The sequence below is a fragment of the Euleptes europaea genome, chromosome 5 (genome assembly GCF_029931775.1).
Source record: "Euleptes europaea isolate rEulEur1 chromosome 5, rEulEur1.hap1, whole genome shotgun sequence".
Lineage (NCBI taxonomy): Eukaryota > Metazoa > Chordata > Lepidosauria > Squamata > Sphaerodactylidae > Euleptes > Euleptes europaea.
The window spans coordinates 114931246-114991572 of NC_079316.1; the positions used below are offsets into that span (position 1 = coordinate 114931246).

Here is a 60327-nt window from a genome sequence, read left to right on the forward strand (position 1 = left end):
AGGCGCTGATTGGCGCCGGGGGCCGAGGGGGCGGGGCTGGCTGGCTCCCCCCCCCCACCTACCTGCCCGCCCGCCCGTCCGCCCGCTCGCCCGGCTGGCTGGCTGGCGCGGGGCGCGGGGCGCGGGAGGGGCGGCGGGGCGGCTGCCCGGAGCGCGGCCATCCAGGCGGGCGGAGCGGCGAGGTGAGTGAGGCCCCCCGCCCCCCCCCCGGCCAGCTGTCAAGACAAAGGCGCGCCCCACGGCGGCGGAGGGGGTGGGTGGGCTGGCCGCCCCTCCCTCTCTCCCTCCCTCCCTCCCTGCGGCGGGGGGTCTTGGGCAGCCGTGTCTCCGCAGCCGCGACCCACCCCCCCCAGCCCGGGAAGAGGCTCTGCGGCGCGGCGAGCGGGCCGGCAGCTCCGGGGGGGGGGCGGTGGAGGGGTCCGCCGCTGCTGCCGCCGCCGCCGCCGCCCTCCTTCCCTGCCTGCCTGCCTGCCTGCCTGCCTGGCGCGCCTGGTCTCCCTCGGGGCGGGGGGGCATCTTGGTGGGCGCCCTGCTTGGGGCGGGCCGGCCAGCCCAGCGCCTCCCGGGGCCGGCGGGCGGGGGGCCCCCCTGGCGGGGCGAGGGGCTCTGGCCCAGGAGAGCGGGGCGAGAGGCCCCGGCTGGGCGGCAGGGGGGCCCCGCCCGGAGAGGGCGGCCGGGGCAGCCGAGGGGCAGCAGCAGCAGCCGGGCTCCGGCCAGGAAAGGGGGGCCGGTCGGGTTGCGCCCGGGGTGGAGGGGCTGTGGACGGAGCCCGTGGTCTCCCTCTCCCGAAAGACCAGAACTGGGGGGCAGCAGGAGAGGGCGAGGGGTGGGGGCGGAGGGCCGCCAAGTCGCTGCCCCTCCGAGGCAGCCCAGCCTCCTCCCCGAGGGCCCCAAGTCTTGGCCAGCCTGGCGCTGATGTGGCCAAGTGAGGGCGGTGGGGGCTGCGTGGATGGAGTCCCTCCCTCCATCTCTTGGGTCTTCCTGCTGCCCTCCGCTTTTCCTAGCATGGGGGTCTTTTCCCGTGAGTCTGGTCTTCTGGCGATGTGGCCAAAGTACGATAGCCTCAGTTTAGTCGTTTGAGCTTCCAGGGTCAGTTCAGGCTCGACTTGATCTAGAACCCACTGATTTGTTTTTTGGGGCAGTCAGTCCACGGTGTCCGTAGCCCTCTCCTCCAGCACCACATTCCAGAGGAATCTACTTTCTTCCTATCAGATTCAGATGGGCAAAGAATGATTTAGACTCAAAGAGTGATTTAAAATGCCAGGTGATTGCTTTTGATCTCAAGGCCCCTGTTGGACTTTCTGGACAAGGGTCTGCTTTTGGTAACTCTGATGACCCGTGGTCATCGTGGCCGCTTGAATCTCACACCTGGTTTTGAGTTCAGAATGGCCCTCCTCTCTCATCCGCAGGAGGCCACTGGTCCATCCCGGGGATACGCTCTTCAGCAGTGGGGCACACAGCTGTCCTTCTCAGGGCTCTTGGGACTGTTTCATTAGGGGGCTGCCGACCGTGCACCTGACAAAATGGGAACTGCCCCACAGGAATCATTATACAGGTTGAGCATCCCTTATCCAGACATCCAAAATGTGGACAGATCCAAAATATGGGCATTTTGAGCCAACATGCAGGCATTACTCACAGGCCCTCAGCGGCGCGCCACGCCTCTCCCGCTTTTGCTTTCTGATGGTTCAATGTACACAAAATTATTAAAAATATTGTTTAAAATTACATTCGGGCTATGTGTATAAAGTGTGTATAAAACATATATAAAACATAAATAAATTGCGTGTTTAGACGTGGGCCCCATCCTCAAGATATCTCATTATGTATATGCAGATAATCCAAAATACGGAGTGATCCAAAATACAGAACACTTGTTCCCAAGCATTCCAGATAAGGGATACTCAACCTGTATTGCTTTTTAATATGCCGCAATATTCTCTTGATTTGGTCTTGATCCAAAGCCTGAAGTGTGAGACTGAGAGGCACACTGTTGTTTTTTTGTATCACTCAATTCAGAATGATATTTGAGCATGAATGCTGTTCAACAATTGATATTATTTGGGGGTGTGAATGCTCATTAAAGCTTGACAAACACTTGGCAAATGGCAAGATGGCCTCTACACTGGAGTGGAAGAGAAGGGAGAGGAAACAGCATTATCTCACGGTACATCCAAAAGAGATTCTAGTTGCATACAAGTGGACACAACTAAATTCTGAGTAGAGGTATAAAATTTCCAGAAAATATAATGCTATACATTTTAATTAAACCCTTATCTTTCCAGAAAAGCCAGCATGGTGTAGTGGTTAACAGCGGTGGTTTAGAGCGGAGGACTCTGATCTGGAGAACCGGGTTTGATTCCCCACTTCTCCACATGAGTGGCGGAGGCTAATCTGGTGAACTGGATTTGTTTCCGCACTCCTCTGCATGAAGCCAGCTGTCTGTTGTGGGGAGGGGAGGGGAAGGTGAGTATAAGCCGGTATAAAAACCAACTCTTCTTCTTCTTCTTCTTCTTCTTCTTCTTCCATTTCACTGATCCCAGAAGGGGGGGGGGAGTAGGCATTTTTTCAGTGCTCCCCCAAATTTTCAAGTTTTTCTATTGGAAAAACTGAAAAAGACCTCAGACTTTTCCATGCTATACCTTTTTGGGCCTGAATCGGCCTAGGAGCCAACATGACCCCATGCTGGCGTCAGTGCCCATTCATTCCGTGATAATGGGCACTTACACTGGCACAGGGGGGCATTTCTGTCAGCACCTGGGGTACCACAGAGCTGCACCGGCCTCCCCTGCCAGAGCAGCCTCCTGCCTGCATCCACCCAGCGCAAAAGCCCCCATGCTGGCGTTCCTGGGGGCGGAGCTGCCTTTAGGCAGCCTCCTTGCCCCTTTTGCCCCGGAAATGCCCCCTCCCATGGCAGCATGGCTATGCCACCTTTCCCCCTATGGGGACTTTTCAGCATTATTTAGTTTTTTACCCCTCCTACAATATTTCTTTTCCCTCCACGGCGAGAAGCCTCCTAGAAATACCCCCCCCCCTAGGAATGCACTGTTTGAGTGAGAATTTTTTTTCTAGAAAAGCATCATACTCATTCTAGAATGGAAAAGTGGTTTTTTTCAGGGTTCTCCCAAATTTCCCAATTTTTCTGTTGGAAAAGTCCACAGACTTCTCCACGTTATTCATTTGAAATGAGTGAAATGCCTTTTAAGATGAGGTTCTTCTTACTGAAAATGAAAATATTTAATAGTTCTTTTTTTAGTGGTCACTAAAATTTCTCAGGATTTTTGTTGGAAAAAACTGGGTAGGGTGGAGTATTTGGGAAATAAATAGAAGTGATGGGGGAGGTTTTCCCCCCTGAACGTTTCACGTCGTCCCCCCCTCAAGCATTCCCATTTCTAGCAGTGAGCCCAGGTGTAGAAGGAGCACTAGCAGCATTTAGTTAGAACCAACCATGTTCTTTCTGGAATGTTCTCATTGTGAGCCGGTCTTGTGTGTCTGGAGAAGCCAATAGTGGTGCACAGCTGTGACTGGCTGTCGATATAAAAAAAACACAGATTCCTCCCAGCCCCTGGCTTAGTCTATCCAACTATTTAAAAATAGACTTACAAAAAATAAGGTGTCGTACATACAGAGTTTAATAAATTTACATCCAGGGCATGATTTAGATTTTTTTTAAATTACACCCCTGCATTATCTGGTTCTCAGTGCGGCTCACAGTGATCAACAGTTGGCACTAAAATGTCACAATTTTAACATTAAGAAATACTTAATACCTCTACATTAATGAAGCATGCTAAAGGAGCCACTAACCAGAATAAACGCAGTCAGCTACGGCAAATTGCTTGCAGAAGAAGCCCATTCTGTTGGCTATTCTGATGGCTACTAAGGAAAGACGGGGCCTTCCTTCGGCGGTTCTGGAGGGCAGATATAACAAAGTGCATTACTCAAATAGAACATGTAGATGCTCACATGACAAAGTTGAAACTATCGAGCATATGTTCATGGAGTGTCCAGTATTTAATGAGCTGAGGACCAGTTTAATTCTCCTTTCTTTAAAAATTTGGAAATGTCCAATGAGATGTCTGGGGGTACGAGGGGGGCGCAGGTGAAGGTGGCTGTCAGCGGATATGAAGGATTCTGTTACTCTGTCTGTGGCAAAATAGGGGCAATAATTAAATAGAAGAAGAGCACTAAGAAAGGCTTTTTTTTTGTTTCTTTGTTTTCTGCTCAACGCCATAGCTGTATAAGCAGAGAGAGAGAGAGAGAGAGAGAGATGAAAAACAAGAAAGGACCAGTTCTCCAGTCACGGCACCCAAACAAACGTTTGGGGCAGCATAATAAGGCGGACACTGGTGCAGAGTGCTCCAGCCATCAGCAGGCCAGGGGCAGGCCTTAGGGTTGCCAGGTCCCTCTCCGCCACCAGCGGGAGGTTTTTGGGGCAGAGCCTGAGGAGGGCGGGGTTTGGGGAGGGGAGGGACTTCAATGCCACAGAGTCCAATTGCCAAAGCAGCCATTTTCTTCAGGAGAACTGATCTCTATCGGCTGGAGAGCAGTTGCAATAGCAAGAGATCTCCAGCTAGTACCTGGAGGTTGGCAACCCTAGCATGTCTGACGTCCCCTCCTTGGCACTGCCTGCTGGCTGGTTGGGGCCAAAAGGCCTAGGCTTAGAAGCAGCCAGCAGCAGTGCATTGCTGAGAGGGGACGGCGGGGAGGTCCCTTGTTTGAGGCAAGAACTTGCTTTGATGGAGCTCTGCTGCCGCTCTATTGCCAGCGTGGAAGAGGTCTCTGTCCACCCCAGGCCTGGCGTATTGGCTGGTGCCAGGTTGGCTCCAGACTGTAAGACTAATCAGTTCGACCAGGATCGGGTCGACAAGGCCCTTCCCTTCTTGAATTAAACGGAATAAGTGTCAGCTGCCAGGCTACTAAGCAAATCTCACTATGAATTAACCAGATGAGGCCTTTATTAATATTGGTCTTGGCTGACTTTCCCCACAGACGATACCTGTTGATTGAGTCAAAGACAGAAGAGAAATCAATATATGTTGCAAACAACGTCTTGGAGGGTCAGGCCTTGTTGGTGAGATGGTGCACAATACAAAGCATATTGATATATAGAATGTATTAGTTTGCCTTTAATGGATGTATATTTTGATCCTGACGTATTGATTAGATGCCTTGACCTTGCACACAGGTGCACGCACATTTTGGGGGGCAGGCCTTTTCAGAAATGAAGACTAAGTCATGGGTGCATGGGGGATGTTTCACTCACTGAACCTCCTGCCCTCAGTCACTGAGTCATTTTCTCTAAGGGTTGTAGAGTGGCTCAGAACTTGTTTACTATCTCTGAGCATTGGATTTCTCCAGGAAGGCGTTTCCTTCTGATCCAGATGGATGTCACATCTACTCAGTGTTGATCCTTGCTGAGCCGAGAGGACCTGAGCAGATCTAGGCTGAGGATCAGCTGGACATGCCTTAGCAGGTCGGGGGTGGGGTGGGATTGGGAGACCTGAAAATACCATGCTGGGTGGACAGCCGTAATCTCTTTGCCTTGGTAGGAATGCAGTTGCCGCACTGCCTCCTCTCTGTTTGAGGAAAAGCATCTGATGAAGGTGCAGAAAAGAGCAACCAAAACAATCAGAGGGCTAGAGCAATGGCCCTATGAGGAGTGGTTGAAACGCTTAGGGCTGTTTAGCTTGGGGAAAAGGCAGGTGAGGGGAGACATGGTAGACATCTATAAAATTATGCATGGTATGGAGAGAGTGGACAGGGAGAAGCTTTTCTCCCTCTCTTGTAATAACAGAATGCGGGGTCATCTGCTGAAGCTGGAAGGTGAGAGATTCAAAACAGACAAAAGGAAGTATTTCTTCACACAACGTATAGTTAAATGGTGGAACTCCCTGCCCCAGGGTGTGATGATGGCTGCCAATTTGGAAGGTTTAAGGGGAGTGGACATGTTCATGGAGGAGAGGGATATATATGGCTACTGGTCTAAAATGGATACTAGTCATGATGCATACCTACTCTTTCCAATACCAGAGAAGCATGCCTAATATATTAGGTGCTATAGAACAAGGGCAGGAGAATGCTGCTGCAGCCATCTTGCTTGTAGGCTTCCTAGAGACACCTGGTTGGCCACTGTGTGAACAGACTACTGGGCTCAATGGGCCTTGGTCTGATCCAGCAGAGCTTTTCTCCTTGCCACAGGATGAGTTGATGGCTGCCAACTTGGAAGGCTTTAAGAGGGGAGTGGACATGTTCATGCAGGAGAGGGCTATCCATGGCTGCTAGTCAAAATGAATACTAGTCATGATGCATCCCTGTTCTCTACAGGATCAGAGGAGCAGGCCTATTACATTGGGTGCTGTGGAACACAGGCAGGATAATGCTGCTGCAGCCGTCTTGCTTGTGGGCTTCTTGGACTGCTGGACTTGCTGGGCCTTAGTCTGACCCAGCAGGGTTTTTTCTTATGTTTGTGTGTCCCGTGCCACATCCTCAGAGGTCTGCTAAATCCACCTTTACTTGTCTCCAGAGCATGTTTGAGGTCACATGATGTGGGTGATTGCCCATGAAATCCTGGTTTAAAGACTTGCCAACAAGTCCCCCTTCCCCCATGTACATTTTCAGTAGGCGTTCTGAATATTGATATGCTAACTCCTGGATGGGGTTTTCTGATGGAGACAATGGTTGGTGGTAACTCTTTCTGCAGTTAATTGACTGAGAATAAGAGGGCACGCGCCGTGTGCTTTGTGTGCTCATAGTGTTGCTGTTGGATGTGTCTTCAGTAGGATTGAGGGGGTTATTTCAACTACAACAAAAAGGTGGTTTTCCAGCTGGGGGCCGCCTGTGTTTGTGAACCAGTTTGATGTCCTGTGCGAAGGGGAAGAGGGGGAAAGGAGAGTTCTGCTTGGAATTGTGAAGTTGTTGGGGTTGTGTTGGGTCAGACACCAGCTCCCATTTCTCTCTCCCCCCCCCCCCTCCAGTCCCATTTCACTAATGTTTAATCTTTAGCTGTTCACACGAAGGCAGGGTGACAACACCGAGCCTAATACATGCTGGGGTTTTTGCAAACGCTGTCTTTTCTGCCTGAATGCCACCCAGAAGCCAGGACCTTCTGGAATCAAAGGCACTTCAGGCCAGAAAGGATGACATTTCACATTCTTAGCCCTGCATCAAGTTCCTGGGAGCTCAGGACTCTCCGTTGCCCTTGTGTGGAAAGATCTACACTGCTGGTCTGTTACTGGGCACAATTCGTAATGCCCCCTAATTTGGATGGCCCAGGCTAGCTTGATCCCATCAGATCTCAGAAGCTAAGCTGGGTCGGCCCTGGTTAGTACTTGGACGCCTGGGGTCTATACAGAGGCAGGCAATGGCAAACCACTTCTGTTTGTTCAAAAGACCCCGGTCGCCCCCTGTGCAAGCGCCAGGTCAGTACTGACCCATGGGGTGACGTCATGTCACAACATCTGCTTGTTGCTTGCCTTTAAAATCCCATGAGGGGCTGCCATAAGTCAACTTGCTTTTATGGAGACTGGGGTGGTGGTTGTTTTTATGCTGAGGTAGTGATTTTATTGTTTGTTTGTTTTTTTACTTTGTGAGCCGCCTCTACTTGCTGACCCTTATTCTTTTAAATGGTCGCATTTGATATCACAAAACATTCACTCTTTAGGTATTGATTTGGAGGCCAACTCTGGCTAACTCTGGAGAAGCCTACATTTTTCAAGTGGTCCAAAGGAGGATCTGGGATGTGGAACAACAAGTAATAATTGCTGGACCTCAGCGCCATAGAGTCCACCTTCCACATTTTCTCCAGGGGAACAGATCTCTATCGGCTGGAGATCAGTTGTAATAGCAGGAGATCTCCAGCCACCACTGGAGGTTGGCAACCCTAGGCAGGCAGAAGGAGGAGAGGGGTATTCATGGCTACTAGTAAACATGGATACTAGTCATGATGCATACCTATTCTCTACAGTATCAGAGGAGCATGCCTATTATCTTAGGTGCTGTGGAGCACAGGCAGGATAAATGCCTCACTTGATCATGTGTGGCGTCCTTAATGCCCTGGACATAAATTTCTGCCCCTGGGCCCACAGTCCTGGCCAGAATGCTCCAGGGCTCTGAGGGTGAAGCGCCTTCCTGGCCTCCAGCTCCCAAAGAGCCTGCTGCTGTCAGTCTGACCCTCCTGCTCCTTTCTGCCATCCCGGTGCTCCTTGTGGACATGGTCCCATCTGATGATGAAATGTCAGATTTTGAGAGGCAGTTTGAACACTGAACTTCCTCCACACAGAACACTGAACTTCCTCCATGCAGAAACTGTGGTTGGGGTGCACCGCCGTCCCCCATCCCTTCTCTCAGATCAGGCTCCAAAGAATCTCCTGTGGCGAAGGTGGAAGTGGTTCTGAGCAGGCCCAGTCAGGATTGTTTAGCGCATAGAAACAGAATGGGGAAGGGACTTATCTGGAGTTAAGGGGAGGTTAAGGGAAGACAAGACAGAGGTCTATAAAATTATGCATGGTATGAAGAGAGTGGACAGGGAGAAGCTTTTCTCCCTCTCTCATAATACTAGAATGCAGGTTCATCTGCTGAAGCTGGAGGGTGACAGATTCAAATCAGACAAAAGGAAGTATTTCCTCACACAGGTAAAAGGGTAAAGGTCCCCTGTGCAAGCACCAGGTCATTCCTGACCCATGGGGTGACATCACATCCCAACGTTTACTAGGCAAACTTTGTTTACGGGGTGGTTTGCCAGTGCCTTCCCCAGTCGTCTTCCCTTTACCCCCAGCAAGCTGGGTCCTCATTTTACCGACCTCGGAAGGATTGAAGGCTGAGTCAACCTTGAGCTGGCTACCCGAAACCAACTTCCATCAGGATCGAACTCAGGTCGTGAGCAGAGCTTGGACTGCAGTACTGCAGCTTACCCCTCTGTTCACACAACGCATAGTTAAATTGTGGAACTCCCTGCCCCAGGATATGGTGATGGCTGCCAACTTGGAGGACTTTAAGAGGGGAGTGGACATTTAAGAGGGGAGTGGACATGAAGGGGGTATTCATGGCTATTACTTAGAATGGATACTAGTCATGCTGCATACCTATTCTTTCCAGTATCAGAGGAGCATGCTGTGGAACACAGCTGTGCTGTGGAACACAGGCAGGATAAGTGCTGTTGCAGTCGTCTGGTTTGTGGGCTTCCTAGAGGCCCCTGGTTGGCCGCTGTGTGAACAGACTGCTGGACTTGATGGGCCTCCTTAGTCTGATCCAGCAGGGCTTTTCCGGTATTCTTATAAGTCTCTGGAGTGTGGCTTGGTGCATTCTTGTGGCCCCAGAGATCTTTAGCTCCTTGAAAGTACTCTGCTTTCTAGACTTATTGACATGCTGTGTGTGTGTTAAGTGCCGTCAAGTCGCTTCCGACTCATGGCAACCCTATGAATGAAAGTCCTCCAAAATGTCCTGTCTTTGACAGCCTTGCTCAGATCTTGCAAACTGAACGCTGTGGCTTCCTTTATTGAGTCAATCCATCTCTTGTTGGGTCTTCCTCTTTTCCTGCTGCCCTCAACCTTTCCTAGCATGACTGTCTTTTCCAGGGACTCTTGTCTTCTCATAATGTGACCAAAGTACGACAGCCTCAGTTTAGTCATTTTAGTTTCAAGGGTCAGTTCAGGCTTGATTTGATCCCACTGATTAGTTTTTTTGGCGGTCCATGGTATCCATAACTCTCTCCTCCAACACCGCATTTCAAAGGAATCTACTGTCTTCCTATCAGCTTTCTTCATTGTCCAGCTTTCACAACCATACATAGTAATAGGGAATACGATGGCATGAATTAACCTGATCTTGGTGGCCGGTGACACATCCTTACACTTCAGAACCTTTCCTAGCTCCTTCATGGCTGCCCTTCCCAGTCTCAATCTCCTTCTGATTTCTTGGCTGCAGTCTCCCTTTTGGTTGATGGTGGAGCCAAGGAATAGAAAGTCTTGAACAATTTCCATTTCCTCATTGTCAACCTTGAAGTTGTGTAATTCTCCTGTAGTCATTACTTTTGTTTTCTTGATGTTCAGCTGTAGTCCTGCTTTGGCACTTTCTCTTTTAACTTTCAGCAGTAGTCGTTTCAAATCTTCACTATTTTCTGCCAATAATGTAGTGTCATCGGCATATCTCAAATTATTAATGTTCCTCCCTCCAATTTTCACTCCACCTTCATCTAAATCTAATCCAGCTTTCCTAATTATTTTTTCTGCATATAGATTGAAGAGATAGGGAGATAAAATACATCCTTGTCTGACACCTTTGCCAATTGGAAACCATTCTGTTTCTCCATATTCTGTTCTAACTGTGGCCTCTTGTCCAGAGTACAGGTTGCACATCACAACGATCAGATGTAGTGGCACACCCATTTCCTTTAAAACCAGCCATAGCTTTTTGTGATCCACACAGTCAAAAGCTTTGCTGTAATCTATGAAACACAAGCTGATTTTCTTCTGAAATTCTCTCGTATGCTCCAGTAACCAGAGTATATTTGCAATATAATCTCTAGTGCCGCTTCCTTTTCTGAAACCAGCTTGAACATCAGGCATTTCTCGTTCCATATATGGTAACAGCCTTTGCTGTAAGATTTTGAGCATCCCTTTACTTGCATGAGAAATTAATGCGATGGTCCAATAGTTGCTGCAATCTTTGATGACTCCTTTCTTGGGAATTGGAATGTAAATGGATCGTTTCCAGTCTGTTCGCCATTGTTTTGTTTTCCATATCTGTTGGCATATTCTTGTCAAGATTTTGATGGACTCCGTTTCTGTGGCTTGGGATAGCTCTATTGATATCCCATCTGTTCCTGGTGATTTGTTTCTCCCGATTGCTCTCAATGCAGCTTTCACTTCACTTTCTAAAACTGTAGGTTCTTCTTCAAAAGATTCTTCTTGGGAAGAATCTTTTATCCTTTCATCTCTTCTGTATAGTTCTTCAGTGTATTGTTCCCACCTTTTCTTTATTTTGTCCTGTTCAGTTAATGTATTTCCATGCTGATCTTTCATCAAGCCTAACCGTGCTTTAAATTTCCCTTTGATTTCTTGGATCTTGTGGAACAGATCTCTTGTTCTTCCTTTTTTGTTGTTCTCTTCTATTTCTTTGCACTTGTTATTATAATAGGTCTCTTTGTCTCTACGTGCGAGTCGCTGGAACATTGCACTTAGACTTTTGATTCTATTTCTGTCACCTTCTACTTTTGCTTTTTGTCTATCTCTGGCAATTTTAAGAGTTTCCTCAGACATCCATTGAGGTTTTTCTTTTCTTTTGGCTACAGGAATAGTCTTTGCACATTATTCCTTGATAATATCTCTAGTTTCCACCCATCGTTCTTCAGGTTTACATTCACTTGAACTCAGTAATGCAGATCTGTTCCTTACATGGTCTTTAAACTCTTCCGGAATATTGCTTAGATTGTATTTTGGTGCTATGAATGTTTTGGTATTTTTCTTAAGCTTTATCTTGATTTTCGATATTAACAATTCATGATCTGAACTGCAGTCGGCTCCTGGTCTTGTTCTGGCCGAGAGAATAGAGCTTCTCCATCTTCTGCTTCCAATTATATAATCTATTTGATTTCTATACTGGCCGTCTGGTGATGTCCATGTATACAATCGTCTCTTTGGTTGCCTGAAACATGTGTTTGCAATGAACAGATTGTTGTCTTCACAGAATTCTACGAGGCGTTCTCCTGCTTCATTCATTCATTGGCATGCTAGTTAAACGAATTTGAGTTACAAATTCCAGGTTGGGGAAATTCCTGAAGAATTGGGGTTAGAGCATGGGGAAGGGAGGAAGCTCAACAGGGACATGATCATACCAGACAGCCCTCACTCCAAAACTGCCATTTTCTCCAGGGCAACTGATCTCTGTAGTCTGGAGATCAATTGTAATTCCAAGGGATCTCCAGGCCACACCTGGAGGTTGGCAACCCTAATCAGGGTCAAAGCCTCATCTGTTGCCACTGTAAGCTTGCCGGGGGGGGGGGGTTGCACAGGGGCCTGTGATGCTGGCCAGAGCACAATTTGTGATTCTGGTTATAAGGGCTGACACACCTAGAGTTGCCAACTCCCATGTGGGGCCTCTCAGCCTCCTGGAATTACATCTGATCTCCGGCCCTGCCCTACACACAGGGTTGCCAGGTTGGGCAGTTCCTGGAGATTTTGGGGGTGGAGCCTAGGAAGGTTGAGGTTTGGGGAGGGAGGGGACCTCAGCAGGGTATAATGTCAGAGAGTCCACTCTCCAAAGCTGGCATTTTCTCCAGGGGAACTGATCTCTCTAGTCTGAAGATCAGCTGTAATGCCAGGAGATCTCCAGGCCCCACCTGGAGGATGGCAACCCTGGAATGAAGGGCTTATTAGAGACCTGCCTTTAGAAAGCATGCTACTAGAGCCGCAGTCATCAGGAGGAGACACTTTTGCTCTTGCCTGCCCTTCTGTTCCCTACTAGAGAGTGTGCCGCCCTTGGCTTCTCTGCCCGTCCTGTTGATGAACTTTCTGCCCCACGAGCAATCACAGACTTTGACTTAATCCCCACTGTGACTCGTCTTGTGTCAGGGGCTGCCTCTTAGCGACCGACATGCTCCCAAGCGCCCTCTTTGCCAGATGCTGCCAAAGCCCATTACCTCTATCCCATAATCTCCTACTCTTTTTGCGCTGAGCGATGAGTGTAATTGGTCCTTGTCCTCACTTTTAACAAAGCCTCTTTATATGCCGGCGGTTTCTTATGGTTTCTTCTGCCCTGGTAGCCTGCCGGGGGTCTTGGATTTTGGGTTGCAGCATGACTGGGGGACGGATCTTGGGCCCCATCCACTGAACGTTTCTCCAACCCAGGCCTGCTGAAATGGGAGCTGCTCAAGACGTCTGCTCTGGACCCACTAATGATGGATTGGGCCCTTGTTAATTATTGAGAGGGGGAGGTGCCATTTAATTTACCATCCAAAGCTCCAAATTGTGTACGGCCATCTTTCCTTGAGGATATTCTCTAAATGGCCACTTCCTGCCTCATCTTTTCCTAGGTGCAGAAGATGACCTCTCTAACAGCTTCCCATACCATATATTTGAGGTTAAGTCAATATGCTGCTGTACTTTGCACATGGTGGGGTGCCACTTCCCCCACCCGGCCCACTTGGGAATTCTCTGAGTATTTCACTTGCTGTTTTTTTCTTTATAGAGATTCTCATATCAAATAGTTTTGTTGCAGTGACTTTTCAAACATAAGGCAGTTTCCCCCTTTCGTTGTATTCTCTGCGCATTAACTTCTGAGCTGATGTTCTCATTCCACCATCACCACCCAACTCAAGACACAGCCTGCAGAGTTTCGTTTTGGCGATTTAGCCATGTGTCTCATGCCAGAAATGGGATGATTTGGGAGTTGCTTGATGCAATTCTTAGGGCTGCTGCCCACAATAGCCTATTCTGTGTAGGAAAAAGTGTGGGACCAGTGCAGGGATTGGATATGAGTGTCACATAAACCATGAACTCCGCCCATGTGTGAGATCCCCCTTCATGTTTCTACTGTCTCTGGCTGAGTGGGATGAGGATTTGCCTTTTCATGTAAATCTCCTCACGTTTGAAATCCGGTAGCTCCCTCTTGACCTGAGTCACATTTGGTACCTATGTTTAGGACACCATTCTCTGTTGAAAGTGACCTCTGACTGCATCTGTTTCCAAGGCAGCGAGGGAAGGTCCAAGCACGCTTGCATATGTTGTCTCCCTTAAATATTGAGTTATTTGAAGTGCATGTCCATGGGAGACGGTTCCCGGGATGCTGCTTGGCCAGCCAGAGTCTTAGAGGATGTTCAGGGGTGATGCGGCTCCTTCTTCCCAAGGAGCGGCAACTTCTGTTTCTCTTGGGCTTGCAAGGAGACTACACCCCCCACCATAAAATATCATGGAAAACGTGCACTTTTCATCAGATTTCGCTGCCCATTTTGTCCAAAAACCCCAACAATTTTCCTAGTAGTAGTACCAGTAGGAGGAAAAATAAATACGGCATGAGGACCACCAGAGTATTCTTTCTCAGCTGGGTCTAATAAATGCTCAGGAGGTAAAAGCAATTTCTGCAGGGTGGGAAATGGTGCCCCCCACCCCCACCCTGGTCCTGTGCCCTGGCCCCAGTCCAAACCAGGGGGGCCTGGTGGGTGCTTTTTACCCTTAAAAACACATCTCAGGAGACTCGACTGTGGACTTTGTGCAGCTGTCCAGATGTGCCCTTGGAGGCCCAACTCACAGGTAGTTCTTTGGCCCACTCAGCGTGATGCTGACCTTCAGGAAGAAATGACGGCGTGGCCATAATTGTGTGTACCCCACTGCACACAACATCAACACCCCTGCCGCCGTGTCTCCAGCCAAGGACCCCCAGCCAGCTCCCCTGCTTCAGCTGTTGCTGTCCAAGGGGGCGACAGCCAGCGAGGGGTGGGTGGGCACCGCTGCTCAGATCTCGCTTCTAGGCTGCCAGGAGGGAAGGATGCAGCCCCTGTTGCTTTTGCCTCCCTGGGCAGCAAAGAGCCAGGCACTCTCCGGCCCTTCCCTCCCTTCCCCGTAACCCCAGCACGGGAGAGGATTCCCTGGCTGTGCCTGCGGCCCTCTGCACGTGCCAGGAGGCTTGGTGACAGGGGGGTGGGGTGGAGGTGGCAAGAACAAAGCAGCACTGGGGGTGGTTTCCGGTCGGGTTTGGTTTTTCTTTTTTGTCATTCACGTCATGGAGTGTTTGTGCCGCCCATCTTTCTCCAGCCCTTTCAGAGTAGCACTTGTCACTTCTGTCTTCCTCGTGTCCTTCCAACAACCCTGAGAGAGAGTAGCTAGCTGAAGGTCGCACGGTGAGCGCGTTGTGGTCGAGAGAAAGGTCCTAATGGCACTTAAGATCCCCTCCGGGAGGGGCGAAAAGTGAGGGCTGGAGTCCCTGGAGAAAGTGATCTCTCTACAGCAGAAGTTCAGCCTGGATGGGGAAAGGGGATGCAGAACGTGAGCTATAGCCTAGGACCCAATGGAAGCCCGCAGGGTCGTATGTACGGAGGCCATTTCTAGACAGCTGCAGCGTCAGGCCAGTCCGTGCTCTGCCCTCTTCCTCTGTCTCAGGGTGACTGACCTCGGACCTTCCGCTCTCTGTTTCAGGGCCGCGTAAGGGAGCTGCCGCCGCTGCCACATCCGTTGGGCTCTTCGTCTGAGCAGTGTCTGGGAAGCGCCTTCTCCTTGCTCTTCCCCTCCCGGCTTCAGTGCTGAGCCCTTCCCTTCCTCCAGGATGTCTCAGGCAGGGGCCGTGGTGTGCTTCCGCCCGGAGGGAGACCGTTCCATGTCCCCTCAGCACTTCCCTCGAGCGCTGGAGAGGAGGCCGTGGCTGTCGCCGTCCAAGAACGTGGACCTGGCTGCCGGCAGCCCTCAGCACTGCCTCACGCCCAACCTCAACGCCGGCCGGCTCCACCTCCTCCGCAAGGGCCTGACCCCGCAAGGCAGGTGGTCCCAGCTAGGCATGTACAACAGCACCGGCTCCCTCGCCCACAGAGTGACCGAGACAGGGTGCCTGGGCAACGGCGGCTGCCCCGGCTCGGGGAGAGTGACGGCCCCCTGCACCCCGCTGAGGGGCAGGCCTCCGCCTTCGCTGTGCTCCCCGGGCAGCCGCACCCCCTTGGTGGCCCCGGTCCCTGGCGGGCAAAGTTCCGTGGTGACCTTCCGCTTCATCGAGAAGGCCAGCGTGAAAACCCTCAACGGCCTCCCCTTGGCAGAGGCCAAGAGCGGGGGCCTGGGGTTGGGGGAAGCCCTCGCCAGCGGCCCCAGCAAGCAGGGGAACTGTTGCCCCACCGTCCCGAAGCAGCCACGTTCTCCACAGCACAATGTCACCACGTCCCCGAAGCCTGCCTCTCGAGATGCGATCAAGGACCCTGGGTCAAGGACAGGCGGCTGCAGCTTGGCCGGTCCCAACCCCACGGGCAAGCCGGCCCCACTGACCCTCGGCAGCCAAGGCCAGGACCACTTGAGCCACAAGCTGAATCTGGAGACCTCTGCTTCCGACCCTCTCCTGACCGGAAGCAAGTTCCTGCCGAGCGCACCCTCCTCCCTGAGCCTGGGCCACGGAAGCCCTCACCCTCTCAAGGCCCAGTGCCTCTCCAGCTCCCTCGCCAATGGCATGAGCAGCCCTTCCAAGGATATCTTGGTGCTCCGGAGGAGCCCGCAGCTTGGGGAATGCCAGGTACTGCGCGGAAAGAGCTGCCCCCCCTTCCTTGCCCGGGATGTGGCCTCCTGTGCCCATTCCAGACACCCCTGACCAAGCATCTTCCTCTCTCTCTCTCTCTTTCTACAGGGAAGCCCGTGGGCATATTCCCTTGAGAGCTCTGCTCACGCGCAGCGCATAGCCAAGGCCAAGTGGGAATTCTTCTATGGCTCACTGGACCCTCTTGAGGCAGGTAATGAACTTGTTGCTAGAACTGGGGGCGGGGGCGGGGAGCATCTCCACCTTGGACAAGCAGCGTCTTGTTAGGATTCACCAGCCCAAAGCTGTGTTTTGAGGTGCCGTGCCATTGGAGGCCGGGTAAAGGAAGGGGCTTTCCCCATTCAGGCCGTGCCAGAACTGGAGGCTCTGCAGTGTTCAGGTAGCAGGCTAAACATTCAGACCAGTGTCCGTTCGTGGACAGCCGGGTTGAGCATGATATCCTGAAAATCAGGAAGGAAGGATGGAGACAAAGAAAAAAAAATCAAATGCGCAACTGTGGAAAGAGATGCATTTTGCTTCTGGGGATGATTTTTTAAAAATTTAACCCCACTTTTCTACCTAAACGGGACCCAAAGTGGTTGGTTTCAGTGTTCTCTCTCCCACCACATCATCCTCACAACAATGCGAGACGCTGTGGCAGGGCCCCGGGTGTGTGTGTGTGGGGGGAGAGCTAAGGTAAGAGAGGGGGGTTGAGGGTTTTTTGCTGCCATGGCTGCTGTGGGGCTGGGCATTCTGGCCTTTGCCTTTCTGCGTGGGGGTGCTCCAACCACGTTCCCAAGGTCCCCACTTGATCCTTTTTTGGGGGAGGGGGGAATCCTACCCAGTTCTCCTGGATACAGAAATTACAGGGATGAGCATGGTATAACTATCCAGCTGAAGCAATTCCCAACTGTGTTAGTTTCCGTAGAAGGGTGGCGCGCATTTGAATCTGTCCTGCTGAACTCCACTGAAATTAACCCAGTTGGGAATTGCTTCCATTGGGGCTTAAATGATTCCCTTTGGGCGGATCACGGCCAGGTGTGCTTCACATTAAGCTCAAGAGCCTGGGGGGGGTGCGCGGAGAAGGTTGGAAGGGTTTTCCCTCAGCGTTTCTGAGCACCAGCCATTTCTCCTGGGCCATGTTCCAGGAACAGCCAGTACAATCTTCACTTCCTTTTCGGGCTCCAAGACATGGTGTCTGACCTGAGGTGTTTACTTGTGAGCAAGTGAGTAGCCTGCAGGCTGGGATCCCTGCTGGCAGTTAGATGTGCTGGGGTGGATCCAACCATCCCCCAAGGAGTCTTCCCCCAGCAGAAGGAGCCTCCCCCTGCCCAACTTAAGCAGCTCTTCCTTCCAGTGGAGTTTGGTTGCAGGAAGGCTTCCAGCGTTACTCAGTGGAGTGGGAGGGGGGCTCCCGTAGGACCCACCCTGCTGACCAGGAAGGAAAAAGCAGGAGAGTCAGTTGGAAGCCGTTCTTCTCCAGTATCTCCTTGTGAGGAACAGGGTGGTGGGTGGTGGTGGTGAGATCCTTCTATAGCATTCTTGCATTGCTGCTTCTTCCTCAGCTTGGTTGCTAGACTTCACCCTTCCCAAGATTAGTACAGGAACATAATAACAGGGCTCAGAGGGATAAACTCCAGAGCATTTGCTTGTGTATGTGTGTGGGGGGGGGGTCAAAGAAAGAAGTGGGCTAGCCTGAACAGAACTGGGTCACGGGGAAACTGAGAGGCGTTGCAAGTTGAATAGACTGCTCAATATTCTCCACGTCTCATAAGCAGAGAGGAGTTCCAGCCCCGGCCCGGCCGTGTTTTGCTCCCTTCCTTCTGGCAGTGGAAGGTCCTGGGGGGGGGGGGGGCTTTAAGTTCCCTTTGCAACATTTCCTTTCTTTCCCATTGTGCCAGCAAGGGCAATCTACAAGGGGATGTGTGGTAAAACAAGTCCTGCAAGCTTCCCTGTTTGACCCAGGTGAGGAAAGGATTGGATCGGTCAGGTCCCAAGTTGCCAGACCCCAGTGAGGGTCTTTCCTCTTCTAGCCTAATTCTGCCACCGGCACAAGAAAATGAAAAAAAAAAAAACCAAACCCAACCTTTTCACCTGCTGTCCCCACTGCTGGCACTGTCAGTACATAAGAGGGCTGTAGATTTATCCCTTCTTGAAATTAAGCTCTCTGAGATATTTAAGAGTTATCCTGTTGTTGTCTTAGAAAGCTGTTTCTGGCTGCCCTTGAGGTTTTAAGATCATCCAATTTTAAAACTGATGCTGTTTTGAATTATTATTATTATTTTCATTTTAGTTTGGTGTTTGCTGATGTTCTTACCTTGTCGCTTTTTGGCGTTATAAGCCTCCACAGAAACAAAGCTGGAAATGTGGGGTGCAAACATTTCCGACGGAGTGCCACGCATGTAAGGCAAAGCCTCAGCCTCCTTTAGGGCTTCCCAGGGGACAGGGGGGCTTTGTGTGTAACCGGGGTGTGTGTGTGTGTGTGTGTGTGTGTGTTTGTTCCAGGGATGCTCTCTCAGAAGGCGCCTCTTCCCCAGTCTCCAGTCCTCGAGAAATGCAGCCACCCAACACAGCCAAAGCAAGCACGGATGGGGCCCGAGCACAGCTTGTGCCACGTGGAGGTGGAAATCGAGATGGCGCCTTCAGGAAGTCCAAAGCCGGGAAACTGTGAAACGGGAATAATCCGCAGGACAGTCAAGTATTCTGAGACCGACCTGGACTCAGTTCCCTTGAGGTGCTACCACGAGACCAACATTGACGACATCTTGGCGGAGAAGGACGAAGTGGATTCAGCCATCGAGAGTCAGAAGGACAGCGAGAGCAATCATAGTTTCACGGGGACCGCGGGGAAAGGGAACGTTGTCCCGGGGGACCCTTTTATTCAGCACAATCGGGAGGACGACGATGACAAGTGTTTGAGAAATGGGATACGGGTCAATGAAGAGGATGAGGTGTTTGAAGCCACCCAGCAGCCAGCAGAGAGGTGAGGGGAGCCTCTAGCGTGCTCCATGCCTTGCACCACATTTGCAGTGAGCAGCGCGGCCTGTTTTGCAGTGTGGCCCAGAGAGCTGGCAAAAGCCGCGAGGCTTTCCTGGGATAATGGTTCGTTCCTGGTAAGTCCAGCCAGGCCCAGCCAGTGGTCATCTGGGAAATGTCAGCCGTCTGGCGTGTGTGGCAATAGTGTACGTTTTGTGTGGTGGGCGACGTACAGCGATGGTCTTGATAATTCTGTGGCACTACCCAGCATGGCAGAGTGGTTAGGAGCGGCGGACTCTAATCTGGAGAACCAAGTTCGATTCCCCCCACTCCTCCACAGGAATGGCAGACTCTAATCTGGAGAACCGGGTTTGACTCCCCACTCCTTCACATGAAGCCTGCTGGGTGACCTTGGGCTAGTCACAGTTCTCTCCAAACTCATTAAGCCCCACCTACCTCACAAGGTGCCTGTTGTGGGGAGGGGAAGGGAAGCCGATTGTAAGCCGGTTTGAGACTCCTTAAAAGGTAGAGAAAAGAGGGCTGGAAAAATCTACTCTTCTTAATATTATTTTTATTTTATTAGATTTGTATCCCACCATTTGCCCATGACAGTCGGTTATTGGGCTGTCAGAGCTCTGTGGGACTAAATACTCTGCACGCGCACTCTAGCTGCTCCCAGTTCTCCAGCAGGAATATTTCTGAAGTCTTTCCTGTCACCTCCGTTTCAGGTCTCTGTTATATAACCTCTTAGTGTCCATCAGTAAGACAAGCAACAACAAAAAAGCCAGTCCTTGCTCCAGTTTAAATCGAAATTTAATGGGTGATGACAACCAAGCGAGGGGACGAAAGGAAGAGTTCTATTTGCTTCATCTATACCCCATCTTTCTCCCCAGGGGGCACCTAGGGCAGATTCTCCTCTGCCCCATTTTATCCTCACAACAACCCAGTAAAGTCAGTTCGGTTGAGAGTGCGTGACTGGCCCAAAGGTCGCCCAGAGATCTTCCATGACGCAGTCGGGATTCAAACCTGGGTCTCCCAGATCCTGGTCCGACACTCTGACCACCACTCCACGCTGGCTGGAAATGCAGATCGCAGAAACTCGGCTCTAAAGTGCTGAAGTTTTAGGCAAACATTGCGTGGAGCCAGTTTACGCAGATTTCCAATCTCATGACAAATCTAGGTGAGGACGTGTGTGTGTGTGTGGGGGGGGTCTCTCTTCCCTCTCTTGGCCTTCCTCCTCCTCCTCCCACTCTTCTGCTGATGCTAAAAGGAGGAGGGGGAATTTCTTGCCCATTGGGGTGGGCAACATAGCCTAATGCAGCCAGCATTCTGGAGATCCCCTTCCCAGCCAGAGAAGAAGGGAAGTGCTTCAGGGACCATTTTCTTCACCATTGAGGCCACCTGTTTGCTGGCTGAGGGGAGGATATCAATTGAATGAGACAGACATTGACTCTGGCCCTACACATTTGATATGGGAAGCTGCCCAGACTGGCTGTGTACAGAAAGGGTGACCCCCCCACACACACACACACCCTCACACCAGCTTCCCTTTCTTGGGAATGCAGCCTGAATTTCCCAATGGAAACTAGACTCACACAGTGGTCATCTTTTTTTGGTGGTGGGGAGGAACAACTAATGCATAATGAGCCGCGACCTGGATGGCCCCAGGCTAGCCCAATCTCATCAGATCTCAGAAGCTAAGCAAGGTTGGCCCAGGTTAGTACTTGGATGGGAGAAGAAGAAGAAAAACCCACACCAAGGAAGTCTAGGGCCTCTACACAGATGCAGGCAACGGCAAACCACCTCTGGATGCCCCTTGCTGTGAAAACCCTACGGGGCCACTGAGTCAGCCATGGCTTAATGGCACTTTTCACTAATGCATAATATAACGAATTATTCCCCTTCTGGAAGTGGGGGGGGGCGGGCGCAGGGACGCTGGTCAGCGGGGCAGACAGGACAGCCCGGAGATGCCTCTTCTGGGTAAGAGTGGAGGAGGAAGGGTGTGACTGTTGAGAAGCTTCACTTCTCCCTCTCTCTCTCCCCCCCTCTCTCTCCCCCTCTGGTGTGACACCCTCGGGACCAGGGACAGAGATGCCCCAGGCGGGCTGCTGAAGTCCCCGGGGCCGTTCCTGCTGGGCCACAGCCTGTCCAAAGACGGCATGGATTCATTCAGCAAGCACTTTGAGAGCATCATGGAGTCCCACCGAGCCAAAGGCACCTCCTACACCAGCCTGGACTCCATCGACATCCTCTCCTCTCCTGTCCACACCCACAGTGGCACTTGCTTCACCTTTGACCTCCCTACCTTTACCCTGGGAATGCAAGAGCAAATCCGAGACAGTGCCAAGCTCATAGAGCAGAACTTTGCCCCTCTGGCCCTCCTGGAGCCAGACTCGGGGACGAGTTCTGCCACGGACGCCCCCTGGACCGAGAGGGAAGACGACCCCCCGCCAGGCCAGAAGAGCCCCTGCCCCTCCGCGGACAGCTTGGGGGTCCCCCTGGCCTCCATCCTCAGGTGAGTGGAAGGAGCCGCCTCCCGCTGGGATGTTCCTGGGACCGTGTCATCACCTGGTTGCTGAAGAGCTTCACCCTACCTGTGGTGGAGGTCAGTCTTTGACCTCTGTGGTGGGGCAGAAGCACAATGTGTGGGGGATGTGGCAGCAGCAGCCCCCCCCCCCCCCCGCCATCCTTCTCGGGAATAGCTGCCTTGCAAAGCTAGCAAGACAGATAAGAGCATCGTGCGAATGAGAGGAGAATCAATGCGGTGTGTGTAGGTGCATCTGGTCTCTATGTGCTGCTCCTCAGGTGGTGTGCGTGGCGGGGGCGTTTCTGTCTCCCTGTGTGCCCGCCCTCGGCATCACACCCTGCCCTGAACCCCAAAGCCCTCTTTCATCAGGGGTGGCCAAGAAAGGAGGCGAAGACACGGACGCCTCCTCCTAGGAAATGCTGTTCCTGTCTGTATGCTGGATTGAGCCACAGGGGCCACACATGGGTTTTTTGGTGCCAGCCCTAAATGCAGCAGCCCCCCCCCCCGAGGCCCAGGCTTGAACAGTGGATGGCTTATGGCTATGGAGAGGTGACCTAGGCAGTGTTTCTCGCCTTGACTGCAGGGTCCGCAGGTAGATGGGGAAAGAAGCTGGGGCAGAGGACACACGCGGAGGGGGAGAAAGGAGCAAGAGGCATAGAACCATACAGTTGGAAGGGACCGCCAGGGTCATCTAGTCCAACCCCCTGCACAACGCAGGAAACTCACAACTACCTCCCCCCCACACACACACACACCCAGTGACCCCTACTCCATGCCCAGAAGATGGCCAAGATGTCCTCCCTCTCATGAACTGCCTGAATGGCATGAATAGCCATGCACACTCTGGTGTAGGGTTGCCAGTCTCCAGGTCCTATCTGGAGATCTCCTGCTATTACAACTGATCTCTAGCCGATAGAGATCAGTTCCCCTGGAGAAAATGGCCACTTTGGCAATTGGACTCTATGGCATTGATGTCCCTCCCCTCCCCAAACTCCGCTCTCCTCAGGCTCCACCCCCAAAAAGAGGGACCCGGCAACCCTACTCTGCCGTGACCCCGCCTGCAGCCTCCCACACCTCCTTTGCTCTCCCAGGGCTTACGTGGGTGCCAGCCAGTGCCGCTGTGTACAGTTGGGGGAAATGCGGCAATGTGGAAGCAAAGCCTGTCCCCCCCCTCTCTTGAGGCTGGGCTTGCCAACACCTGGGACTTTGCGCCACCCCCTAACACACAGCACGGTCCTCTGTGGTGCCGTTGACCTGAGTGGGCCACAATCGGCGCAGTTTGTCATACTGATGGGGCGTGTTGCCAAACAGAGTCTCCTAACCGGAGCCAGCTTGTGCTGGCCGCTTCTGCCTACCTTAGCAGCGGGTACTATGGCAACAAGAGGCATGCGAAAGGAGGAGGAGGAGGAGGAGGAGGAGGAGTGCCTGGCAACGAGGAGGCTCTGGCGGCAGCAGGGCCTGCGTCCTCATAGGGCCCTTGGGGAGGGGGCCACAGAGCTGAGCTGAATTCGAGTGCCTGCTCGGGAGGAGCAGGAGAAAGAAGCCCAAGGGGGTGGCAGGGGGGGCGGGGAAGGAGACCCTGGCAAGCTGCAGGGTGGGACTGATCGAGTTGGCCTGTTCCTTTTGTTCAGCGTGCAACCGCCCTTCCCACTTAGGGTTGCCAACCTCCAGGTGGTGGCTGGAGATCTCCTGCTATTGCAACTGATCTCCAAGTGACAGAGATTGGTTCACCTGGAGAAAATGGCCACTTTGGCAATTGAACTCTATGGCCTTGGTCCCTCCCCGCCCCAAACCCCGTCCTCCCCGGGCTCCACCCCAAGAATCTCCAGGTATTTCCCATCCTGGAGCTGGCAAGTTTCAAGTATTCTGCCACCGACTTATGGAAGGGCCCCCTTAGTCGACATGGCTAGTAACCACCCATGAACTTCCATGACTCCATATCACTATGTCCCTGCCAGTCACTGGCGGGAATTTAAAGACCCATTTCTTTTTGTCTGACCTGAATCGACTTCTTGTCAATGTAATTAGGAGGCCCCAAGTTTCCACCTACTTCTTCCACCCCGTGCGTACGTTTATCCCCCCCCTCCCCAATTCATTTCTGTAAAGGAGAGAGCTGGAGCGTCTCCTGCTCCAGCCCCTTCGAACTGTGGAGCACCTCAGGGGGTGTCCTTAGGCCTCCTCCCTGCTTGCCCCTGGTCGTGTGTAGTGTAGAGCACATATAAAGAACGTGCGAATTAAGGCGTGGGGTCCCGTCTCACCCAGGCCTCAGCCTGTTCCTGTAAAGAACGATTGAGATCAGAACCAGATTTTGATACAGTGCTGGGGCCGGGGGGGGGGGGCTCCAGGGAGGGAGAGAAAAGCCCCCCCGCCCCCACCCCCCGCTGAGCTACGGAGTCTTCTGGTTTTAAGACCCATTGAATCTGGGAGCCCCCTTTGCAGCCAGAGCCGAGGAGGCCCCCTCCTTATTAGCAACACCGGAGAGCAACCCAGGGGCTGAAAATTCTGGGTTCAGCAAGGGCTTACATATAGTTGCCTTTATTTGTTTAAACATTTATATCCTGCCTTGCCTCTTGGTTCATAAGTGGCATACAATGACAATTAAAACATCCCCAGCTAAAAGTCAAATATCGTTTGCCAACAAGGAGAGGGGAGATTTTGCCTAAAAGGTGCTAACTTGGAGCGACGGCTTGCAGGTTCCCTTGAAGCAATTTTGTTCCTGGGAGTCAGTGGACTCTCAGGAACAGGGGGGCAGAGTGGGGGGGGGGAGGTTTGCAGTGGGAAGGGGGAATCAGCGGAAATGGCCACCCCCTCTTTTGCAACCAGAACTGCTGTACAACCGTGGGTGTCTGGATCCTCTTGGGCTTGCCCGTGAACCGATGTCCCTGGCATGACTTGAGGCCTTCTCCATGGAAGGTGGGGGGGGGGTCATAGGCCGCGGAGGTGCCACGTTGTCTCCTGTGCGTGTGTGTGTGTGTGTTTCCCTTGTTCCCAGCGAGCACCCGCTCAGCCAGCTGGTCTCCGACTCAGACTCCGAAATGGACAGCACCGAGCAGCTGGCCCTGGGCAGCACGGACACCCTCTCCAACGGGCACAAGGCGGACCTGGAGGCTGCCAAACGCCTGGCGAAGAGGCTGTACAATCTGGACGGCTTCAAGAAGGCAGACGTGGCCCGCCACCTGGGGAAGAAGTACGTGTGGGTATTAGGAGAAGAGGCTGCTCCCCCCCCCATTAACCCCCTCCCCTGTGACCGGGGCGGCCTGCTTCCCTCACCTGGAACCACCCTGAGGAGAAGGATGGCAGATAAGACCTGCAGGCGTTGTCTCGCGTGCCCATGCTGCTTTCCCTCTAGCCTGAGGGGAACATTTGCATGAACCAGCGCAGTCCTGATGCGTGGGACCACCAGAGAGTAACGCTCCCCTTCCCAAAGGAGGCAGGCAAACAGCTCCTCCCTCCAAGACCGCCGGCACCTCCGCTGGCTTGATCTTGTGGCTTGCTGCCCGAGTCCCGTCTTGCCGTGGGGTTCCCCCTTCATCTCTTCTCCTCCGTTTTAACCCCCCCCCCTTATGAAGTGGTGCAGGTTTTCTTTCTCTTTTTAAAAAGAGGTATTTTCTCTCTCCCTTCCAGTAACGATTTCAGTAAGATGGTTGCTGGGGAGTACCTGAAGTTCTTTGAGTTCACGGGCCTGAGTCTGGACCAGGCGCTCAGGTGAGTGCTGTTGCCGGGGGGGCGGGGAGGAGAGGGGCCGTCTCTGGAACTGCTCCAGGTGGGGAGAGTTGAATGGAGTGTAGGATCAGTATTGCAGGGTCAGTAGAAAAGAGCCGGAGTCCAGCAGCCCCTTAAAGACTAACAAAATTTCTGACAGGGTATTGAGCTTTCCTGAGCCACAGCTCACTTCTTTGGATACTGCAGGATCGTGGAACTGTTTGCAGTACTTACCTCTCGGGATACAATTGCCTTTTTAAAATGCTATATTTTCATGTTGTTCCGTGTGCAGCACAGCCGGGCAGCGCCAGCCCTTGGCGGGCTCCCCTACGTGGCTTGTGGAATGCATTCCGGGGGACGGGGGAGAGGGACACAAGTTGGGCTGGCTTCTTTGAGCCTGTGTGCAGGCGATGCTTTTTTGAATCATAGAATCATAGAGTCGGAAGGGACCACCAGGGAGGACATTGTTTTGAAGCAATGTGGTTGCACCAGTAACATTTGGGTAAAGGAAAATCCAGACTCTGCAGCAGGGAGCCCAGCACATAAACCATGGTTTAAAGCTACTTTTTAAGGCGAATGTCTCCCAGGTGCAGTTCTGATTAGATTAGTTGCAGTTTTCATTACAGCATGGTGTAGTGGTTAGGAGTGGCGGGCTCTAAACTGGAGAACCAGGTTTGTTTCCCCACTTCTCCACATGAGCGGTGGACTCATTCATTCAAACCTTTATTGGCATAGATCTCCCAAGTACATCAATCAGTCATTAAAATACAGTATATAAATGATAAAATATCAATAAAATAGTTAAACTCTGTAATTCTTGAGGTGCTATTTAGTTCATTTAATAGTGCTTAGCTCTGTGGGGGCGGGGGAGCTTGGGCGCAGCGCTCCTAGGGAGGTTTCCAGGAATCGTGCTCCCATCAGTGTTATATGTGCGCACGCCCCTGTCCCTTAATAGGGTAGCGCACTTAGCCCACATCTGTTTGGGCTAGACTATCTTTGAGTAATGGTAGCAGAAATTTCTCTCACAGGAGCGCATGAACCTCGCAGTGTAGTAGGACACGGGCTACCGATTCGGGTTGTCTCTTTGTACAAACACAGAGTCTCTCTTCATAAGGAGTTGTGGTGTATCTGCCTCTAGTCATAGCTGTCGGGGAGTAGGTTTAAGCGAGGGCCACAGCATAAACTGGCGTCTTCGCATTGGAGAGGTCAAATTTGAGAATTAGTCTGGTAGCTTGTCTCGAACTGGGTAAATGCCAAAATACAGTGGTGAACATGTTCTTACAGCATTAGAATATACAGATTGACTTTCAATATCTAAAATCCTTTGTTTTAGCACGTTAAAACCTTGAACTTCATTTAAGAGAAAAAGGGACTCAAAGGGAACTCCTATTGATTTGATTTTCTGAACAATACGCGCTCTCCAAGCTGACTGGAAACTGTCGGAGAGCATTTGCCAAACCAGACGTGCCTCTGTGGCTCAGAAATGCAAGCGGGGCCAGAATTTAAATATACACAACCATGCCTTAGACACAAAGAGATTTAATCCCAGCTCTAGACATGGCACTGGGTAGGCGACACATTTAGGGATACCTAGTAGCTGCCTCACAAAGTGTGATTCAGGTTTCTCAATAGATTTAATATTCCCTGTTCCCCAAATGGGGATCCCATATAGGAGTTGAGGGAGCAGCTTTACCTTGAAAACATGGATGGCTGCTGGCACAAATTGCCCTCCTTGGGAGTGAAAAAAAACTTAAGCAATGTGCCTGTCTTGCATTTAAGCATATTTTGAGCCTGCTTCATCTGCATTGTCCAATTAAGATTAAATTGAAAGTTGATACCTAGTAACCTAAATGACTTTACCTGTTCAATTGAATTTCCATTTACTGTCCAAGACATGGGGTGCCAGATCTTCAAGAAGACCATTACCTTAGTTTTCTCGTAATTGATTTTTAGACTGTTCTCTAAGCAGAAGGTTGCAAAAACTTGCAAGAGATGGTTGAGACCTATTTTGGTTACGAGTGGTGGTCTCTAATCTGGTGGACCGGGTTGGTTTCCCTGCTCCTACGCATGAAGCCAGCTGGGTGACCTTGGGCTAGTCGCAGTTCTCTCTGAACTCTCTCAGTCCCACCTACCTCACAAGGGAGAGGAAGGGAAGGCGATTGTCAGCCAGTTTGAATCTCCTTAAAAGGTAGAGGAAATCAAACCAGCTCTTCTTCTGGACTGGAAGGTGGTTTGCATAGGATTGCCGTGAAGCTCTTTAAACAAAGGCAATAGCAGGCGTTCATCTTTCCTGAGGCAAAGGTTTTTTTTTTAGCCTTTCCTTTTTTTTTCCCCTTTCTGAAAACTACTCTTCTAATCAAGTGTGCCATCACACACTTCCACAGGGGAGAATCCAGAGGGTATTTCAAGCATGCCAAACTCTCCTCTTGCAAGCGAGGGTGCGTCCACGTTAGCCTGGAATAGGCATCCTCTGTTCACTCCATTTTTTGTGGGGAAACCAGATGATATTGTCAGCCTGCTGCGCTCCAGTGTGTTTTCTGTTTTGTTTTTTCCATCTTTTTCAGACCTGTGGCTAGGGCTATTTCCCAGCCACCCCTCCTAGCTTAGGGTACAATCGCAGCTCCTGCTTTCCACCTGCCTCCCTTTAAACCCTCCATTTTCTTCTGCTTCTCCTGATGTAATTAATTGCTTCCTGTTGGCTCCCCCCTGCATTCCTGAATGGATCCGTTTCTTTCCTCTGGAGGGAAAACTGTTAAAGCATTTCATTGTGTGCTCATTAATATTTCAATTTTTAAAACGATTATAATGTTGTAGTTGTGCAGTTATGGTAGCAATTAAAAAAATAAACAACTTTGGCTGAAAAGGGGAAATGAGTAATTAAAACCTCCCTTCCTCCAGGGAATTGATTAAGAATCAGCTCAGGAGCACTGGGGGGGGGGGGCAGCATCACAAGTGAGCAGGACATAATTTATTGATTAAGAGGTGGAAAGAGGTGGGAAATCCAAATGTCCAAAGGGGCCATTATGATGGAGAATCAGGACCTTTGCTGAATGGGCCTTACTTCCAAGTAAACATAATGGTAGGACCTTGCCCTTGAGGTGGGCTTTGTCCCCTAAGTGCCGGGGGAAGCTTGTTTCCAGTTCTGGTTGCGGCCAAGTATGGAAAAAGCTGGGCTGAAGAGGGCTGGTGGGAAGCAGTAATCTTGGGGTGGGGGGTGGGGGAGCATCCATCCATCCGTAGAGGACATTGAGCATGTGTACATGGAACATCTCCAAAATAAATGTATTATATAGTTAGTGTATAACATTTGATCATCAATCCAGTAGCACCTTAGAGACCAGCACTGGAGGGACTACACTGGAGGGGAAGGGTCCGTGGCTCAGTGGCAGAGCATCTGCTTGGCATGCAGAAGATCCCAGGTTTAATCCCCAGCACCTCCAGTTAAAGGGACTAGGCAGGTAGGTGATGTGAAAGACCCCTGGCCGAGACCCTGGAGAGCTGCTGCCGGTCTGAGTAGACAGTACTGACTTTGATGGACCAAGGGGGGGTCTGGTTCAGTATTAAAGCAGCTTCATGTCTTCAATGTGTCCTCAGTCTTGTGTGGATCTGGGGCAGCTGGACCCTTTTCTTCACCCTTCTCTGTACCGCTGGGAAAAGGGCTTGGTGTGGAAGCAGCCCCAAAGTTTTACTGAGCTTTGGCTTCACCAGGCATGCCCTGGAAGTTTATGTTTGGTGCTCCCAGTCATTTTTTATGGTGGGGTACAATCCTCTGAGAGTCAGAGCTCCCCTATAACAAACTAATTAGTACCTGGGAATGCCAGTCAATAGGCAAACGGCGTCCTGTTGGACTCTTAAGTAAGGTGCCAGGTGGCCAAACTTCCCATTGGCAACCCTTCTTGCCTGCCGCCACTTGGATTGGTTGTGGGGGGGAAATGCTGGCATCGCATGTGGCATAACATCACTTCCAGGAAAAAACATGGAAGTGGCATCACGTCACTCTAGGAATCACTGGAAACCATGGTTTTACCACAGAGTTGCTGGTGATTCCTCAAGCAACATGACATCACTTTTGGATTTTCCTAGAAGTAACGTCATAGTGTATGTGATGCTGTGCCCCCCATGTCTCCGCCCCCCAAGCTCCCACCAGTTACCAAGCATAGCAGCCCTAACTCTAAGCCACTGCCCGAAAGGTCTAAGGTGAGGGGTCAGATGGGCCCAAATTATTTTCTCTGCTAACTTTGAACCATTATGATCCACTACGTCGGAGTCCCACAAGCTTTGTATGGGTCAGGAACGGCCAGACCCCTTTTCTCTGTCTTTTCTATACTTCCGGGAAAAGGTCTTGGTGTGGAAGCAGCCCCAAAGTTTTCTTGAACTTTGGCCTCACTGAACCCATGCACTGGGAGCTCCAAGACATTTTTCACGCTACATTTCCTTGCATGATTTGAATCGGAGAAAAGTCCAGCCTTCTCCCTGTGCCGCTAGCTTGACCTCAGGGACACCAGCTGCTTGCTCTACCGAGTTTGCAGAATGACCCCCCCCCTCCATGGCCACCCCTGTGGGGGGCTGCTGGGAGCAGTGCCCGCCCCACCCAGTAGGTAGATCCGGCAGAGATCACCGGACTCTCAGGCCCGTGGGCTGCTCTGGCATTTCGGCCTCTGCATCCAGATGCAAAAAGGTAATAAGACTGCAGACATGACAACCACCTCTTCCTTTCACTTCCAGGTCCTTTCTGAAGGCGCTGGCCCTCATGGGTGAGACCCAGGAGCGGGAACGAGTCTTGGCTCATTTTTCCCAGCGCTATTATGAATGCAACCCCAAAGCCATCTCTTCTGAGGGTGAGACGCCAGGAGACTGGGGAGGGGGGGAGACGCTTGCCCTCAGCCAGGAGCCAAACGGTTGGTTCTCTGTAGGCGAGGGTGCTGCCCTGCCAGCCAAGCCAGGACCCCCTTCCCTTGGGGGGGATGCATGCTCTGCTTGCTGGAGATGGGCTAGGAGCCGCATGCACTGGGACTGAGCCGTCCACCTCAAGAGAAGCAGCAAAAGCCGGGAGGCTGGGTCTCCAGGGAGCTGCACGGTGGTGTGAAAGGAAGAAGAGGGTGGGCTGCTCCATCTTTTGCTTACCACACATGGCAGCACTGGCCTTGTGGGGAAGGGAATGATGGGGGAGAGCGGGCATAACCCCTTTGCCCACACCCGTTGGTGCATGTGCGCCCTTGGGATAAGGCATCTAAGCACATGAGTGTGCCCCAGGGCCATGCCATAAAAGAAGGGGTAAGGGGAGTGTTGCTGGGGCTCCTCACAGCCGAAATTCATCCATGATAAATTCAATAATGCAGAACGGTTGATTGCTCATTAGCCTTTTAAATGTCCTACATGTCCCCAAGAAGGAAGAGGGAGCATGTTGAAGTTTAGAAACCATGACAAGCACCACAAGACAAATATCTTAATCGGCATAACAAAGTAACAACAAATATATTCACATGTATTTGCATAGATAAGCAATCTGCAGTACTTCATTAATGCAGATCTAAGAATCACATAATAAGTCCCCTATTGGGTTGAAAACCCCCTAAGTACTTTATAGAGGATAACTACGTGGGTCAACAACAGGGAGGGGAGGGGCCATGGCTCAATGGCAGAGCGTTTGTTTGGTGTGCAGAAGGTCCCAGGTTCAAGCCCCAGCACTTCCTAGTCTTAAAGGATCTGGCAGTTGACGACATGAACAACCCCCAGCGGAGACCCTGGAGAGCCGCTGCCAATCTGAGTAGACAATACTGGCCTTGATGGACCAACGTCTGATTCAGTATGAGGCCGCTTCGTGTGTTAATGGTCTACCAGACTCATCCATCTTCCCTTCCAAAGATCCATTGATGTTGGGCCTGGTGTGCAGAGATTCACAGTCTGGTGTATAGGGGTTTTTCTTCCTTCCCCTTTGCTATTCATGCAGAGCTAGTTAGGGAAGGCTTGAGGCTGAAGCCTGGCTCCTGGACAGGGATCAGTAGCATGAGGAACTGCAAACCAGAGGGTGGTTTGGCTGGGGGGGCCTGATGGATGATCTTTCTGGTCTTTGCTGCAGACGGCGTTCACACCCTGACCTGCGCTCTGATGCTGCTAAACACAGACCTTCACGGACACGTAAGTAACCCTCTGGGGTCCGGCTCCCCGCAGCTGCGTTGGAAGCCTATCGCTGAAATGGGTGATGGCAGCGTAGCGCGAGAGAACTTCCTCCTCCCCACACTCCCCTGGGGTGGGATGTGGGGGGTCAGTTTCTACTGAGCTAAGCAAGCTGTAGTGTAGCTGTAGAGGGCTCCCCCCTCTCCACCCACCCCCGGTCCATGTGCAATTCTCTGGAAGCTCCCCTGCGCACCAGATGCCCCAGCAAAATGCTGAGGTCAAAGACAAGATAAGAGTGTTAAAATGGGGGGGGGGGAGGAAGAAAATTGGGGCAACTTATCCACGTTGCTTGGCAGAGAGCAGAGAAATAGGGCGGTGGGATCCTAGGAGTCTTGGGGAAAGAAAGACGATTAATAGCAGCCGATGAACCCACATCCTGCGTGGATTTGTCTGGGCCGCTTTGGAAGAGCCCTGGGAAGTCATAGCTGAGCGTTACGCATTTCACCCTGGCCGGGCCCTGCCTCGAGGGTCTGTTTCGGATGACCCTGCCACTCTACTCTTTTTTCCACCCACAGAACATCGGAAAGCGAATGTCCTGCTCAGATTTCATCGGGAACCTAGAAGGACTCAATGGAGGGAGCGATTTCCCCCGGGATCTGCTCAAGGTAAACCCTGTTAGAGCTTGGGCAACTGAGAGGGGTACCGGGAGAGCCTCTGGAACCGGTTCTCATGCCACACAGCCCTTCCGGCTTGGCGTGTCTGGTGTGAAGAAGCAGCCGCCACTCCTCCCTCCCCCCTCCAAAATGCTGTCGCCTAGCACACCGCTTTCCCCCTCCAGGGTATTTCTTTATTCTGAGATCTGGTATGAACTGGCATGCCCAGAAACAGAAGAATCATAGAAACATAGAATCGCAGAGTTGGAAGGAGCCACACAGGCCATCTAGTCCAACCCCCTGCTTAATGCAGGATCAGCCTAGAGCAGTGATGGCGAACCTTTTAGAGACCGAGTGCCCAAACTGCAACCCAAAACCCACTTATTAATCGGCAAGTGCCAATACGGCAATTTAACCTGAATACTGAGGTTTTAGTTTAGAAAAAACAACTCATACATTCACATATTTTGCGTTAAAAGTAAAACACAATATCAGAGCTTTCAATGATACAAACAACTTTTTTATTGAAAGGTAAAAGTTTGCATTTGGCATGCATCTCTCCAGGACTCATCCTCTGCTCGGCCACCAGACATTATTGTACATAAGTAAACAATTAGACTGTGCCTGAACCTCCTCAAGAAGTGCTTGAAACTGTCGACAATTCAGAGAACGAGCCATGATGTAATTCACCATTTTTGTGACATCTTTGAGGACATCGTCACATTTTTTGAACAATCGATGTGATTTTTGCTGTTGTGTTGCATGCTGATAATTTGTCTACCCTTGGCTCATACTTTGTAAGTTTGAGAGCAACACATGCAGCACTCAGGTCATCTGTTAGCCTGTTTCTGGTGTCAGATTTGATACAATTCAAAGCTGAAAACAGCTGCTCACAAGCATAAGATGATCCAAACAAAGTAAGGAAAGCGATCCCAAGTGCTATCCTCAGGAACAGCTCCCTGCCCTCCTCTAAGTGGCAACCCTTCAAACAGAAACATAGAACCATAGAGTTGTAAGGGGCCATAGAGGCCATCTAGTCCAACCTCCTGCTTAATGCAGAATCAGCCTACAGCATCCCTGACAAGTGTTTGTCCAGCCTTTGCTTAAAGACTGCCAGAGAGGGGGAGCTCACCACCTCCCTAGGAAGCTGATTCTACTGTCGAACAACTCTTACGGTAATTCCCCCCCCCCCTCAGTATCCAGCCGGTACCTTTCTGCCTGCAATGTAAACCCATTGTTGAGAGTCCTATGATCCTCTGCTGCCAGTATTCTGCAGCTGATTATTGATACCGAGCACTGGTCAGTTTCCAGGATTCAGGGTGTGCCAGATTCGGTGTGGAATCTGATAATCTGGCACAGGACAGTCTCCTTGAAAATGCCTGGCTTCTTTGGGGCTTTGAGTGTTTTACACTTTTTAAAAAGCGCAGGTTTTGAGGTTGTGAACATCTCGCTGAAAAAAGCATTGCCTGTAGGGCGCTCTCATACAGCTAAGTTCCCAAACAAGCCACTGCCCTGCTGCTGGGTCTAAGATGCCCAGGGCACAGAGAGAGGCCTGCTGCTGGCTAAGTCTGGAAGCAGAGGGGTGGCATCGCAGGTGCCTCTGGAGACATAAAGGATTGGATAGAACTGCCCAGAGGTGGCAGGCAGGTGTGTGTGTCGGGGGGGACAATGTTCAAACCAAGCTCTTGCAAAGAAGAAGAGCTGGTTTTTATATCCCACTTTACTGAAAGAAGTCTCAAAGTAGCTTACAATCTCCTTCCCTTCCTCTCCCCACAACAGACACCTTGTCACGTAGGTGGGGCAGAGGGAGTTTGGAGAGATCTGTGACTGTCCCAGGGTCACCCAGCAGGCGTTGTGTAGAGGAGTGGGGAAACCAACCCAGTTCTCCAGATCAGAGTCCATCGCTCTTGACCACGACACCACGCTGGCTCTCAGGTGCGTCCCTGTGACCACACCGGAACTGCCGCCTAAGCTCTGCCCGGTCGGGGTCCTGATGCCAGAATGCCCTGATGTCAGCCTAGCCCAGCACACAGGCAAAGCGCTGCCTGGGGGAGACACAGACCAAGTGCTGGCATCCTTGCCAGTGCTCATCGCTGTGGCACACGTGAAAGTCGTGCTCTCCCAGGGTGCCGGCTGGTAGAGGTTCAAATTGTGCAGACAGACAGCATTCAGGTCTCACGACCAGCCTCAATGTGCACGAGCAGGTTGGGATTTGATTCCGTTGTTCTGCACTTGCAAGGAGAGGGGTGAAGGGGAAGGAGAAGCCCCCCCCCCCGTGGGGCCGGCTGTGATGGCTGAAAGCACCCCCGGCTGGCAAACAACCACCCTTTGGAGTGGGGACACCAAGAAGAAGGTGGGGGTTCAAATCCTGCCTTGAGAAAATGTGGTCTCACCCTGCAGAGGGTGCTGGGTGGCGCGCACACACATGGGCCCTCCTGTGAAAGAGGGCCGGTCCCAACAAAGGACAGGTGAGCAGACGGCTCTTTTTCCTTGGCTCTCCTGGTCCACGTGGCCACCGGCCGGGTTCAGGCTGAACTCTGGCTTCCCGAGAAGATGGGGATCCCTCACTTGCTGCTGCACGATCCCTGGGCCATGGCTTTGGTCCCACCTGGCTGAGCCTCTCACCCCGGTCACCGGCTGGATGGTTTCTGGCCACTGCTTATTATCCCACCCTCTTGCTCACGTAGCCCAACGACGTGGCTGAACAGTAACTGGTGGCAGTGGGGGCTGTCGGATTCTGCCCCCTCACCATGCCAGTGAGTCTGGCTGAGATGGGACGGCCTGGTGTGGTGTGGTGATGGAGACCACCACCACCCCGAACACACCCCTCGTGCTTCTCCTGAAGACTGCAAAAGTGAGTGAGGAGCCTGGTCAGCGGAGCCCCATTAACTCCGAGAGCAGAGCGGAATCTGCGGTCACTTTTATTGGGGAACGTTTGCAAGGGAGTGCTGAACGTGGAAGGAGTCGGCCGCCTTCTTGACCTCTGCCGACGTTGTGCCTTTGCAGGACAGATCGCTCCGGGGCAGGAGCAGGGTCACTCTGCAAAAACGATCACTGATTCGGCTGCATCCTCTCATCCCCACACCATCCACAAAGCTGCCAGCCAAGGGACAGGATAGGGCTATCCACAGCTGCTAGTCGAAATGGATGCTAGTCATGATGCATCCCTATTCTTTCCAGCCTCAGAGGAGGAGGCCTATGATATGAGGTGCTGTGGGACACAGGCAGGATAAATGCTGCTGCAACTGTCTTGCTTGTGGGCTTCCTAGAGGCCCATGGTTGGCCCCTGTGTGAACAGACTGCTGGACTTGATGGGCCTGGGTCTGATCCAGCAGGGCTTTTCTTGATGTTCTTTTGAGGTGTGCCAGGAGAAAGGAGTCGCCACAGCCCCACTGCCGCTGTCAGTCTTGCTGTAGGCCATGCCTCCAGGAGTGGAGAGCAGCCTTCCCTCAGCACCTGTCGAAGGGCTGCCCGGAGAGGCGTCTGGGCCCAGGCTGAATGAGTGGCGATCCTGAAGCACTCGGGATGGCACGGCGAGGAGGCTGCCAGAGCAGCACATGGGCACCATTGGCCCCAAGCTGCCGCCACCAGCAGGGCAGGAGGAGCCCGGCATCCACCCCCTCCCGCCTGCCGGCCGGTGCCCGACCCAAACCCCTGTGGCAACTGATGGGCGAGCGCTGACCCGCCAGGTACGCTGCTGGAGCGAAAGGTTTGGAGAAGACCGCTTCCGCCGGTCTGTGCCGGGTTCCGGCGCCGTCGAGGCAGCGCCGGGCTCCCGACCAGAAGCCCCGCAAAGCAGCTAGAGGCCCATCTGGCTGGAACCGGGACCATCCGGAGATCGGCAGACGTGATCCAGGACTCGGTTGCCGCACGAGGGATCGTCTGGTGAGGGCACGGCATGGGGCAATCAGGCCCGGCCAAACTCTCAGGGTCGAATCCTGCATTTTTCCTGCCAGTTGCTTTGCGTCCTTCTCACAGCTGGAGCTTTGCCAGAGGTGAAGGCCAGGAGCCCTGGGTGCCGCCACTGAGGGCAAGCGTTGGAGCCAGGTCGCTCACCAAGGGCGAACCGTGGGCTCTTCTCGCCGTGTGGGCAGCACTCCAAACCCAGAGTTCTCTTTGTAACGACGGCACGCCCCGTCGGTTTTTCACGGGGGCAACGGGCTGGCCGAGCGAAGGCGGTTGCTGAGGCGGAGGGGCAGGCCGGTGGGGGGGCGGGGGCGGTTGTTTGTCGAAGAGTAACGCGGAGGTCCGCGGAGAGGCCGCCCCATTCGTGGCCCCCCTGTTTTCGGCGGGCCGGTGAACGCCCTGGCTCCCGGCGGAGCCTCCCCAGCACCAGCCCCGCAGCCCGCGGGCTCCGAAGGGCAGCGCCCTGCTGCACAGGCGGTGGGGAAGAGGCCGGGGGGCGAGAGAGGCCCCGCGGTCGCCCCCGGGAAGGGCGTTCTCCCCCCCCCCCCCGGCCTGAAGGGCCATCCTTTGGCCTTGAAGAAGAGGCCTCCCGCCGGCCCCTGGGCCGGGGGTCCCATTGCGGGGGCTGGGGGGGCCAAGGGGCAGGCCGGGCCAGGACCTCTCCCGGGATTGCAGCTGCTCTGCGGGCGGCAGGGATGGGCTCGCCCGGAGACAAGGGGGGCTGGCGAGGGCGGGCCGGCCTGGCGCGGGGCTGGGGGCGGCCAGGGGTCAAGGGGCGGGGCGCGCCCCTCTGGGCGAGGCGCCGGGGAGGTGGGCGCTGCGGCTGCCGGGGGGGGGGGTAGGGGGGGCGGGCGTCGCTAGGCGAAGGAGGGCCGCCCCGCCCGGCCGCTGCCGTCACTCGTCGGCGTTCCCACGTGCGGCCTCGCGGGCTTCGCCGGGTGCCGCCGCCGCTGGTGCCGCCGCTGCCGGGGGGCGATGCTGGGGGTGAACAGCATCAACGGGGGCGGGGGGGGGCTGCGGGGGCGGGGGGGCGCCGGGCGGGGGGTCGCGGGGCTTCCGCTCGCGCTCCATGTGCTCGGTGCGCTACGGGCGCGACGGGCGGGGCGCGGAGACCTTCTGCTACGGCTGGCCGCAGCGCTCGCGCACCCTCAAGCCCGTCCTCTACACCGACCGCGTCGTCAGCCGACTACGGCCCCGCCGACCCCGACCCCCGCCCACCACCACCACCACCACCAGCAGCAGCAGACAGAAGAAGACCCCCGCCGCCGCTGCCGCCCCCGCGCCGGTGAGGAGGGGGCCGAGGGGAGGGGGCGGCCTGCGGAGACACCCCCCCTGGGGGGGTTGGGGGGGCGCTTGCCTTGCCTTGCGGGGGGGGGGTTCGGCGGGGCGGAGGGCGTGTGGGGCAGGCAGGCGCTGCCCTGCTTGGGCGGAGAGGAAGGCGTGGCTGGAGGGGGGGCGGCCCTGGAGGGGGGAGGGGCGCGCCCCCGCCCCGCTGCCCTCGCCCACCCCTGTGGCCCGGCGGAGGGGTGTTTTGTTTGGGGGGGTTGGCCCCGCCCTCCCCTGCGCCCGGCAGAGGGGCGGCTGCCCAAGGGCTGGAGTCGGGGGCCTCCCCCCCTCCGCCTGGTGCCCCCCCTCCAGGGCCGCCCCTGCAGGGAGGCCCTTGGCCCGGCGCCGGAGCGGCCGCGCCTGCCTGCCCGCCCGCCTGCCCGCCCGCCTGCCTGCCTGCCTGCCTGCCTGGGCGCGCGGCGGAGGCGGCTCCCCGATCGCGGCCGAGCGGAGCGGAGCAACTGAGTTGTACCAGGGATGGGATGGGATGGGATGGGATGGGATGGGATGGGATGGGAGCCCCCCCCCGCCGCCGCCGCCCCGTGTTTTCGGTACCAGCAAGATGTCCGAGACCCCCTGGAAGGCTTCTAGATGCTGGCGTAGGGGGGGCAGCAGTGAGCCGACGACCGAGGCCGCCGCGGGCCCCCCCCCTCCGGGGGGTTTTCAGCAGGGGGGCTGTCCCCAGTGACTTCGGCCCTGGAAAAAGGAACCTCGTCTCCTGCTAGTGCCCGCAAAAATGGGGGGGGGGGAGGCTTCCTGTAAGATCAGAGGGGCTGGTTGTCCTACATGCAAGGAAGATTTTAAGCGCAGAATCCTTTCCTTGGTGCAGTGCAAGCTAACTCCATTCTTCAGGGCTGCACCCTCCCTGGCCAGGTGACGGAAGGAAGATGTCACTGGGTAGTCCTCTGTGCATTTACATGGGAGTAAGACATTGAATACAGTGGGACTAACTTCTGAGCAAACCTATGTAGGACTGAGCCATAGGGATCACTTCATACGTTCCTCTTACATTGTGACTTTTTCTGGTGTGGCTGTTGATGTATTTTTTGTGCTGATCTTCCCCTGTGACTTGCGTTGTTGGGTTCTCTTCTTCAATCATGGTCAAGTCCCACTTTCTCTTTGTCAAGCAGTCCCCCTGACGCCGTTTATTTCCCCCGTTCCTGCTGAGACCTTGCCAGTAAACCGGCAGAAGCACCAGCAGCTGCGTGCCAGAGCCTAGGCCTCTATTTTCCTGCCGGTCCTGCTTCCGCAGTGAGTTGCAGCCCGAGGCAAAGGAGCCGTTTCTGACCATGTTTTCAAGACAGCCCCCAAAAGAGGAGGGATTGGGCTGTTTTCACACGTTATCCTCGTAAAGAATGGCCCCCACCGCCTCCTTGCTCACATCTCACCTCTGCCTCCCCCCACGCAGCAGCTCCATGTAGGGACCCCGGCGTGTGTACTTTGTGCATTGAAAGGTACTTGGGCGCTGCTAGAACACTATACAGACGGAGCCAAATCGCTCCTGTCTTGTTGCTGCTGTTTCTTTTCAAAGGGGTTTGCTTACGAGACAGCCTGAAATCTGCCTCTTGAGGCACCTTGAGCAAATCTGTCTTGCTCGTTGCCCGGGTCTCAGCTGCTCTCGGGTGAAGGGCGCCTTGACTCTCCAAACTGCAGACCCTGGCAGTCTTGTTGGTCTCCAAGGCGATGGCTTGTTGGTCTCTGCAGGACTGGCATCTTGCTGTTGGGCTGCCACCGCCGTTTGTGTTCGGCCTCCTCTGCTCCTGCTTAAGACAGCTGCAGGCGGTGGGGCTTTCCTGCCGTGCTCCGGGACATCTTTTTTCTTCTCCCTCTAGCCCTCTTCGTTTCCATTTCTGGTTTTTATGAACATCTAGCCTGAGGAATAATTCTGCAGAACCAAGAAGCTTGCATCATTGCTCTGTGGCAGTTTCCATGGTCCTGCTGCACTACTGATGCTTCCCTGGAAACCCTGGCTGCTCTTGCCTGTGTTTGGGAGGAGGAAGGCCGGAGAAAGACTTTGAGAGAGCAACTAGGCAGGGGCTACAGAGCAGCTATGGTGTAGCAGTTAGACAGCTGGACTAGGAGCCGCAAGGCCTGGGCTCAAATCCCTACTCGGACATGAACCTCTCTGGGGCGACCTTGGGCCCAGTCACTGTAGAGGGCCCTGGCAGGTTTTAGCCCATTGTGATCCACCATTGTGGGCCTTCCGGCTCTCGCCTCGGCTCTTGGCCACATGAGGGTCCAGCTGACCAGAACTCTTGGCCCGTTGCTTCCTTGGACAGGCAGTAGATGGTCAGAGCACACCACGTGTGCTTTTGTCACAGTATCAGAGTGCTGTCTTCAAGAAATATACGGATGGTTGTCTTTATGGCCCAGGTTAGCCTGATCTGGTCAGACCTCGGAAGCTAAGCAGGGTCGGGACTGGTTAGTACTTGCGAGGGAGACCGCCAAGGAAGTCCAGGGTCTCTACGCAGAGGCAGGCAATGGCAAACCACCTCTGAACCTCTCTTGCCTTGAAATCCCCATGAGGGGGTCGCCATAACTCAGCTGTGACTTGGCGGCACTTCCCACCAACCGTCTATATTGATAATTTTTCAATCTGAAAGCATTTACAGAGAGAGCTCAGTTATGTGGGATTATATCAGTATTTTCATCTCGAGGTGTAAAGGTAAAAGAATGACACGCAGAGCAGAGTTAGCTCTCATGCGCAGGTCAGGACTAAGCAAGCTGGAAAGATTCCCCTGGGTTGAAAAATAAGCTCCTTTGCCAGCCCAGAGAGCCATTGATACGATGGAGGGGCAGCAGGGAATGATCCCTACCGGAGCCAGCTGTGCGGAGGTGGAATCCAGCAGAACAGATCCCAGGCGGTTTTTGCCAGAGTGGAATGCACATCTGTTAAGGCACGGAGCAACTGGAGGAAGGGAATGCGAGAGACCGTCTGAAAGGGATGTCATCCATCACACAGGTTTCAGAAGCACCTTTTTTCTTCTTTCATCTCGATTGTTATGCGTACAAATAGAAAGAAATCTGGTCACACAAAGGGCGAAGCCAAGCACTGAGGGTGTGCCTTGCTCTGTAAATCTCCCCCACCCCCAAAAAAACCCAGACACACACATGTGCTGTCTCTGAAGTATCAAGAGATACGTGACTAGGAGCGTGCTGGGCGGTCTCAGCTCAGAGACGTGTGCGTCGGCCTGACTGGGCGCTCTTGTGTCGAGCCGGCTGTGTTCTGCCTGCGCAGTTTGCGTCTGTGCAGGCAGCTGGTCCAGGCCTGTGGGCAGGGAGGGGTGGGCTCCGTGACCCTCTTGCAGCTCCGTAGAATGTCATAAAAGCCGACATTTTAAAGAGTTCTTTATTTTGTGTGCCCCTTACCGGATTCTTTACAGGATGCTTCTAGCGGCTGCTTTCTGCTTTTCAAGGGATGTTCTAACCACGATCCAGCAGTTGTGACTATCAACCCTTGTGATTTCAGTTGTGTGAGAGTGCACAGAGGGGCTCTGGACTGTGGGTTTTGTATGCGGTTGAATCCCCCCCCCACACACACACACCAGTTGAGTACCGAACTGACAAGGAATTCACATGATACAACTCCTACCTCTGTGTTGCTTTGGCTTCGGTTTTACTTTGAAAAAGGTTCAGTGGGATGGGACTTCGTGTTTCTGGCATTCAGGCCACGTGCAGCTGTGTCAAAGTGTGTGTGTGTGTGTGTGTTTGGGCTCAGCCCGTGTTTCATTTCGGAAACTGGAGGCGTCACCCCAGCTGCTCCACTTTTGCAGAAACTGCATCGGAGTGAGCAGGGGACTCGCTTTGTGGAGCTTTCTGTGTTATTTGTATGTTGGATCTCAGTTGCTGGTTTTAGAAAAGTCTTCCCAGCTGAATGACTGGATGGACTGCAGTTTTGTCTTCTTTTGCAGAGAAAACTTGCCTCTCCACTCTTATTTAAGCCAGTGCAGATGTATATACTAACAGCAAAGTCTGCCAGATATGAGGGTGCTTAAATCCAGTGACAACAGCTGTGAAACAGGCAAGGCACATCTTTCTACAAACCTGAAAATTGTTTGTAGAAAATAGTTAAAATGGATACTAGTCATGATGCATACCTGTTCTCTCCATGATCAGAGGAGCATGCCTATTTTCTCAGGTGCAGTGGAACACAGGCAGGATAATGCTGCTTCAGCCATCTTGTTTGTGGGCTTCCCAGAGGTGCCTGGTTGCCCCCTGTGTGAACAGACTGCTGGACCTGATGGGCCTTCTTGGTCTGATCCAGCAGGGCTTTCCTGATGTTCTTATGGAGGACGGGGCTATCCATGGCTACTAGTCAAAATGGATACAAGTCATGATGCATCCCTGTTCTCTCCAGTATCAGAGGAGCAGGCCTATTCTATGAAGTGCTGTGAAACACAGGCAGGATGGTGCTGCTGCAGTTGTCTTGTTTGGGGGCTTCCTAGAAGCACTTGGTTGGCCCCTGTGTGAACAGACTGCTGGACTTGATGGGCCTGGGTCTGATCCAGCTTGGCTTTTCTAATGTTCTTATGTTCTTAAAAGGGCCCCAGGTTTGCATAAAAATGTGCAATCTCAAATAAAACACATTGGGGTTTTAAAAAAAACAAAAATTATAAAAGAGACACTTGTAGCTTTAAGCAACTGATTCCTCCAGTGGCTGTTGCTAGGCAACCACAGCATTCCAAGTCTTGGTTCTGTCAGTAAAAAGGCAGGGGGAGGGGGCAGGGTCCTTTCCAGGCCTGTTTTTGGCCTTTGTGGGAGGACTCAGAGGACTCGGCCGAATACAATGCCATAGAGTCCACCCTTCTCAACCTGGGTCTGGCAACCCTGCCCCCCCATCCCCTGCTGGCAGCCAGGAGGCCGGGCGGGGGGCTTTCAGAAAAGGGAAAGAGGAAATAGCAGAAGTGGAGGAAATGGCGTGCCCCTTGCAAGTCCTTGCAGCCCTGCTTGTGTAAACTAAAGTACAAGGCGAAGGGGCTCAGAGAAGGGTTCTCACTGATCAGGGTCCAGTGGTGGTGGTGGGGGTCTTCTGACCTCAGAAACAGCCAGTGGTAACTGGGAGGAAATGGCTGCAGGCATAACGGGGATGGTGGCTTCCCCTTCACCGTGGCAGGCTGGCTGGTATGGGAGCATTATGTTGCAGGTAGCAAGACATCTGTTGGCCCCTGCGGGGTTCTAAATACCTAGACAACCCCCTCCCCACTGTGATGGAGAGGCCTGAAGACCTCTTTATTCTGTGGGAGATGAGTGGTTGATAGAGAAGAATGTCAGTCACTTGGACATGGCCCTGCCCCCAAGGTCTCTTGTTGCCCCCAAGATCTCTTGACACACCGTCTCCCCTTGATGAACCTCAGCTGCGATAAGAAATTGGAAGGAGAAATTCCTCTTCTTTAAAAATAAACTAAACTAAATTGTGCAGAATCATGTTGGTTTGCCTGCTGTAGCCATATTTTCCAATATCAACCCACCCCCCGTGCTTATTGAAGTTTTTTAGTGGCTTGTTTTTTAAATACCGTGGTTTTTATTGTGAGCCAAAAGCAAAGAAACAATTGGTGCAAGGGAAATAATATTTTTATAAGTTCTGTAACCCCAACACGTTTCGCATAAGCTTCTTCAGGGGGATCCTTTTCTAATTCAGCATCCTGTGCAAGCAATAAAGCAAATACTTGACTTTAAGTCACTCTCCTAAAGTAGAATTTGTCTTTTTTTTTCCTGTCAGAGCACATGGGGTTAAAACTGGGAGTGAGCTCTTTCCCTGCCACCCAAAATCCCCTTCTAGCTGGTCCGTTGGAGTCCCCCTCAGCTTATCTGTGAAACGAGATGCTTCGCTTTGCACTTACTTTTGCTGAATCTCATCTGCCATTCTTTCTCCTGCCCAGTCACCTGGTTTGGATGGATTCTCTTAAAACCCTGCTTGAATTTCACCGTACGCAATAATTCTGCAGGATCTGCAAATGTTGCTGGTTCACTGTTCACCCCGACTTAATATAACGTATAAATAATTCTTACTTCTTTCAGTTGTGAACAGTGTCCACGTATTTTTTTTTAAAACAAGTTACTGGTCTACAAGACGACCTATCCTCGTATCCTATGACTGCTACACTTGCTTAACAGCCTTTGGTAAGGGACCAAAAAAGATTTTGCTGGATTGCTCAATTAAATGTTGGCAGTCTCAAAAAAGTTTGAAAGGTCAGTGAGGCAACATTTGCCAAAAACATGCTGATTCTTCCTCAGCAAGGCTTGTTCTTCTAGATGTTCAACAACTCTGCCCTTAATTAAGATTTCCACTTAATTAAGTAGTAAGGTTGACTAGTCTGTAATTTCCCTTGATTCCTTTTTTTTTTAATAGTGCCCTTACACTGGCCACCTTCTAATAAATTTAGCATGCTGCATATTTTGGCAGAAGGTGAATTTCTTTAAGTAGTCTGGGGTGAATGTCATCTGGCATCTGTGATCTCATTTTAATTTGCCATTTCGTGAGATCAATTGACTCAATAAAGAGAGCCACAAGGCCTTCAGTTTACAAGGCCCGAGCAAGGCCATCAATTATAGGACACTTTGGAGGTTACTAATTTGAAGGGTCACCATTAGTTGGAAGGGACTTGATGGCACGTGTCACACACACAGATTTTCATTTGACATGTTTAAGGTAGTTACCCACACCTCAATCTTTACCTAAATCTTTGCCTGTGGAGCCCGATGAGGACAGAATGTCTCGACAATGGTTTCCACGCCCTCTTTTTGCATTTTTTAACTTCTTGGTCACCTTGCCCCTGTACGGTCTTCTCTGTTCCTGTTCCAGACATATTTAACAAGGAGAAAAGAGCAAGAGTCCAGTAGCGCCTTAAAGACTAGCAACATTTCTGGCAGGGTAGGAGCTTTCACAGCTGCTAGAATGTGATTCCATCTATCCTTAAGTAGAGAAGAGTGAATTAGACACCCAATGGCAATAGCATATAAATGTCAAAAGCAAGTAAAATATTATCAGGCATGATTGGATTTGGTGTGATATGCAAAAGGGTAGTAGGCGTGGAGAAATTAGCATTGGTAATGAGACAGGAATCCCAGATCTCTATTCAGTCCAGGAGAATGCATTGTCTTGAGCTTCATTATTAGTTGTAATTCAGCAGTCTCTCTTTCTAAACTCCATTTGAAATCTCTTTGAAGAGAACTGCTATGTTCCTTGCTTCGCCTGAGTGTCAATTTACATTTCTTTCGACAGAGTTTCTGCCCGCCTGTTTCTTGGTGTGTGGGGAAGACGGCCACTTTTTAAAGGGAGCTTCCTTGTCTCTGCGCCTTTTGGACTCATTTGTACTGCTCCTCGTCTGTCGTTTATATTTCATCCAGTCTTTCAATGTCTTCAGTTCCCCCAAACCGGCTGGGCAGATCCTGCCTTTCAAACCAGAGCGCGGCCCCTGCGGAGGAGTCATTCCTGAGTCGGTTGGTTGTTGGCTCCGTGAAGCCTGTGTTGCATCTGCAGTGGTCGGTCTCCTCGTAATTTCTCGGCTGACGATGCTCGTCTTTTCTCTCTTTGCAGGCTCTGTATAGCTCCATCAAGAACGAAAAGCTGCAGTGGGCCATGTGAGTATTTTCTCCTTTCCATGTCCAAGCAAGAGGCCCCCCCATAGTCTTTCCCCCCCCCACACACACACAAACACACACTCTCTGAGCACCCCCCTAGCTTCACCTTTTCCTTTGTGCCTGGATGTGTTTTTGGGTGGGCTCAGTCCAAGGCTGTCCACTCTTCTCTCCCCCCCCCATTGGCTCAGCCGTCACTGTCAGCCGCAGAATCGTATGCCTGAAATAATGATCTAAATTTAAGAGCTGCCGTCTTCTGCAAGCGGTGTTCTTACCTGCCTGGTCCCCAGAAAGGTGTGAGACCAGAACAGCTAGCCGGAAGCAGGATGTGCATCGAAGCCTCCCTCCCGCTGTCTCCAGTAGTTCTTGTCCGGGAACATAAATGTCTGCTAGGCGAATGTAGATGGTTCTTTCTGTACTTGAAATCAGTCAGCGGCGCCTGGTCTTTGTCTGTGGTGCTGGTCAAAATAGCCCCCCTCGAGTTTCCTGTGAGTCTTCTGGGGGCAAATGATGCATGGCATAAACACACATCATGCTGCCGTATGCTGAATCAGATCTTTAGTCCACCAAGGTCAGCATTGCCTACTCAGACTGGCAGCAGCTCTCCAGGGTCTCAGGCTGGGGTCTTTCACGTCACCTGCAGCCTGGTTCTTTTTAACAGGAGATGCTGGAGATTGAACCTGGGACCTTCTGCATGCCAGAAGCAGAGGCTCTTCCACTGAGTCGCAGCCCTTCCCTAGAGTTGATGCGGAGTGACATGTAATTTTGTCCCACTGCAGATTTTTTAAAAAGAGGAATACAACATTGGGAGGCCGCAGTCACACGCAAAAGACCTGCGCAAATGTGTGTGTGTGCGCGCGCGCGCTTTTTGGATCATTTTCTCCTCAGAATTGCCCCCCCCCCACAGTTACTTTTGGGGGGCAGCCTTCAGTGATGGCATGACGTTACTTCCAGGAAAACTTGGAATTGGCATCGCACCGATCTAGGAATCTCTGGAAACTCTATGATAAAACCACAGAGTTCCTGGTGATTCTTAGAGAGGGCTGAGTGACATCATGACATCAGTCTGATGGCCAGTTTTTTTAAAAAATCCCGTCACCACCACCCGGGGTGGGGGGCCCTGACCAACAGGAAGGCCTTTTTAAAAGATTGCACCATTTGCTGTCTAATTTACAGCAGACCCCTTCAGAAAGGGGGGGCGCGGTGCTCGGCTGGGAACTTGGGGGCAACCTGCTCCTCGGCTTCAGAAAGGGAGAGCGGGGGGCTGCCCTTGCCTCACTGCTTGTTCTTAGAATTGCTTCTTGGAAATGGCTGCCCGTGGTGTCTCTGTGAGAGTCTCAGGCTGCCCGTGTGCAGACTGTGGGTTTGGAAACTGCAGCTGAGAAGCAGGGCAGGCAGCTCCGTACGACACAGTAGTGTGAGTTTGCCCTTCGCACTGAACATGTGCGAAGCCCAGGCAAATAGTCAGTTTTGTTTGCCTGGGCTGCCTTTGGTTTTCTGTGTTCTTGTTATAATACTGAATTTTTAAAAATATATGGCGGTTTTTTGTTTAAATTATATACATTGCAACAATAGATGTATTTGTCTAAAATGTTTGATATTTGGGTAAGAATATTAAAAAAAAGGCAGCCCTGGGCTTTTTTCAAATTATGGCCTGTATCTTCTGAGCCTTAAACCGTGGCTGGATGCAGACTGCCAAGGTGTTCGATAAGGTTGATGAGTCCCCTGGGAGAGGTGGGCGGGCTCAGAGACTGCCAAATCACAGACTTCAACCCCACCCATCCCACCCTCCGCCAGTCAAGAGCAATGAAGGGACCCCCTGTGGCAGCACAGAACACCCACCGCTCGTTCATGAATAGGAATTCACACGCAGAGCCTTTCAGCAGCCCCGGCAGCATTGAATATTGACCTGCAAACTGTTTTTAAAGACACCGGGGGGGGGGGGTTGGTTGGTTAGCGGTGTTGGTGGGGGGGGGCTATGAAGCCGGCTCCTTGTAGCTGGGCCCCTGGGAGGAAACATGTAGGTGGGGCGTGTCGAGGGAGCTGCCAGGCTCCCCCACCCCCAGATCCTTGACAATGGAGGAAATGAGGACGACGAAGTAACCAGCGGGCACAGCGGGCAGAACGCCTCTCGATGAGGCCGTCGAGCTTTCTTACAGTGCCGCTTCTCAATGTACAAAACATTTTCCAGCTGATAAAAAAAAATTATTGGTCTGCCCAGACGGGCTTGGGAGGAATAAACAAATCAGGAAGCGGGTGAGATCCGCCGCCCTTAAAAGCCCGAGCTGCCTGCATTTTTACTCAGAAGCTGATTCCACGGTGTTAAATTGGGGGGTGGGGGAGGTGCCCGGGGGAGCCGTCCGTCCGGGACTGTGAGAAGTTGGCACCGCTTGCTCACTTTTCCTGAGGCGCTTTTCAGGCCCCCTTTTTGAGGGGGGGGAGGGGCAGTGGTTTCTTGCAGAAGGCAGAGCTTGGCGGGCATGCGTGCACAGAACCCGGTCAAGGAGTGAAACATTCTCCCCTGCGGATGACCGTTAGCTGCAGAAGCTCAGACAGAAACGGGGAAGGTGGCAGAATGAAAGGTTTCTTCTCTTTGCATCTCTATATGACAGAAGGAAAACCACCATTCATTTACCTCCCAGCCTCACAATTCCTTATTATTACACCTCACTTACATTACACAGAAGTATTATTTATACTCTGGGTGCGTGTGTGTGTGTGTGTGTATTACTGTCAAATTGCAACCAATTTATGGCGACCTCGTAGGGTTTTCAAGGCAAGAGATGTTCAGAAGTGGAACGTCCTTTCGCCAGCCTCTGCATCCTGACCCCCTAGTATGTCTTGGGGGGTCTCCCATCCAAATACTGACCAGGGCCGACTCTGCTAAGCTTCTGAGATCTGATGAGATCAGGCTAGCCTGGGCCACCCAGGTAAAGAAAACTTTCCACGCAGGCTTGTAGCTGTTTCTCTCCAGTGGCCCCCTGCGAAGGGCTCTGTGGTTCGCCTGAGTCCCACCTTCCACCTTCTTCCCAGCTCCATGAAAATCTGCAGGGCGCCGTCCCACCGACGCTCCCCCCTCCAGGCATAAGAACGGGGGAGCCGGCAGTAGCAGCCCTCGTTCCTAAACAGGAGCCTCTTCTCGCTCAAGCCTCTGGCTGAGAAGGGATTATTTCTCCAGAGATACTCTCGCAGGCTGGCACAGACGGGCTGTGCTTTGATTGTAACCGGCAGCGCTCCGGGGGAGGCAGGCAGGCGTGGGAGCATCTCGGTAGCTGCGCTGTTTAAAACCTTTGAGAAGGGCTCTGGTGCCACTCGCTGCTTGTGAGCAGAGGCCCCTGTGGGTTCAGGGTGCGTGCAGCCTTTCTGAACGCATTTCTCGCCCCGAGAGGTGCCTCCGCGGTTCTCGTTTCTTTTTCCTGAAATGCAAAAAAGAAAAGAAAAAAGAAAAAAGTTGCCAAGTGTTGTTTTTCTTTTTGTGCTCTAGTCGTTATGCATTTATTTAAGGTGACTTACCCTATAATTTGCCAACAGCTGAAAAGGAGCTTGCTTACCCTGAAAGGAAATCTTTTCGTCTCCAATGAGTCATTTCTGGAGGCTGTTCAGGCAACTCAGAAAGTGGAAGTGCCCCGTTTTAGGACCTGATGATGAACATGCCCCCCCCTTCCTTTGCGTTTACCATTGTGGGGGTTTTAAGCGCTGCTCTTAGCATTGGTGGGCGGTCGTCGTCCCCACTTTCCCTTCACAAAGAACCACAGGGTGGTTTTTCCTGCCCCGCCTGTTGAGGCGTCATTGGCTGTGCCTTGCTTACCCCCCAGGACTGTCTGTCTACAGCTTGTCTCTTTTAATTGGGCAGGAACATGAAGACTTTCCGCCACCTGATGGCGACAGGAGCAAAGTCATTTGGAGGACTTTGAGTGCCTAGTTTTTGATTTGGGGCACATTCATGTTTAACTTTTTCTGGCACTTGGGGAATCGTCCACCGCCGTGGTCCTCGCTCCATGACCCGTGGAGAGCCACTGATGCCCTCGACCAAAAGGGCCTCATTTACCCTTCCACCCCCACCCCCTGGGAGGCTCACAGCTCGCCCATTCTTCCACCAGCATCTGTTTCAAAGGGGGGACCAACTACCAATCACTGGCCCCATTGGTCAAGGGACTTGCCCCCATTCCTGAAATCTGGGGCAGGTGTAGGAGGGGCAGATCTCCTGCTGTGGTGGGAGACCTCCCAACATAGCCCACCCCCCCCCAGTCCCCACCACTGCTTCACAGGCTGGTAGTGGTGGGGGACTGGCCAGAATCAGGCCAACTTGAGGCGTCACCTCCGTTTTTGTGCCAGAGGTGATGCTGGGCATTGGTGACGCCCCCCCCCAATTTACCCCGGCTGTACCACGTTGGAGAACAGTGCTGAGAATAGATCCAGGGGGCCTGTCAAAGCCCCAGTGAGTGAGTATCACTGGTCCGATATGTGGATCTTATTTATTTCAACTTAGCATTTATCACATACCTAATAACTGTATGATTGGCTCTACCATGTGGAACAAGAACTCTGCCCAGTGGGGCCAGCCATGGTTGGGGTGGGATGTTAAGAAGAAGATGAAGAGGAGCTGGTTTTTATATGCCAACTTTACTACTTAAGGAAGACTCAAACCGGCTTACAATCACCTTCCCCTCCCCTCCCCTCCCCTGTGAGGCAGGTGGGGCTGAGAGAGCTCTTAATAGAACTGTGACTTGCCCAAGGTCACCCAGCTTTGTGTGTAGGAGTGGAAAATAAATCCAGTTCACCAGATCAGCCTCCGCCGCTCATGTGGAGGAGTGGGGAATCAAACCCGGTTCTCCATATCAGACTCCACCGCTCCAAACCACCGCTCTTAACCACTACACCACGCTGGCCCTTCCCAGTCCAATGCTAGACCCGTGGCCCTGTTTGTTTAATTCCTTGGAAGCCCCGGGCACAGGACTTCCAGCACCAGATTCCTTGGAGTTGTTCATTTATGTCCCTTGATTTTTTTATACCAATGTCGACATCTGACTAACAGTTTTTTGGGTGTATCTGCTAACACGTGGCAGATCGTTTAACCATTACTAGCAAGTTTGTCAGTGCTTAACTGGCATTCAGTTCTCCCAGAACTCTCTCAGCCCCACCTACCTCACAGGGGGCGAGGAGAAGGCGATTGCAACTCTTTAAGGTAGAGAGCAGTGTGGTCCTTGTAGTCTCTGCTGTATCATTTGTAATTCCCAGGCATTTCATTTTCTTCTCCAATACCTGGTCCCATTGGCTAATGTGCGCACCTGCCTGTGTGAGTCCAAGTCAGGTGGGCCTGCCCTCACATTTTAAGAGCTAAACTTTCAAAAGGAATTGCTTTTATCCATCCTTCCGCTGCCATCGATTACTCACCCTGTTCAGCCCAATTCTTCATGTTTAAAATCCACATTTTTCTTTGAATAATACGTGCTTACCTTTCAATCCCGCTGCAAGATTGAAATTGACCTACCTGGAATCTAGGTGCAACGGAGACCAGTCATTTTCACCCTCTTACTCGTTTGTATGTTGTAGAAGAAGAAACATCAATTAGGGGGAAAGCCGCCCTCCCTCCACCCCGGGGCAAGAATCTTTCTCCGTTAGTTATACAACGATGGTGGCTTGAAGGGGGAAATGGCCCCGATTGCCTCCCAGAAGTAATTCTTTGTGCACCGCCTGTGTCGGGCCAAGCCAAAACCAACAGGCCGTTGCTCAGGCAGCACCATCAGACGGAGAAGGCAGTGGCGGCCCGGGTCCCTTCTGGCACCCCCTCACCTTGCTGAGAGAGCTGTGGGCCAAACCAGATGAGGCCCTGGGAGCTCTGGGATGGGAGCTTCCGCCACTTTTCTTCTTCTAAAATTCAGTTATCTGGCGGGGAGGGACACAGTTCTGAGCGGGACGACGAGGGGAAGGGCGGGTGAAGCCTCCTTTCCCTGTTCGCCACATTCTTCACCTGAAACAACCCCAGGAAACCAGTGTGAGCCCTGCTGAATACTGATTCGTGTACCCGTGTATTTCCCCAACAGGGCACTTCGTGGCTCCCCTGTGACCCTTTACACCTGAGGATGTTAATAAAAAGCCGGGCCCTGTGCTCTGGCCCTCAGGAGTCTGGCGGGGGCTGACCCCAGCTGGCCCCAGAGAGTCCTGAGCCTGCTGAGCTGGCAACTGGACCATTTCCATCCGCCACGTCCCCTTTTGTGCTCAAGAGGTTATGGGGGGGGGGGAAGGAAAGAGAGCCGGTTCTGAAGAAACTCACCCCCCCCCGCGCTTCTTTTTTGCCCTCCAGAGACGAAGAAGAGCTGCGCAAGTCCCTTTCGGAACTGGCTGACCCCAACCCCAAGTCCATCAAACGCGTCAGCAGCAGCTGCAGCAACCCCTTCCTGGACTTCTCCCAGGACCCCAGCATCGCCACGTACAAGCACGGCCTCCTCGTGCGCAAGAGCCACGCTGAGCCCGACTGCAAAAAAAGTAAGCGTGCGTCTGAGTTGCAGCGGCCAGGGGGCTCTCTCCTGGGAAGCCCACGGGAAGGGCAATGTGGGGCGGGGGATCTAAGCTGCCCCCTCTGTGGCTGGAGGCAGCAGCTTTTGCCTTGGAGCTGGGCAGAATTTGGTGGTGGTCACATGAGCTCAGGGTGGTGCTAATTTTCAAAGGTACAGTTGCTTAGAGATGCCGCCCCCCCCCTTCCCCAGCCTTCCTTTTGGTCCATACATTCAGAACTGTTTAGGTTTTGTCAAGATCACCGACAAGTGAGAGCGCCTCGCCCAGAGGTCGGGCTGCCAGCCTGATCACGGCAGGAGCAGTTGTTAACTGTCTTGTCACTCGTGGGCTTTCCCCAGAAGGACACACCGGGTAACTCTAGGAATGGCCAAAAGCACTATTTTACCCTAGAGGTTCCCACAGTTCCTAGAGCTACCCAACCCAAAAGTGACATCACGGCACGCAGGACATCCGGGCCTCCTCATCCCTACCTGGCAACCCCACCCCAAAATGGTTGTGCAGGAATGTGCAGGAACACCCCCGCCCCCCTTATTTTCTTCTGCGTGGAGGACTGTAGAGGCCGATGTGGCCGCTGCACTCTCAAAAAGAGCTGCCAAAACGCTGCCGCCTGCAGCTCCCCCCCCCCCCCCGCGCCCTGCCTGCCTCTGGCTTCCTTGTGCGCTCTTTCTTAAGCCTCAGAGAGACAATTCCGTGCGGACAACGTGTCTCTGCACCCTCGCCCCTCCGTATTATGTCACAGTGACCGTCCTCCACAGGTACTCCTCTTAGAGGCTTAATTTTTTGTGTGTGCGTGTGGTTATAAAATATATGGCCCACTTTCCATCCAAAACAGAGGGTCACACATTTCCTTCTGGAACAAGAACAAAGCAATCTGGGGCAGCTGTGTAGGGCCAGCACACAGCACCACAAACCTCTATTCCCGTCCTGCAGGCAGAGGAATCCCCTTTCGATCCAACCCCCCACCCACCCCCAAAAGGAGCTCCCTGGGTGTGCCGGGCTGCCTCGAACTCCTCTTACCCCCCTCCCACCCCCATTTCTAAGAGGATCCACCTGAGCACAGCCACACACTCGCTTCTTTGCAAAGACAACGGATCGCTTCTTCCTGGCCTACTAGAGGGCGGAGAGGGCTTTTCCTCAGCAGCCGAGGTCTCCATATTTTGAGGCTGAATCGTCATTAGAGTAGCAAAGTGACGAGAGAGGTTATGCTTCCAAAAGTAGGAACAGAGTGGTTGTTGAAGGGACCACGTCGCAATTCCATCCATCTGGATCGAGAGCCCCGGCCCCGTTCCTGGGGTTTGCTAGCTGTCTCCTGCAGGCTATAGCTAAGGCAGCTCCCAGGTGGACAGAGAGGCAGGCGAGTGTTTGCTAACCTGCCTTAGGGCAGATTCCTCACTGGGAAATTATTTGTAAATTGCCTGCCTTCGACTTGTTTTTTTCCCCTTTGAGCACAGGAATATCCCCCAACAGCTAGGGCAGAACCATAATAGTGTCCCGGGGGGGGAGGGGGGGCTCAGCAGCCTCCAAGAAGAGGCCAACTACAGGCTTCGGGTTCTGATCTGGGCATTCGGGGACGACGGCTGCCGGCTTCCCAGGAAGGCCCCGAGAGGGGGGAGGATCAGCTCAGTCCCCCCCCTCCCTGATCTGAGGTATCGAGAGGGCACAGCAAAACCCAGGGCTGGAAGCTTCACACAGAGCCCTGACAACGAAACCGTTCCAGAGACCGTTCCGAAGGGTGGGAAGAGAACCGCCCGGTCGCTTGCCTAGTTCCAGTCACGTGGCGGTGGGGGCGGCGGCTGCCGTGCGCATTTTCCCTCTGCTCTGCAAGAGCCCCCCCCCCAACCCCAGCCCCCTTCATACCTCTCCGATCAGAGGAGCTGTCCCACCCCAACCTGCCTGCCTGTTTGCGGTGGCTGCTGAGCCGCAATACAACCGCCAGGGACGGCTCGGTGCCGCTCCTTCCTCCAGAAGGTGAGCACGGCATTCGGGTTGCTCACTGCCCGCCCCATGGGGAGCCCGGCACTCGGAGTCAGCCGGCCAGCCGCTGTGGCTTCTCTACAGCAACTGCGCCGGCATTTGCCAACTCCACCGTATTCGCCTGGCAGCAGCAGCAGCTGGTACACTGACCGTCTCCTTTGCTTGGCAGCACCCAGAGGGAAGCGGGGATGGAAGACGTTCCACGGGATCCTGAAGGGGATGATCCTGTATCTACAGAAGGTACAAGAACTACGGCACACAGGGGTGGGGGTGGGGGAGGCAGTCCTGGGCCTCCCTGGTTGCCAGCAGAGCTGCACACATTCTGGGGGGCAAGTGGGCCGGGGTGGGGTGGGGGACACGAACACATGCAGATAATGTAGACAGAATAAGGAGGCAGGGTGGGACAGGCTTTCTCACGGTTGACTATTGGGAGGTAGAATAAAACAGGCAAATGGGTCACCTTCTGCCTGGAAGGGGCCCAGGACGGGAGCAGCTGATTTCCCCACCTTTCTTTGTCAGAAACCCACCCAGTCCTTGCCGGCTGCTTCTCTGGCATTCCCCTTATGGATTGGGGCGGGGGGGTCTGCTCTGTTGCCTGGAGTTGGTACTGATTTATTGAGCAGCAGAACACGCGACTCAACATGCCTGGTGGCTCTCGGGGAGCCCCCTCCCCTCCCCTCCCGGCGTCTGGGACGGGAGGTAGAAACAGGCTGGGAGCTGGAGCAGGACCTCACTGAATCGACACCACCTCTTCTCAGGGAGTCCTCCGGGCTCTGAGGCCTTGGCTGAAGGGCCCCCCTAGTCTCAGGTTCGACTTCAGATTCTGAATGGGAGAAGATCCCCCAAAGATAGCAGAACCCGAGGAGGGTTTTTTGTGTGGGCTGAACAGTTCTTCGCATCTGGGACAGTCAGAACCCTCAAGGAAAAACAACATCATTCAGGCTATAAGTTCAGAAGCGCAAGTGGCACAGGGAGACGCCCCTGCCCGGTCTGTCCTGACCCCGCAAATTCTGCAGGACAGATCATGCCCAGCTCAGCAGAAGCCTTCCTGCTCCAGCGCCTCAGGATTGGCCGCCTGCAGGCAGGTTTCCAGAGCTGGCCCCTCGGTATTTTCCAGTGCTGAGGCGCGTGGAGGCCCCTGGTCTCCTGCCTAGCCCCTGCCTGCCTGCCTGCCTTTCAGGAGGAGTACAAGCCCGGCAAGGCGCTGGCTGAGGAGGAGCTGAAGCATGCCATCAGCATCCACCACTGCTTGGCCACCCAGGCGTCCGACTACAGCAAGAGGCCCAACGTCTTCTACCTCAGGACGGCCGACTGGAGGGTCTTCCTTTTCCAGGCCTCGTGAGTGGGAAGGTTTAGTAGCCATTAAGGGGAGCCCTCGGCCCAACGGGCTGCCGTGTTCTAGAGAGTCAGGCATCGCCCTTTGGGCAAGCCCTGCACTGGACTCTCAAAAATTTACTGTCCGAGGAGCACCGTTAGCTCTCGGCAGCGAAGACCCCCTGCCTCTTGCCTTTCTCGTGGGGGCTCTGACCTAGCTAGCTGCGGCTGTCCTGGGGGTGGGGGCAAACCTGCTGAAAGAACAGTAGCCGCTCTGGCTGATCCCCCTGTGAGACCCTCCCTCGGCTGCATGACTGGGATATCCGCATAGTGTCGGGAGCCAGGCATGATCTTAGTCCCGCCACAGCTGTGGGGTTGACGTTGTGGTTCTTCTCCCAGGAATACCGAGCAGATGAACTCCTGGATCACGCGAATCAATGTGGTGGCCGCCATGTTTTCTGCCCCACCCTTCCCAGCCGCCATCGGGTCCCAGAAGAAGTTCAGCCGCCCCCTCCTGCCCAGCTCCACCTCGCGGCTACCTCAGGTCAGTGCGGGATCTGCAGGTCTACCACCTTCTGGGGGCTTCTGCCGTGCCCCGGGACACAACAGAGGGCTGGGGAGACAGTAATAGTGCCCAGAGGAAAAGGAAAGGAAGATCCCTTCACTGTCTCCTTGGTCTATGCAGAAATGTGTATTTTGGACCACCCCAAAAAGCACAAGGAAGCCTGAACAGCCCAGTTTGAACGCAAAGGCTTGTCAGAGTTTGGAAGTTAGGCAGAGTCAGCTATGGTCAGTACTTGCATGGGAAACCACCCAGGAAGACCAAGGTCATGACTCCGAGGCCCTCTGAACATCTCTTGCCTTGAAAACCCTGTGGGGGTTGTCACAAGTCAGTTACCACTTGATAGCGCCAAATTATTGTTATTATTACAGAGAGCATAAAGAGCACTTGCCTTAAGAGCCGGCGTGGTGCAGTGGTTAAGAGCGGCAGACTCTAATCTGGAGAGCTGGGTTTGATTCCCCCACTCCTCCACATGAAGTCTGCTAGGTGACCTTGGGCTAGTAACAGTTCTCTCCCAACTTTCTCAGCCCCACCTACCTCATGAAGTGCCTGTTATGGGGAGAAGAAGAGAGGGAGATTTTAAGCCAGTTTGATTCTCTTTAAAAGGTAGAGGAAGTTGGCACATAAAAACCAACTCTCCTTCTTAAGGGAGGGGCTAATGGAATTTGAAGGTTTAGCTCATGGCCGAGGGCCATCTTCCTCGCCTCTCCGAAAGGGGCCCAAGAAGTGCCAAAGGAGCAGAAGGACAATGGAGGGCGGGCGGGTCAGGAAGTAGGGAAGAAAGGGGGAAGGTTCTGGCTCGGCATCAACCCCCGTGAAGGAGGAGGATACCCTGATTTCTCTCTCCAGGAGGAGCAGCTGAAAAGCCATGAAGCCAAATTCAAAGCGATGGCTGCCGAGCTGCTGGAACACCGGGCCTCCTTGCCCGAGAAGAAGGTGAAGGGCAAGGAGTACGAAGAGCTGAAGCAGAAGGAGGAGTACCTGGTGTTTGAGGTCAGTCGCGGAGGTGGGAGGGCCCAGAAGACCCTGTCCCACACACGGCCAACCCCACGGCCCTTCTCCAAGGGAGCCGCAGGGGAAGGAAGGGTCATCTTTGAGCCAGGTCACGCTTGCCGATGAATCGCTCTGCTCTGCCGAGCCCCCTGGCTGGTCTGCAGCCCCCAGCTCAGGAGGCACCGGGAGGTGAAGAGCGGGTGCTGGACCACACCACGATTCCTCACACCCAGCATCCTGCTTCCCAACAGCAGAGCCTCAGGACGCGGAAGTAGGGCAATAAACCCCACCCGTCCTTGTTTGCTGTTTGACCCTGAGTAACTGCACTTCAGAGGTTTACAGCCGATTCCCCCTTAGCCGTCACAGTGAGTAGCCACCAATAGGCTTACCCTTCCATGGATTTCTCTAGCCCTCTTTCAAGAAGCCTTGTTAAGATTGACAACACACTGAGGAAAGGCAGCCATACTTTCCCTTGGGCCTTGAGACATTCCTCCCCTTTTGTGGTGCTTCAGTCGGCTCCTCCGCTGAGTAGTTTTTCTAAACTGAGTAGACCCAAATGCCTATCTCACCTCAGTGGGGTGCTGATCCAGTTTCCAGCTCCTTTTTTGGGATGTGAGAACCAGAATGGTGTGTAGTATTTTAAATGCACCCACCCCACCCCGTCAATTCATATCGATCTTCATTGCTCACCCAAGTGCTTCTTTTCCCCGCTCAAGCACTGGGCCCTTTGCCTTCTCCCAATCCCACAGTCTCTCTTGAGGCTTCAGCAGAATGAGAAATCACACCGGCCCGGTGAGACATGGATGGGGGGTGGGGTTGTGGAAGATCAGCTGCTTCTCACTCCTCATTTTGCCGCAGAAAACACGCTACGGCATCTACGCCACTTTAATGCGTGCCAAGCTGAAGACTGGCTCCGAAGACTTGGCAGCATTGGAAGCCGCCCTGTTCAACGCCACAGCTGGCACGGAGGACCACCTCAAGAAGTCCCAGTCCCACCCTTCCCTCCACCAGGAGCCCACCAGCACAGGCCCCCGGGGCAAGCGCAACCACCAACAAGCCACCAGCAGCCTGCAGAAGTCCTAGAAGGGTGAGGGAGCCCGCCAGGAGGGGGGGCTGCATGAATCCCCTCTCCAGGGCCAGGGACTCCCCTGCAGCCGGTCGGAGGACACTTTGCTGCTCTCGCACCAGGCACCTGGACAGTTTCACCAGCCAGCAGGAGGGCCAATGGCCTCTCCCGCCCGCCGCCCCAGTGGGCACAGCCTCCCTCTGCCTCGTGGGACTTGGGGTCCTGCCTGGGTAGGCCATGCTGCCCAAACTGCCCTCCTGCTGTCACCAAACAACAGGGCTGCTTTCCCGGCACCCAGGGGGGCCACAGCGGGAAGGAAATACGCCCATTTCTTGCACACACACGAACACGGGGAGGGGGAGGAGGGGGCTGCATCGGGGGGGGGCAATTTGAATTCCCTCCCCTGTCACTTTCTTACACTTTTTGTGATATGAAGTTTTAAAAATGTTTAGTACCTGACAAAGCTGAGCCACACGGCATTGGGGAATGTTAATTTTGATGTGGGCGTGGGAGAAATCCACAGAAGCCCAGGTCACAAGGAGCTGTTTGGTGGGCAGTTTTGTTGAGCTGGGGGGGGGGTGAGAGCCATCCACCACGACGGCCACCACCCTGGCACTCATTGCCTACGGGAGAGCCAGCAACTCTGGCACCAACACCCCCAATTCCTCCACCACCAGCAGCTCCCCTGGGCGGGGGCTCATCCTTTTCTCACCAGCACGAGCTGGGCCGGCCCTGGCACTTGGCTCCACACGGACGGAGCCAGCTGCAGGGTCGGCACGTGAGCCTCAAGACCAGCACTGACAGGGTAAACCAGGGCAGGGGGCAGCAGAGGATGCCTTCTGAGGGGGCCAGCGCCACAAAGCCATATATAGGCGGGTGTCCCACGAGCACACCCCATCTAGTCCTTCACTCCCCCCCCTCGCCCGAGAGGCTCAGTGTGGGCAGGGGCGGGATGGGGTATGCAGGCTGCCTTGAGAGTCCTCAGGCTTCATCCTGGCCCACCTGTCAAGAGTTTTGGGTCGTGCGAGCCGGGGGGCAGAGAGGCGTCCACCTCCAGGGCACCTGGCCAGGGAGACAGCCTCCTCTGGGTTAGCGCCCAGGCAGGCAAAGGTACTGCCAGGTGGTTTTCCATCCCAAAGCCATCGCCACCCTCGGCTGCACGGCTGTGCCCCCACCGACCCTGTACAGGACCCCCCCACTCTTGCCAACCCGTCATTTCCAAGGGCTTTAAAGGTACGGCTCTGACGCTTTTAACTGGCAACGTGCATGCAGCAGAGACTGGGCGCAGACCGCAAGCCTCGCTGCTGTCGGGCGTGAAGGCGAGCGGGCGCAGGCTCAGCAAAGACCTCCAGGGCCTGAGCCATGAGATGAAGACGGCGCCATCCCTGGGGGGGGGGGGCATAGAGCGACCCTCTAGTGTGCCGGGGGGTGGTGGCCTAGATGCCTCCAGCACTGAGACTCTGAATGTGTCTTTTTTTATTACTATTCTGCTCGAGTTGACTGCAAAAAAAAAAAAAAACCAATCTCTGTAGTTTCTTCCTTCATTGACTGAAGTAAAACCTCAAGCAGCCTGATTCTCACTGTTGCCCTCAAACCCCTGGGGAAAATGTGGGGGGGGGGCAGAAGCATTGGGGCTGGGGCTGGGCCTCCTCTCCAGCCAAGCTCAGCGGCCGCTTCCCTGCCAGCTGTGGGCAAAGGCCGGGAGTGGGGGGTGCCCACCAGAAACAGGGCCCAGAGACATCCAGGACCCTTCCCAGTGGATGGGGAGGGAACCACGGCAGGAGAAGCCCGGCTTCTTTCCAACTAGTTCAAGCAGAAAGAAAAGCCCCCACCCCCATGCAGCAGTCATACACCCCTGGGTCATTCCCCCCCCCCAAGCTCTCTCAGGACAAGGAGGGGGACATAACTTCCTTTTAAGCCACAAAGAAGGGATACCTTCTGCAGTTGGGGGACAGCAGGTGAAACAAGTCAGACAGACGCCAGCCTTGGTCAGTCTACAAGTAGGCATGACCGAGGGTAGGGGTGGGGTGAAAACAGGTGATGAAGGCCAAATGGATGCAGTAGAAGCAGCAGGTAAGGAGAGTAATGTTTGGGGGTGGGGATGGTGGGGAATCTCCAGGTAAAACACCAGACTATCAATGGACAGCAAGGAGAGGAGACAGAGAGGGTTTAAACAACAATACGGGAGAGAAGAGGAAGGAGCTGGAGAAACGGAGCAGTTAAAATCTACAGCACCAACAGAAGGGATAAGGGAGCCACGGCAGGTAAAGGGGAGGGTATTTTGCTGAAATTGGGGGGTGGTGGAAGAACCACCACAAGGGGCTGGAAAGGGGCACCAGGATAGCCAGTGGGAAAGCCTATTGTGGACATCCAAGGGGAAAGTGACGCGGTGGGGCGAGAGGGGGTTGCCTTTGAGGTAGAAACCTCTTTTTGTACAAACCAATCCGCATTCTTGGGGCTCCTGTTGTCCCTGCTCCACGCGGCACCCAAGGGTCACGGGCCGTTTTTCATCAGCCATTGGGGAGAAGAGGCAGCTCTTTGGACAGGTGGAGCCCCCAACCTTCATCTCCTGCTTGTAGCAGGGCGTCCTACAGGACAGGGCCCCCCCTCTGTCGTTTGCTTTTTATGATGGGGGGCGGCCTGCCGGTGAAAAGCATCAGTTCCACATTGGGGGGGGGGAGGGGGGAGAGAAGGGACTCTGTTCAATCTTTTAAGTGGCTCATGGCTGCTTCTCCAGGTTTGCTCAGAGGAAATGCAGCCACCTGTCAACTGAGAGGGAGGCTGGGCCTGCTTGCTCCCCTGGCCCCAGCACCTGAACACTCTTCTTCAACTCAACGGCCACCGAGGCTTCCTCGACAGGCACTTTTTATTCTGGCTGTGCCATGGAGCAGCCCCCAGCGGGATTTGCAGAGGAAAG

At 53.3% G+C, this 60327-nt stretch overlaps 1 protein-coding gene across 1 annotated transcript; it reads left to right on the forward strand.

Moving 5' to 3' along the window:
* The first annotated feature begins 15255 nt into the window (after positions 1-15255).
* On the forward strand, positions 15256-57427 carry PSD (pleckstrin and Sec7 domain containing). Its single transcript, XM_056849501.1, has 16 exons — positions 15256-16200; positions 16312-16414; positions 18706-19183; positions 21260-21691; positions 24696-24896; positions 25328-25408; positions 30131-30243; positions 31485-31543; positions 32098-32187; positions 44945-44988; positions 51290-51471; positions 53645-53715; positions 54656-54813; positions 55189-55333; positions 56201-56344; positions 57203-57427. Exons 1-16 carry the CDS (start codon positions 15256-15258, stop codon positions 57425-57427), a joined length of 3471 nt encoding a protein of 1156 aa, XP_056705479.1.
* Positions 57428-60327: the final 2900 nt, after the last annotated feature.

Bases quoted from the DNA above. Each gene is read 5' to 3' on its own strand.
- PSD (XM_056849501.1), top strand. From the start codon at position 15,256: ATGTCTCAGGCAGGGGCCGTGGTGTGCTTCCGCCCGGAGGGAGACCGT. The intron at 31,544-32,097 runs GTAAGTAACCCT...TTCCACCCACAG, and splicing joins ACACAGACCTTCACGGACAC to AACATCGGAAAGCGAATGTC. The intron at 54,814-55,188 runs GTGAGTGGGAAG...TTCTTCTCCCAG, and splicing joins GTCTTCCTTTTCCAGGCCTC to GAATACCGAGCAGATGAACT.